Genomic DNA, 72,089 nt, shown 5'->3' on the forward strand with positions numbered 1-72,089 from the left:
GTGAGGAGTCCTTGAGTTTCAGTCCTAGAGGGATTATTTTGTCTGAATAAAATGGGACAACAGTAGCTGACAGGTTATGGAGTTTAGAGTTACACCCTAAAGCAGTACAGGACTTGGAAAATAAAAAAGCTAAATCCTAAGGCATTGGTGGGCCTGGCACCCCCAGCTGCACTGGTAGCACACAGTGACCATGAGGGCTCAGTGGGACACCCTGCATTTTCAGCTGCTGCAGGAAGCAGGAAAAAATATTCACATCCTCTCAGCCAGCACCAAGCCAGAGCATTGCTCCATGGCTACAAAACTGCAGTGGCAAAGCAACACGCAACGCAAAACCCCCAGTCCCTAATGCTGCTCTGTGCTCACTCAGGACTCAGTTCCCTGCTCCTTCCCAGAAACACATCTCTATTGCTGAAGCTACAATCTACTCCCCAAAACCCTTTTAAAAAGCAAAGCAAACAAAAAACACCAACCAAATTCTTACCTTTTTGCTAGAAGAATTGGCTGCATTTCCAGGGAGGACATGCAGCAATATGTACCTGCTTGCTTTAACAGCTCAGGACTTATTTCTGTTTTTTTTTTTAAAGATGCAACAAAAACATTATGCCGATGTGCAAGATGTTTTAATGACTGCCAAGAACAGCCTGCTCTTGTTTTATTCTATCATGAGCTATACAAAGAAAAGATAAGTATTACTTTAGGGTTTCTTGGGGGGAAAGGTGATAAAAACAGAATTTACCAACAACTTCCATGTGTCATTTGCAGTTTTATACAGTCACACACCAATTTATACCAGTTACAGTCAATCATTTAATAGCACAGAGAGGCAAGAGGAAAAGGAAGAAGGGAAGGGGACTAAAGAACTCTTATTTAGGCTACAAGGGAAAACAAATCTGTAAGGCCAGAGTATCTGCTGACCTCTCAGAACTGTAAAATCTTCCCTAAAATCAAGGCTTTTGCTACCAGTCACTGCTGTTGAATCAAGCAAATATTTTTGTTGCACTTTAATTTGTATCATATATGAAATTCAAGTAAGTACATTCAAAACAAGCAAAATCTTCTCACTTTCCCAGGATGGAGTCTGCTGCCAGACACTTCTCCTTCCATTCTGTATTTAAGCAGTGAGTATTTAACTCCAGAACTACATTAATGGACAACTGGTCACATGTCTCTCAAGGTAGGAGTTTTACTGCCAAACTGGCCAATTCAGCTGAAAAAAACCTCCTCAAATCTTACATTCTCAAGTTTCCTATGACTAAAATATTAGTGATTCATCCAGTACCTGAATCTTGTCAAGTCTTACGTGAAGAGCAAGTGTTGATGTGTGAACGACTGATGTATAAACCTAACTGTTTCCTTTGGTCACCCAAACAGGTTTCTTAAGTCCCACCCAACACTGAACTCTTCAGGGAAGGGTTCTCCTTGGTCAGCCTAGCAATGATCACTCTGACTCAGCCAAATATATGCATTTAAAACTCACAGATGCAAATGACATGGGCCAGAGGAAAATGTAATCTGTGTCATGCAAAATAAGTAGATCAGTAAAGCAGTAAAGAAAAAAGTAACATGCATTCAAGCATTCTTTGTTTTGGTTGTAGGTTTTTTGTTCTTCCCCTTCCCTACCCAAACAGAATGCTTGCATCCCTACTGCCTGCCCTGGAAAAAGGATTCCTGCAGTGCTGGCAACACCACGGGAATTCTCAGGTATTACCTCCCTCCTTGAATGCATTAGAGTCTACGCCAGCTACTTTTAGATCTATGTGCACAAACACAGATCTTTAGATCTGTGTGCACAAACAGGTGGATTCTTTGGTCTGGCAGTCCTTCTGTCACTTTTCCAGTGCAGCACCTACAGTCACTGAGCACAGGGAGTCACCTGTGACACACAGCTCCTTGCCATGGGAACACAGCAGGGGCTGCCCAAGCAGAAAGGGGTTTAGTGTGGACCCCAGTTTGTCCCACCCCCTCTGGCAAAACCCATCAGTTTGTGAGAAAGTCCCCACTGAGTGTGCTGTCTTCACCTTTCCTTCATTTCTTGTTGGTGAGAAACTAAACCAAAACTGCTGCTCACACTGCATCCCCCCTAGAAACGTAGCAGAATCCTACAGTGTAATTGGGGAGATTTGGCTTTTTGGCCCAAATTAAAAGATTTTGACGTCTGGTCCTTTTTGATGCTGAAACACACGAGCCTTGAGCCTTCAACCTTCAATCTTCTGTTAGAATCTCAGTAATGGGCAGGGAAATGGGGGCTGGAGAAGAGGCAGAGCCCACCTTGTGCTTGGGGTTTGTTTTCTGCAGTGCCTGTAACCATGGCATCTGAGCAGCACCAAATCAAGCACATACCTTCCAAAGAGGAAGGGCTCCACTTCCCCTGTCCTTCCCCTGGAACAAAAGAGTATCATTTTCTACATGTTTTGGACTTACTGGTTTTGTTTCCAGAGAACATTTGATATGAAAGAACTGTTTGGACAATGATATTTTAGATATTTTTCTGAATAAAGCAGGCCAGTTACTTATCCAGGGTTTGGTTTCCAAAGAACCCAAAATGTGAAGTGCCTGGATGCACATTTTTGATTTGACTCAGGCTACCTGAGAAGTTCAGATCTGTATTGATCTGACAATGCAGTTTAGCACACAGCCCAGATGAACACAGCCCTTCGTGTGGTTGAGCTCTGCAGCTGTAGCTTCTTTTGCCAAAAGGTTTCTAAACAGCACTTTTCTCTGTCCTACTCAAACTTTTTTTTATATGTTTTTTGTCTAGACAGGGCAATTCCAGCCTTCCCTGTTTTGACAGCTTTCTTGTTTGTTATGATCACAGATTATAGACACACACGTTTAGTCCCGTGTCTTTTTCTGTTGTATTTTAACAACTCCTCACTTCCATTCAATTAAACTGTTCTTAAAGGTCCAAACATGCTCAAGCCTCTTGAGCAATTCATCTTTGTTTCTTTCTCAAATTCTCTCTGACAAGGAACCGCTGTATCTCACCCGAAGGAAGAAAAATTGTGTTTTGCTGTTGACAAACCAATTTTTAAAAAGGCAGTGTTAAGCACTTTCAAAGAGGCCTCTGGAGCTGTGTTATTATCCTCTTCCTCCAATTCTTTCACCAAAGTCACAAACCAGAGCGCAACAACCCAAATGTTTCCAAGAACAGCAAGCTGTCACCTTCTATATATAGCCCAGGTGTCACAGCTCAACCCCAGCCTTATCTAACAGCCTTAGCAGTGCAGAAACAATGCTTGGAAGGCTGGGGATACATTTAATTACAGTAATTTACTCACGGTAAGTTTTGGCAACCAGCTTCAAGTCACCACTGTGTGTGTTGATAAAATGTGCAGAATTTGGGGAAAGCTCTTGCATCCACACTCCTGGGAGCATCCCTGCAGAACAAGTAGTGCAGATTTCTCTCCTCTCAACTGAAAGACAAATTTTACATCTGAAAGTTTTACAAATTTTCTTTGGAAATACTCAAATAAGCAAGTTGGACTGTATGAATTATCAAGGTGACAAATGCCATCTCCATTTCTGGACGCTTCTCAAACCCCATCAGAACTCAGTCTTGCACTTCCCTCCTGATTTACTGGCAGCTCGTTCAGCCATGCAGGATTTATGTGCCCAAGTACCCCAACGTCCCCTGCAAGGCTGCAGTTTGTCCCTTCAGAAGGCACCACGGGCACTGTTCCACAACTTCTTCCTGAGCCTTTGGGCCCTTTGGTCCTGTCAAATCCACCCAAAAAGGCTCTCCCTGCAAAGCCACCCTGTCAGTGTAATGAGTGAAAAGTAACACCATAAACTTCACAGGCCTGTGAACACTAAATGAGGTGGTGAAGGCAGTCATATATCACTTCATCAAACTAATTGTGTCAGTAAGTGAAACCTGTAAAACCATTTACAGTATGCAGTCTGCTTCAATTTATATCGTTCTGCCATGAAACAGATGTGAGACTGTAAATGGTTTTCTCAGATTGAGATACAGACACCTTTGTCCCACCTGTTAGCTAAGAGACTATCAGATAAAAATAAAAATAAAAAAAGGGCCAAACAAATTTTCCTTAAAAATCCAAGCCAGAAATCCCTGAAAATTCTATTAAAATCCCAGACTTAAGCATCACCTCATAACGATAGAGCACATACAGAGTAGGCATTTTAGGCAGACTGGCAGGACTAATAAATCAACATTGTTCCTAATAGGGTCTTTATAGCTGAACTCATTTAAATTCACTGCTCATGTAATGCAAAGTAATTATTACTAAAATAATATGAAATTCACTGCCTGACTACAGCCAAAGCTTTAGAAGCCTTTATTGAAAAGAGTTCAGTAAACATATTTTTGTATACTAAAAGAGAATGGAAGAATTTTCGTCTTCTTTGCACAATGTGGGAATCCTTCAGTATTGCCACGTGACTTCGGCAGTTAAAAAATTTCAGCACAATTCTAAAATAAATATATTTATGCAAATATTTGTCTTTAAAAGGGAGGGTGGCAAAAAATCTTCAAGGCAACCAGGAGTGAACAGAAGTTTTGCTGCCTCAGGGATGTGGGGTTTAGGAAGAAGCAGGCATCTCCCCAGAAATCAGATCTGAACAGAAGGCTCTCCTGCCCACCTCCCCTCCCAGCCCTGCTCTGAGCAGCTGGCACAAAGTTGTCCCTATTCACAGGCAGGCAGCAGCTCTTCAGAACACAAAAAAGGAGGAGGCTTGTAAAGACAACTGCATACAGACACTGGAAATAACCCCCGATGGCCACATTCCTGCCATTGTCACTGCTCCCCGCATTGTGTCACTGTGCCATATGCTTGTTAAATGCACAAACTGCAATACAGAAGATGCTGGGCTTGGCCCCAGGCTGGGAACTGGGTCTCTGCACGAGGCACTGAAGGCACAGGCAGAGCCCCAGAGCTGGGTTTGTTACTGACCCTTCCACCTACTCTAAAGATCCTCCTGCAGCCAGAGCCATTCCAGGTCATTCCTGGGTTTTCCATGCCCTGGGGCACACATGTATTTTTTTTCAACTCCATTATTTCCTGGAGATTTTTTTTCTAAAGTAAATTGAAACCTCACTTAGCCTAAACAGGAAGAGAAATTACACTAGAAGATAGCTATTACATTGAACAATGAAACACACCAAATGCTTCACTCACATACCATTTAATACTGAGATACACTGGTTGGTGTAGTAAATTATGTGTGTTCTCTCACTGCAACAGAAAAATAACTTGATTTTGTGTCCTAGAATCCTGTATTGCTGCAGAAACGAACTACTTATTTTAGGACTCTAGAAGGAACATTACCTCTGCATTGCAGGTACTGCTCAGCACAAAGTTGTTACTCTGCAATCTAATTAACCATTTTCATCTAAAAAACCCCTGTTTTTTTTACCAATTTTAGAAACACGAGTAAACCATGAAAGAATAGTTCTCCAAAATCTGTGAGGACAGATCTGCCAGTATTCAAAACTGAGACTGAAGGTTAAAGGAGGTGAGAGAGGTTTATTAACACAAGAACAAAAAATCCTGAGCCTATTTTATGTGTCAGCCTCAGTCTTCACAAGCTCCCAACAAAACTTCAAACACTTAAACGCTGGAGAGAGGCTGTCAGGAGGAACAAAAGTGACAGCAAACAGAATGGACAGATGGCTCAGATTAAATTGTTGGTGTAAATCCTGTGTACCACCCACACTCACCTGGGAGCTGAAAGAACCCACCCCACCAGGCTCCTCAAAACTGAGCTGCTCCAGCCCCAGTGCTCCTCCAAACCAGAGCAGGGCATGCACAGGCCACCCATCCCACCCTTCCTCTGCTTCCTACAGCTAAGCAAATTAAAGATTACAGCCAATTAGAGAAGTACACTTACTTAATTTATCCAGCACCCTGTGCAAAAAAGGCCACAGATTTCCAAGGGAGTCAGTTTTCCCTTCTGTGACAACAGAAGGGAAAGCAGTAGACCTTACCTCAGACAAGCAATAGTCAGGTTTATTAAAAAGGAAAGGATAGCCACTAAGTTCTCGAACAGAAGTAGAATTTTTGAAGCAGGCAGTGCAAGAGCAACACAAGCAGTTTAAATTGTTACAGTGGTTTAAAAGTAAAGAGAGAAACAAATTCACTATATTCTGTTCTACTACAGATTGAGGAGCGAGAAGTACACCCTGACAAATCATGGAATACCAGGAAATTTGAATCCACTCTTGTATTTGTCTCTAAAGCACATGAGAACAAATGAAGTGCAAAGCAGTACATCCCTCTAGGGCTGAGGGTGCAGTGGCTGCCCCACCAAACCTTTCACCCGAGCTGCAGCAGGTGCTCGTTTCCCCCTGCACTACACAGACAGCATTGTCCCCAGCCCTGGACACCCCCAGCAGTGTCACAGCACCTGCCTCAGGACACGGGGCCTCTTTCACAACGCGTCCTTCAGCTCAAAAGCATTTTCCTTCTAAGTGACTGAAGTGTTTTCATACTCTGTATTAGCCACTGAAGTTAAACAGTATTCAAGCTGCCACAGCAGCTTCTCTGTCTGCAACTACAGAGCCAGAAATCCCGGGGAATTAAACCTCACCACATGCAAAGACACACACTGCTACTGCACCCAGCAGCCTGGTGGGGCTCATGTTCTATCTGCAGATACCAAGAGAAATACCCATGATTTAGAGTTCAGTTGCATCCATTTCTACCCAGTCTTCAGTTCCTTTTCCACTTAGAAAGCCTGGAGAAGTTTGGGCTTAGTTTTATGTTTGGTTGGTATTTTGTTTCAGTGAAGCAGAGACACAGCTGTTACACACCTTGTGTACCACCCCTGAAAATAAGGTCCTCTTCCACAGCCCCTGAGAAAAAGGTGTTTCTGAGTTGCTCATTACCTGGTTCAATATACCGAATAAATTTCTTAGGCTCCTAAGCACTTGTGATCAATGAAACAGTGAAATTTCTGGAAGTTACACTTACAAACCTTATCTTCCTTCAAGCCATCTGTTTGTTACTTTGTCAGAAATATGCAAGTCATTTCACCATGTTCTTTTTTGGGTCGGAGGCTTACCAATGTCTTGGGTTGTTTCCACCTTTCTTAGAGATAAAATCGAGGATCTTAATTCTCAGTAAGGACAGCATCTTTTTTCACCTCTAAATTCCTGACAGCTGTTAAGTGGACTAAAACCTGATGCTTTCAGCAGTCTATTTCCCTTTTCCAAGCAGAGCTTATGTTTGCATTCACTGTCGTTGTGCCAACAGCTCTTCAGTATGAATCTTCTCATTATCTTATTTGAAATTCAAGCCACAGAGCTTTCACTTCACATCAAAAAACGTCATGGCAAACTCAACAGCCCCACTACCCAAGAAGCTGCATAAAGACAAACAGGTGGAAATGCTGCCAAAGATGATCCCAGGACATCAGTGACATCTAGGGGCTGATGAGGTGGGAAAAATTCAGCCAAAAGTTCCTCCCAACAACTCTGCAAGGCTAGCTCCTCGGCTCTGGGTGCTAACAGAAGACACCTCACCAAGAAGTACACGAATACCTGAAGCCATGTTTAACTCGTACTCTTACTATATTTACAACTGAAAAAAAAAAAAAAAAAGAAAGGAAAAAAAAGACCAAAAGCAGAAATAAGTGTGAAACATTACCTGGTAGTTTATCCCACCAGCAGCAACTCAGTGCTCCCAAGGCTCTTGTTACCAGTTACCAGAACTTGCATTCAAATGCCAGGACCTCTGGAGTGGCACAGGGACTCCGTTCACGGGGGTGACACTCAGGTGTGGAGTTCTGCCAAAGCACCATCACCACATCTCTCCTCTGCATGCTCACCTGAGCAAGGAACCAAGGTGCTGCTAGGACAGAAGTGTTTTTCAGACACAGAACTGCCCAGAAATTTAGGGTTAATTCAGAGGACTGCAAAGGCCTCTGAATGGACGTTGTGTTCAACAAGCACGTTTTAAAATGCAGGTCTTGGCAATTAAGTGCCCAACCCCACCATTCTGCCCTTGGTGGGAAGACAATTCACCTGTGTGCTGAAGTGTTCTGTGGTACCCAAACACCTTGACTGTGCAGCTTACAGAAGTATCTGGGTCCTTTATGAACAAATCAGGGCTTGTACTAGCTTGCTCTATTTAAAAAATTCCAAAAACCTCTCAAAATAGCCTTGGAAAAAAAAAAAAAGGGGAGTTAATGAAGGTCTCATAACCTGAATCCCTTCTGAACAGGAGGAGTCCAAGCCCTGAACTCTAGCACTGCTCCACTCACCAGAGAATTAAACACAAACAGGGAAGCACCCCAGCTTGTAAAGTTTCAGCAACCCTCAAGGACAACACCTCCCACCTCGACAGAAGACTGAAAATCACTGTACAGAGCAAATCCAAGGGATAGAACTGGAATTCTCTGTCCCTAAGCCACCCCTGTAAATACTCAGGGGCTGCAGCTGACACTGAACAAAGCCAAAAGCACAACTAAGGTGTCTTCTGGCAGATCTGAACAACACAGAGCCCAGCTGCACGTGCTCTTCCAGGAAATTTGCACATGATTTCAGAACCACTCCTCAATATAAAGATTCAATCTTCCATGTGACCCTAAACTTAGAAGTCCGAAAAGCTGGCACCAATTTTACTCCAGGACAGGAAGCCAGGGCTAACATCACAGCAAGCTCTAGAGTCTGAAATACCAGTTCACATACAATCAGTAAAGCAAATATTCTGACTTCTGACTTGGAGTAGAAGCCTCAAGGAACAGAAAGGCAACTAAAAATATATCTGTTTTATTTACCAGTTTTCTAAAAAGCAAAGTCATAAAAATTAGTCACAAGTGGCAAAACCAAAATATATTGCACAGTGTACAGAAAACATTGTTGACATGTTGACAAAGTGTCATCACAAATAAATCATCTTACAACAGTTTGGAAAAATTACAGCTTCAGAATCTTATCTATAAATGGAGGCATGTAGATTTAAAGTTACAGGAAAATATTTTAATACCACCCTGTAAATGCAAACACTTTAAGGATGCAAGATTAAGTCCATAAGTAAGCACATCCACAAAATGCTCTAAAAATACTTTTCTCTTCCTTTCACTAAGTTATGGTTACAAGATGGTCATTGAAAAAAAATAATAAAAGAAATGAGGACAAATTAAAAAAGACATGGCAGGAGGGGGGGAAAGCATGCTAAAGCAAAGAAGTTCAAAGTGGTTGAGAAGTCTTTGAAAATTATTTGTATAATTATGATGCACTCCCTTTTATATAAAGCTTTTATTTTTCCCAAACCCTGGTCCATGTTTGTGTTTCCATGTAAAAATGAAATATATTTCATATGTTGGTATAGCTGCACTGTTCCATTTATGATTAAAACATTTAATACATTGGACGTGAACACCAACACTGGAAAATTTCTCATTCACTTTGTATTTACAAATATTTACGTTTGACCTTGCTGAATTGTTAAAGACAGCCATCAGATCTTGCTGGGTAGTGTTTCACACCACATTCAAGATACTTATTTATTTCTTTAAACTGTGGTTCTGTTTGTTTCACAAGCTGACACACTTTGCTACCTGCAGAACCTGTCTCCAGTGCAAATTTTCCAATTAATTACTTGAAATTTCTTGAAACAAATTATTTCTTCCGCTAAGTGAATACCAGCCACTTTTTGCGTGTTTTTGGTGTCAGATCTAACTTCACATCCTCTCTGTATGCAAAGAGAAATATTTGTATAGAATAAAAATAACCTTAAATTTCAGTGAATAGAAACGTTATCCTAATAAAGGAAATGCTTCCCATGAAAAATATTTTAAGACAAACATCTCGAAGTTAATTAATTAACTTCTGTCATTTTTCACCCCAAGACTTACAGCTGACATCTAGCAGTACAGCAACTAAATGTCCTTTAACTAACCAACATATTAAAAGTTGTTCTCTCATGTTCTCTTCCCACATCCAACAGACATAAACAGCACAGGAACATACAAAGTACACATATTCAAGTCAATACAATCTCAGAGGCATTAAAATGAAATCTTTGACAACAAATGATTCCAGCCACGCTAAATTTGAGATTATGTAAATCAAATAGAGTAAGTCAACACTATTCTCAAAATCACTTCTTTTTTATAAGAACAATCTTCAAATGATAACACAATCCTCCCTCGCCACATACAAATTTAATGTTTGTTTAGCCACATTGGAAAAACTGATGGCCAACCTCCTGACAGAACAGGTCAGAAATAAAGGTTAAAGTTACCCCAAGCCCTGGCTAACAGCCACTGGAGCAGGGCCAGTCATCCTCTGTGGTCTTAAGTTTTTAAAATCATTAAGCATAAGGATTTCTTGAGTATAAATTCTCAGAAATTATGCTTCAAGGTAATAAACAGTTCATAGTTTTGCAGTGTCCATTTAAACAAAAGGCTACAAAATTGTCAGCACTCCTCTGTACTTACACATCAACATGAATTTAACCCCTGACCATCTTACAAAACTAGCTCAACATTCCTCTTAGACAAAAAAAGTTCCTACATTCAAAACTAGAGGACACAAACAAAGAGGATGGGATCAAGTGGTATGAGAAGGGCAAGTGTGAATTGATTTCCTTGAAGGTTATTTCTTCTACTATGCTGGACCACTTCAAATATTAAGAACAATGCTAAAGAGCCACTAAGCAAAATTGCTCAACAATTTATAATGCTGAATCATCACCAAAAGGAGATTTGAAGAACCGTATGTACGTGAGGAGATTTCCAGCACTTCTTAACCCACTCTACAAAAAACAGTAGGCATCAATGAGAGTTTCTATAGTTTATAAAGAAATACTTGAGGCATGTAAGTGCAAAATGAGTCTTTTAAAGAAAAGCTATACCATCTTCAACAATGTCCTTACTGGGAAGAGATTGCCACCATTTAAAAAGAGATTCATTCACAAATGACTCTTCTAGAGCAAGAAAAACACATTTGCTTTTATAAGCTGGATTCATCCTGCTGGATAAAAGATTAAAACCTTTATGGATCCTTCACTGTTGTTTTGAAGCAATTTTCAAAACAACAGGCTCAAAGGCTATGTTTGCTCTTCACTGACTTGATTTAGGGAAACCAAGTTGTTTTCTCCACTATCTTCAATCATCTCATTAAGGTCCATTTCATGGATTTCTTCTTCATACGATGTATAAAAATTGCTCTGTATATTGTCCTCACAAAAAATACATTCCTAAAACGAAAAAAAAATAGAAGCATTCATAAGTAAAATTACAAAAAACTTTTTCCAAGCACCAGTCCACCTGCAGGCAATCCTTGATTCCAAGAGAATTTCCACCTGTGCTGTAGCTACCAGATATATTTTACTGCACAACTTTTCCATACACCATGATTTTATAAAGTGCAGTAAATCAATTAAAATACTTGAGATCTCTGCTGGGAACAGTTGTGCCATGCAATCAGGTATTTGTGTGTGAATAAGTAGAATACATAGACAACAAATTAAATTGCATGGATCCTTTGTTTTGTTGTTTTTTTTTTCTTTTTTTTTTCCTTTCAAGCCATTAAACTACTTAGAGGAATAATAATACTGAGTGAGAAGTCTCATAGAAAAAAAGATCAGTATATTGCCATTCATCATGTACTCTAAAAACAATGGGCATCCATTTCTGCACAGAGTAGAGATTGTTATGTAGTGAAGTTTCTGCTGTGCTACTAAAGCATTTCAAACAGAGACATAGAAATTAAGAAAGAGAAAGGAAATTTCTTATACTGTATTCACCAGCATTTAATTTCCTCCACTGGAAAGAAGATTTATGTTAAATTGAATCAAGCTAGAAATCACTGCATTGAAGTTTGAATTTCTTTTTTTTCCCCCTATGCATAAATGACCAAGCTTTCATAGGGACAGGAAAGGAGGAGTTTAACAGAGGCAGCTAATAATTTAAGCCCTATTATACATGCAAATGGAATTAACCCATTAAACTTACAGAATTAGCAACAGTTTTTGGCAGTCCACCTTGCTGGATCCATGGATGAACTTCAATAAGCTCTCTTTTTTGTTCTTCTGTAAATTTTGGCTGCAGTTTCTGCATTTGCTTTAATTTCTGCTTATCTTCTTTTAAAACTGTTTCCAAATCCCTAAAATAAAACGTGTTTAGAAATTGAGCTTCAGCAGTTTCTAGGCCTCATGCCTATGTGAGGTTACACAGTCAAATACTAACATTTTTAAAGACTGCTTTTGTTCTAGAACGTTATGCTTAGAAATCTTATATTGGAAGAAAATGAAATGTGATTACTCCAGCTGCTCTCTGCATGTGCAGACATCTCTGCTGGCTCACTGTCTTTTCAAATCCCAAGAGTGAGAGCAGTTTTCTCAGAGCCATCCAGGCAGCACCACCAGGGAAACCAGCAAAACTCCAGTTTCCCTCTGCAGCTGCTGCAGTTCCAAGCTCCCCTTCAGTGGGAGGACAACCCAAAGCAGAGACTTGATCCACAGGAAATAAAGCAGGAGTAGTAAGATGTGTTTAAGAAGGTCACCAAGAATGAACTAAACTTTAGAACACAGCTCTATTTCAGCAGCCAAAATTCTGTATCCCTCCAAATGACCTACAGCTACATTCAGGAACTTACAAAACCCCATCCCACAGCAAGATTTACGAGCTGCATCCCTTTATGAAAGATGACAACAGAAAGCAAGTTATAAGAAAGCCAAAATAATTTCTATTCCTTACAGGGTACCTAGGAACGGGTATGATTTACACTTCACTTCTTGGGCATCACACTCTGACATGAGCTTCACTCTTCTTACCAAAATATCCTGTTCTTTGGCAGGCTTTGCTGCTTTTATGGACTGCTGGAATTCCCACCTATGGCTGTCAACACTTCAGACTATAAAAACTAAGAAATGTCAAAGTATTTTTAAAACTAGGAAAAGAAAAAGTTGAAGTTCTTACAATGTATTCATTACTTCCCCCATCATGCCTGCGCTTCTGTATTTTGAAAGCTTGTTTACCCTCCTTTTCAAAGGTTTGCCTTTACTGCAACCTCCTATTCTTCTCAACACACTATTCACTGCTCCCAAGAAATATAAACAAACAGGTTGAAAAAAAATAAACCACAAACTTGCCACATTTTCTTCCCCTATACCTGCTCTTTGCTACTGAGGTAGTGAGTTTTCTATTTTCTAAAAAAAGTTTATTAGAGGCCTTATGATTTTTACCTTCTACTTCCTTGGCCTAATTTATGAAGAATGAACATACAGAAGTTAACAATTCAGAAAATAAATCCACAAGTCCAAGAGCAGCATTCCACTGGATGTGGCATCTCTAGGACAACAACCAAGAACTGGATATCTTCCAGGCCAGACCATGCCTTGATCTAAGCACATTCACCAGGGATTTCTGGGCAAGTAATTACAAATCACTAACTATGGAACAGCTTTCAAAAAATACACACAGTTCATTTCAACCCAGGAAAGTGACCTAAAGATACAGCTAAGCCTAATTAAACAATTCTTCCTTCTTGAGAAGTTCTTGTGTAGTATGTAAAACATATAAAGGAAGCAAGAATTTTTCTTGATGCTGAGCTAAACATTAAAATCACTTTATTTCTGCTGAGACAGAGAGTCCTATATCCTTCCTCCTTTACATTCTGCTTCCCCTAAATACAGAATGTGTGAAGGGCTGGAATTGCCACTGGAATTACCGTGAGGGGATCTGGTAAGTCATCATCACTGTGTCATCTGTGTTAGCCATCAGCAGCCAGATGGGATCCTGAAGCACGTATTTGATGAAGTGCTCACTTTCTTCCATTTCTGTCTTCATTTTGGTTTTATGGTGATTCTCTGAGGAATCAATGCTTCCAAAGTACTTGCTGGTGTGACTAGTTTCACTGCTACCTGTAAACAAAGATTCAACATTTCATAATAAATTTTTCAATATGTGGATTATCTGAAAGTTTTTGAGTGCAGAGAAGATTAAAGAGAACTGAATGTACAAATACAACCACTATTCTACCTCTTTTTTTAAAAAAAACAGAGGGAACTTCTACCCTGCCATACATCAATCTTTCAAAAACTCAAATTCTCAAGTAAAGCCTCCATTAAATTTCAACAGAGTAATTAGCTCACTTTAATTTAAAAGCTTTAAATGAACATGAAGGAGTCTGGTCTTTTTATTATTCCTTTATGCCTGCATAACATCTTAATGCCTGTTAACACACTTAGAAAAGGTTCTATTCTGTAAGTCAAGCACAATAGAAAAACATTCGTGTAATGCAGTAAGAAAGAAACCAAGAATAAACTACACAACAAGGAGTAAACACAAAGCTTTTCACTTGCTGTTCATGGTGTCTGCAATACCTCAAACTCTTCTGCAATGCCAGGAGGGTTCTGGCTGCCTGAGTTACCTGTTCTGCTCCCTGACATGCCACAGCCATTGGACCCAGAGCCCAGGGACTCAGCAGCTGCAGACACACCACTCCCTGAAGAGGCTGAGCCAGTGCCTGAACATGCATCCTCTTGCAGTAAAATGTCAAGCAGGACACTGGACATAGAGAGTTCATCGCTGTTTTGAGCATCCATTGGAGACTCAGCCTAGCGACAAGGAGAAAAAATAAAACTAAAAAACCAAACACCAAAAATCAAAGCTCTTTATTACTAAATGTAATAGCTTTCTTACTTTAAATAAATAAATTCTTAGAAATTATGCTTCAGGGTAATAAACAGTTCATAGTTTTGCAGTGTCTATTTAAACAAAAGGCTCCAAAGTTGTCAGCAGTCCTCTACACTTACACATCAACATGAATTTTAACCCCAGATCATTTTACAAAATTAGCTCAACGTTCCTCTTGGACCAAAAAAAATTTCCTTCATTCAAAACTAGAGAAGACAAACAAAGAGGATGGGATCAGCTGGTATGAGAAGGACATTTGAGACGGGCTTTATTTATTAATACATTTATTACTAAATGCAATAGCTAGATTAATAATCACATAAATTATTAGTAATAAATCCACTTCATATTCTAATGTTTACATAATTATTCAAAGACAGCCACCAATAACATATGCCAAGGAATAATGAAGTAGACTGACAGGCAGACAGGGAGTCTTTCAGTAAGATCCATTGGATTTCTCTTCAAAAAATTAATAATATTAGTTTCAAGTGGAAGCAAGAAACTTATTTCCTGTTCACTTTTGACAGCACCTACTGTCCTGGAAAAGTCAGATTTTACCCAAGCCACTCACAACCTACTAGCTACTGCTCCTACTATAATCTACCTCAAAGGATGTGCATCAACATCTCCCACAGTTCCATCTCCTTGAGATGAGAAGGAAGAGTAGCATTGAGAGTTGTAAGAAAATGCTCCCAGGTGCTTCCCAGCAGGGTCACTTATTTGTCTATTTTTAAGGGAAGGAGCATTAACTATACCAATTTTTAACCTAATCAAAACTTGACTGCAAATCAGTTTCACTCCAGTCTGAAGATTAAATATTAGAAATTCAGGCTGACAGAACTTAGCAAAACATGTAATAATGGAAGGAACTGACTTTACCCTGAACACATTCCTGAATAAGAGAAGGAGGCAGCCACAGCAGATATAAGATGCAGCTCCATCCCATTAGCATTTATAATGATATTCTATGGTGCCTTTAGAAAGCACAAACAATAGTTTACACATTTCTACCATGGAAACCTTTACAGACATATTACTCCATCTCAAGTTATTTGTTAGACTGATTTATCAAATTGAAATGAACCAGGAAATAAAAAAAACCCTGAAGTTATCAAATAGTTCGCCATCATTTTAGTGCAACAAACAAAACAAAAATAAAGTTATGGTCTGCAAGAAATTATGAATTCTTCATTTACTTTGGTTGGTTGTCTGTAAACACAGACATGATTTTAATTTAAATCAGCTTCTTTCAGATCATTTGCAGATTGCTTTTCCCATGCACACAAACTCACTAGCACAAAAGTGTTTGCTAAAAAGAAAGTGTCCACATTATTTTACAGTTTATTTCAGTAGTTTTCAATGGGCTTATCCATATTCTTATTTTCTTTAATGAAATGGAACAAAACTCTCTCAGGATATATTTCTAAGCTTCCTAGTGTAACTTCAGAAAAGTGATGAGATAGATTTGATTTTTAAGGGTTTGGACTTCAAATTTTTGGACTATTAGTGACTAATAGTCACTTTTGGACTATCCTGTTTGGACTTCATGTTTTATTCAGTTTGCTGAAGTTCGAATTTACCAACTACAATTGTGAGTCCAGCTCCTGGCATGACATAACCTCTGGCTATTGGTAACAAATAGGTCCTGGAAGTGAGAGGACTGAAAATGCTGCAGCAGAGCAGGAGAAGGGGGTGTGATCCAGACTTACAGGTAAGGATTCCTTCCCACTGCCGTTATCCGCTGTCCTGATCTTGCCTATGGCTCCTTCCTCACCCAAAGCTCCGTGCAAACCCGCAGGAGCTCCACTCTCTGCAGTTTTTGTGGTTTCTTCCAGCTGTAGAAGATTCAGAGGAGAGCTGCACCTGGACTGGAAGAGAGGTGGTGAAGCCTGGTCCTGAGGCCCCGGCGACTGCGGAGTGCAGGAACGGGAGGGGTCATTGCGTGGCTCTGCCACAGGAGCCTTCTCAGTCTCTGCTGGGGGGTTGTACTGGAATGGCTGTGCTGGGAAGAACGCCTGCTGTGGGAAGGGGCTGGCTGTGGCAAAGGGGGGCTGTGCTGGGAACACTGTCTGTGAGGAGAAGGCGGGATGGCCAGGGAAGTTGGGCTGGCTGGGGTAAAGCGTTGGAGGCAAGTTATTGTTCATCTCTGGGTACATGTAGTTGGGGAGCACAAGAGCCACCATGGGGGTCATGAAGGGTGCAGAGAACTGAGATGGCTGCACAGGGCAAGTGTTTCCAGAGTCTGGCAAGTGATTAAAACCAGAAAGTGACGTTTCAGGAGCCGGTGGCACCGTCCCTGCTGCTGGAAAAACAGGAAGGGAATATGCAGGCATGACAGTGGGGAAGGACACTGCTGAGTAGCTAGCTTGGGACGTCTCTGATGGCGACCAAGCTGTGGCATTCAAACCCTGGAGGGGGAAGCGATGGGGGAATTTAGCTCCAGAAGTGGTGCTGTCTGAAGATTCCTGTGGTTTAATGCGCTTCGATTTCCTGTTCTTTCCACTTTTCTTCCAAGGCTGATCCATTCCAGAAGTGGTGTTTCTTTGTCCACGGCCAGCTGCAAAAGGAAAAGTTGTAAAAATATAGCTAAACACGACCTGCATAACCATTTAAATTCAAAACAATAAAGATAAAAATCCGCAAAAATATGTTTAGCAGTGTCTGACTTCTGTTCCAAGTCAAGACTGAAATAAGAACAAAGACAGATCACATCAAGCACTTCTGATAATGCCATCCTGAGCTCCTAGGCCTAATAAACAAAACAATCTCACTATTACTGCTCATCTCTGCCATTTCCATCCTGCTGATCACATTATTACCTTAAAGGCAACCAGACAATTATCAGAATGTCTCACCAATTACACAGCAGTGGAATAGGGAAAACTGGAAAACAAAGGAGTTGAAAACAAAACAAAACCACAAACCTGAACAAAAGACAGACGGCAAGACAGAAAGAAAACAAAAGCAAGGGAATACAAGCACAGATACAGAAAAGCAAACATCCTAAAGCAGGTTTCTTTGTCCCTTGAAAGTAGATGCAGGACAGTAATAGCACAGAGAACAGAAAAATCAAAATATTAGTTACTAAAACATCAATTATGACACTAAAAGCAATATTCCACTTTAAATCGTCTAGCAAGATTCGTCAGAAAATTTTCCTGTGGGTTTTGAAAATGGCATGCAATTGTCACTGTCCACACTGGTCACACAAAACAATTAAAAATGGAAATGCCCTCCCAACAGGAAGTTGGGAAATATTCTTTCTATATAAATACAAGTTTTATTGTGAAAATTATTGCCATACCACGTTCAGCAGGCCGTCCTTTTGGTTTATCTTGTAAGTAGTAATTGCAGTGTGATTGAAAAATATTAAATCTCTTGATTTCTTTAAATTTATTCAAGAAGCTCTGCTCCTCTTTTTGTGTATGCACTGCAAGGACCTCCTTTGTAAGTCCCAGTTTTTTAAATGGCTCCTTCTCCTGATTTACGTGTGCAGAGCTGGGTGGAGGGGCGAGAAGTTGGCCATCTATGATTTCTGCTCCACTTGGACCATCTTCTATCATTTCTATAAGAAAAGAAGGCAAAATACTCAAGATAAAGCACAGAAAGCTGTCTACATGTATTTTTAAGGTATTACAATTTTGTAATTATTTTGTTGCAAGTTTAAGATTACACATTCCATCCCTATTTATCCCATTTTCTAAGACCATCTTGACTGTAAGAAAATGTAAATCACGAGCAGGCGTCTGCCGTTCACATGTCTAAAATTTGAGCTTGCTAGCAGTTGCCATCTTGAAGTAAAAATATTAACAAAACTCTTACCTAATTCAGGTTGTGTTTTTTTGTCTCCAACGTGAACAATGGTGCTACTGTAGCTGCACTGACTGGTGAGAGACACAACACTTTCAGGCTTGCCAGGTAAAGCCAAAGATGTTAAGTGAGCACCAACCACTGGGGGACCACTTGATTTACCAGATGCCTTCAACACAGCAGGATCTGTTAACAGAAATGAAGTTGCAGCTTACTGAACACGAACTAGAACAAATTCAAGTTACATGCATAGGGCTACAAAACAGTAAAGGCCAAACTGTGCTTGACAAGGCAAAAAAGTGAACTTTTTACTTTATACATTCCAGGAATAGAATGACTGTGGAACAACAAATGCAATTGTCTAAGCCCATATACAGCCAAACCAAACCTCTTCAATGAAGGACATTTCCTCTTTTTCTGGTCTTCACTCTTCTTTTATGGCACAGTTTTGGAAGAAATTTTCTAGCCTCTTCCAGCCCAAGAATAAGTTGCCTCCAGCTCCCACCATGTTGTGCACTGATTTATTACATTTGCTGGTTACTCTAGGAGCTTTGTTTTGAACATTCAGCTATTTAAAATTATTTTCCCTGAAAGCTACACCAGTAATCCAGCAGAGGTCAGAGCAGTGCCTGACAAAACAGCATTAAGACATTCCTCCTCTCACAGGAATACTTCCATAACACATATTTAAGATTTAAAGTTTGCCTTTTTCCTGACTGGTGACTTAACCTGTCTCAGACATCCACACAATAAAGAGCTGGTGACCCACATCATCTCCTGACAACCAGAACCACAGAGACTCCAAATTATAGCATTTCCATCCTTTCTACAGGACTCTCTGCTCCTGGTCTACTGATATTTCTAATCTGATTCTAGAAGCTGCGTTCAGAAAGAAGTTCTAAGCTCCTCAAATAGTCAAGATCACCCCCTAAACCAATTTTTGAGAAACTCCACTGGACACTCTCCCTTCAGCCTCACATAATGACAAGGTAGAATGAACAAATCTCTCATTTGCATGCAGTTCTTTTCCAGTCTCACAATCCTTGTACTAACCAGTTACATTCTTCATTTAGATCCCCATCCAGACAAGGGGCTATGTTAAATACTACATCTAAGGCCTAAAAAATTAACTGAATGTTTCTGTCTGCATCAGACTTTTTAGACAACTTACCTCAGTAATCCCCATCTTTTTGTTTTCATAGATTAATACTGGGTTCCAACATCTTACAAAACACAGAACAGCCCAGTGTTGCATTTTACCTTCTCTTGTTCCCTTTTTATTAAAGCAGAAATGCAACATGCATATTTTTGTTGCAATTAATTAGCTGCTAGGTTCTTCAGCTGATTGCTCTTTCAAGTCCTAACTGTGAAATAAACGTCCTACATTTGATTGCAATTCAAGTCCTGAACCTCAAAATCCTACTGCGTTTTGCACAGTACAAATTAGTTTATTGCATCTACAATCCAGATATGCAATCAACTACTCAGTATTTTAATTGTAAGGAGGATATTAATGACAGAAGTTAAATCACCAACATCAAACACTGAGAAAGGGGCTATGAGATCATGCCTAAGATACCCTTGTCATTATTCTGCAAAGAAGTAGCATCCAATTGCCTGCCAGCAAAACCCAGTCATGAAAAAGTTGTGATGTAGAGTTACCTCCCAGTGGCTGGATAGAATTATCAGCTGCTTTTTGTTCATGAACTCCAGAACTCAGTGATGCAACACTTGTTGAAGGTTCACATTTTCTTTTCGCTGTACCAGGCACATTACAACTCTCCAAGTACCTAAAATACAATGATTTAGCAATGTTAGACATACTAGTCCTGTGTCCAGAGGTCAAGAGTAATTTACTCACTGGTTGCTCACCTGATAACACTGTCCAAACAGCTGATCTGCTGATAGGAATACACAGGTTGTTCTTTCCAAGCCAACTCCTCAGTAGTCACATTTTTTGGAGCAGCTGTTCCTGCAGTATCCTTTCCCCCTACACCTTTCACCTGACCACCAGCAGCATTCTGTTTTTCTGTGGAAAGAGATACTGCTATTAAGTAATTAAGACATTAAATCCTTACAAATTCCCCTAAAAGCAACAGTAGTAAAGGCTTTCAATTTCTATAGATTTAGCAGGTCACAAATTAACTACTGTAATGCACTAACAAATGAATATTGTGTAAATATTTTTCTGTCCTTATGGATTCTTGGAGTTATAAAGTTTAATTACATTGCATATAGATCCAAAGGGAATAGCAACTATGGCTGTATGAGAATATATATCATTAGGGTTGGAACACACTCATGATGAGGACAACTCTAGTGCCCACTTAAATTATTTCAAGACAACAGCTTTAGGCCATGCCTTAACTGTGTTAGACCATTATTGATTCAACACAACCAAACCCAATATTTTCCTGGGCACAGTAGACAGCCAGAGGACAATGTAATTTGAATAGATAAAATGCTGTCTTTATGCATTGATTAGAATTCAACAGTTAAAAAGCCCTGCTGCCATACTATCCAAGGCACCAGCACAAGAGACTGGGAACTGCTAATGTCTTACCTGCAAAAGACTCTTTCTTAGAGTCCAGTTTTGCTTTACTGTCAGTGAAAATATGCTGTCCTTTACTCTTGACCTTACGGGCATATTGACAAACCTCCTGAAAGCAGTTTGGGAAGAACAGTTATTTCAAAATTTTGACTTAAAAGGTGTAATACAAAATTTTGACATAAAACATTATAGACAGCGACTCCTCCGTAGACTAAATCTAACCACAGTTAATCTCCATCTTGCAATTAGTTTGAACACAGGAGAAATATGTATAGATACAATTTTATTGTGCCACTGCAAAAATTTGGAATTGCAAAGAGAAGAACTTTAAAATATGTTTCTTGTTCACAATTACTCTGTATTTTGTTTAATCTCTTTGAATAACTTCGATAGGAAAATATAAAATATCCATTACAAAGATGACTTCAGAAAGAAAACTATCACTTGGTTAAGAAAACTAGAAGTCTAACCAAGCACTGACAGGATGTTATAGAGCTGGACTGTAACAGCCTTCACTGTCTGGAAATAGTGAAGGAATGCCAGGCATCAATTTTCCAGTTAAATAAAAAATCCTGAGACTTCATCTGCTTACTCCACCAGTATTTAAAAACTGAAAGCCAGGAAAGTGACCACCTCGGCAAGAGCAGGAGTCTGCAAAGTCTGATCACAGAAGCACAAATCAGATTTGGGAGAATTAGCCTACAAGCAATACAACTTATCAAGGAAAATTTTTGGCTTTCAGAATTAAATACAAAGTAAAGTTCAAAGCACAAACTAGAAAATTGTTTTAGTCCGTTCAATTTATTTTGTTCTGTATAAATGCTGTATTTTTGCAACATTGAAAGTGATCAGGGCCAAGTTATCCCTTGGTTATGCAGGTATTACTGCATTTATCTTCATACTTTCATTTGGGAAAACAGTAATTACAGACTTTTCCCTCCCAAAAGAAATTGCTTTCACACATCCAGCTGGTTTCCCCAAGAAACACAAAATAGAACATGCAACAGACATTAGGTTAAGTAAACACACTGAAAAGGTTTAAATTCTTTATACCACTGACTTTCATGTCTATCCCTGTGCTTCAGTACCCTGAGACTTCATCTACTAGAAATGTTTAATCCCTCAGACAAGTGTTTTTCTACGCTGAATAAAAAAAGAAAGATGGCATTTTCTTTACACTTTCTCCTAGTTCTAATTTGAAAATGTTAATCTAAAAGTTTAAAATCCCCACTTTAACTGATTTGTTTTGTGCCACATACTTGAATGAGAAAAATTCAAAACCTACAGGTTTATCCTTATGAGTGTCTTCATTATTATTTCCTGTGCTGTCACTGGAGGATGCCACACTCATCAAGTGCTCATGTGAACCATTGCTACCCAGACTTCCATAGCCACTGGATCCACTGTTGTGTACAGGCTGTTAAAACAACATTAAAAAAGAAAAAAAAAAAAGGTATGTATACACACACACACCTCCCCTTCCTCAGGACACCAGTAATTCCATGTCAGGAACAGAGATTTTATTTTACCCTAGGTTTTTTTGTGGTCTTTTTTTTTTTTTTTTTAATTTGTTTGTTTTTTGTTTGTTTGTTGTCTGGAGGACTCCATAACTACATGAAATTCTTAAGATATCAACTGGACCTTTAACACAGTCCAGTAAGTCTTGTCTGGTAATCATGAGTTCAAGGAATTGCCAGGATTGTAGCCCAAGATTCCAGTACAGTAGAAGAAGCTGAACAAAATGTCACACCAAGATAAATAGCCTTTCCTCAGCAGGACATGAGCAGGGGAAGAGCAAAGCACTTGCTGTACCTGCAGTAAGAGCCGGTAGATCTGCTCAGTGATCTCCTGAACACTGGGGTGAAGGATTCTGTCCTCTGTGTAGTTAGGAGCAGCAAAGACATCTTCATTTAAGGGACCCCTGCACAAACCAAACATACACCAGCTCACTGCAAAGGCAACTGCTTCAACTGGAGAGACCCCCCAGTTTCAATTTACCACCTATATATCCTACACAGAATCTAGTGCTTATTCCGTTCCCTCATCTTAAGGGCCTCTATGTAAACCTGAGGGAAGGGAAAACAAAAATAAATTGACTTACGTCCTAACTTTGTGCCTTCCAATAATAAACGAAACTTTCCGACTCCAGGGGTTGATGAAACTGGACCAGCTGGTGTCCATGGTGATATAATCTCCATTCCTAGTGCAAAACCTGATTGGTGAATAGTCAAAAGGCTGCCCTCCATACTGAAGAACTGCAATGAAGGATTCAAACAGAAGTTTCAGATGAACGTTTGCACAATTCTACGCAACAATTCGGGATTTTACAATGAACTGTACATTCATGGAGGAATGGACGTGAAATTTACTTCCTCTCTATGGAGGAAGATTCCACTTGAGGGAACAAAGACTGGGTACATTGATACATTCAGAAATACTGAGCTAGAATAAGCAGATCTTCATAATTTACTGGACTATGGTTAAGAAAACCATCTTTAGAATACAACAAGCTAAAGAAGGCTGAAGAAACAGCTTTACAAACTTTGCCAGAATGGCTCTTATTTTCTTCTTTATGAAATAAGAAAGACTGTCATGTAAGACATGACAATTTCTATCACATTCTCAAGATAATTTTCTTTATGTATGAAATATTCCTTTACTGTCAATTTGTTTACAAGAGATATGCTTCATAGAAAGTATAAAACAGTGATTTCTCATTTTCATGGATTTACATTAAGAATCGAGTTGTGCAGTAAAAGATTCAGTAAAAGATTCAGATTTACTTATGGAAAAAAAATCAAAGACACAATTAATTTTCTCCCACCACTTGTTGAGGTCTTTGTAATCCTTATTATAAAGTTCTAGAAAGAAATTTATATTTCTGCCACAGTTAAGAGGTTACATACTTTTTTTGTGAATTGCTAGCATTAAGGGTCTGTCATTTGGGTGAAGATGCACCAAGACTGGCGTTCCTATTAAATCCTGAGGTAGGTATCCCAACAGAGGTACTGCTCTGGAAAAAGAAAGACAAAGAAAACATAATAGAATAAATGTATATTTCATGTTTAAAATGTTTTCATTTTAAGCTCTCTTTGTTTTTCCTGTGAAGAGAATTAATAATTTTAAGTTTACATTTGGTGTAAAAGCAGTGCCAAGTTAACAACAATCATGCACATAGGGCAAGGGGGGCTTGCTTTGTTTGTGGGTGGGGTTAGACCACATCAAGGAGTCTGCTACAGCAGTTCTGTCTTTCCCTTGCTGCCTAACTTTAGAGGATAAATACTTACCCTAATTTTAAAAGAGCATTAATAAAGTTTAATCTTGTAAAACTCTCATGAAGGTAAATAGTACCCCAATCCCCTGGCAGGAAGCCATGGCTCAGGATCACAGGATTACCAGAGCTGAACTAGCACCAGGGGAGCTGATCAGCACCCAAGACAACTTTCACACAGGCAGGTGAAGAGTTCAACTCAAAGGAGCTGAATGGGAGCAAGCTTATTAACTAGAGAATTAAAAGCAGTGGTACTGAATTCCTGCATGTTATCCATTACCACTTCTAGTGATATGAAAAACTAATTTACGTGACAAAATAATTTTTACTGATCACTTCAAGCACCTGCATTAAGGATAAAGGAGTGAAAGTTCACAAATATCACTTTGCACCTTACCCTGAAGGTGAACCACTGAAAATGTGCTTTGGAAAAAAAAAAAAAGTATGAAGTCAACACTACTCGGTGATGTTTAAGTTGCCAGATGCCAACAAGTCATCTTGTAAGCTCAAAATGCTGTACACCTTCCCCCCAGCCACTCTTGGTGCCAAAGGCCCGGAGGCAGGGAGGTATCTGAGTATCTGAACAGCTTTAATGAAGAACTCAGCCCCAGTGCAGCAGATGGGGGATCTGTGTCATGTAGGAACTCAAAAGCATCATGCAGCAAATGCCTTCAACACTGCACTTCCAACAACCCACTGGAATTACATCAGTTCCCCAAAACATCAAACATACCCTTCCAGCAAAGAGGCTGGGAGTGGAAAGGGGATAGCAACTAATGCCTTATTATCAAAGCAATTAGTTTAATAATGAGTCTGAAAAGCTTGTAGATGAACTAAAGCAACAGAGCAGAAATTGGCATGGAACTCATACCAAATCAGATCACTTTGACACATTGACATTTAGAAGCGCTGCCAAGTTCAAAACACATGAGAAAAGTTGTGCTGCTAGAGGACCTTAAAATCTCAGACAACTCCAAAAAACTTCAGCCAGGGCTTCATCAGATAACACTGTAAGAAGGTTTTGTTCAGCACTGTTCCTGTGCTTTGCCACATGCTTTATGAAAGTTGGGGATCTAGAATGTGAGACTGAGCTGGCCTTGCCTTTTCTGACGAAAAGGAAATTAAAAGATGATCCAGGAGCTTCCCACACTGCTGGAAAGAGGAGTTACAAAAACGGAGTTACATTTTCTTGATGGTGCCAGACAATAATACTACAGGAAATAGTCCCAGACTGAATCTGGAAAGCTGATGCTGGATGTTAGGAAAAGGTTTTTAACAGAGCAGTGCAACACAGGAGGCATCCCATATGGACTGAAGGTTTTCAGGCATTATTGAGACAAGGCCACAGCAGACCTTAGCTAGGGCTGGGCAAGGTTTCATTTCAAGCAAAGAGATGGAACCAAGACCTCCAGCAGTCCCTTCCAATCAGCCCTTCCGTGCTCATATAATGTTGTATTTGAGAATGATGTCTTGGCACCATTATGCTGCCTCATAATGAGTAACTCATAAAAATTCAGAGGTTAAGTTAATTTATTAATTTTATGAATGCAAATACACACGTGGCTTAAGAATGGCTGATGAGATGCTGCCAAGTTTAGTTTGTGTTGTACAGTGACATTTAAAGTGTCAAAAAACATGAATAAGTCTCTCCATATTACTATTGTAAGTTACGTATAAAACTGCTTTAAATTAATTTACAAAGATCAATCCACTGTGAACTACTTACACGCATGTGCATGAAGTTATCAAATATATTAAGACAAATAGGTATGATCCATTTATTTTCAAGAAAATATTTCTTTTTACTTAACATACTCTGTGCAGAGATCCACCTGCAGGGTTCAGGCAAATATGGATTTTTCCAACCTATGAACACATCCTGATTACAGAAATTAACTTTATTTTATGGAAGTCAAGCAACAGTTTCAGGGTTATGTTATGAGCAACACTCAGTCAACAGCAGGTGCTCAGTTGCACATTTTTAAATATTAAGAGTCTGCTTTCTTTAAGAACCTCTTGCATTGTGTATTCCACCAAACCCTGGAGGGTTTAAGAGCAATAAACTGCATATGCATGTCTTGGTAAACATTTATCAGGCTGCCAGTGCTCTCAGGAGCTAAATAATTGAAAGCAAAATCAATTACACAATCATAAGAACAGAAATAAATGACGCAAAGTGCTAATATCAGACCAAGATGCAATCAACCTTCACTGGAAATGTTAGAAAGTGGTATTTGACAACAAGTGGCAACATCAGACTAACAGGAAAGAAGCTTCCATAGCATCCACAGGGAAGGATTTATGGGACTTGCTCCACTCAAAGCCAAGAATAAGGGCAAGGCTCTCCACTCAGTAATTCTGCCACTTCTGTTAAATGACTACTGGAGATCACTGAGCTGTGGATGCACAAGGAACAGAAGCTTTGCACTGTGCTTTTAGCCTCTTTGTAAAGATAAACCCACTCTGCAGCTGGCTTGATGCATGCGTGGAAATGAAGGAGAGAGAAAAATCCACAAAGAAGACATAACTCCAGTGGCTTAAGCAGTTTTTCATCAACTTGAGCTGTTTAGAGGGACTGTATAAATCACAGCATGGGAAAAAACAGTTTGTCAGCATTACACTGTCTATCCTACAGTGAACTGTATCTATCTGTGTCTATCCTACAGGAACTCAGCCACAACATCTGCCACTTTACAGATAAAACTGTCTGAGAAGTTAAACAGTGCTCTTTTTACCTTGACTCCATCTTAGTGAAACATCTCAATAACCTCCTTTCCCCAATCCCCCTCTCTTCTGCTGCATTTAAGGATTATGCCAAGAATGAAATTTTTTTCAGAAACAAGATTTTCACCCAAAAAATACCACAGAATCTCAAAATTGTCCATTATACTCCTACTCTGTCTGAAGACATCTCCCCATCTGAACCTACAAAGAAAATATTAGCATTCTTAGAATGCTTAAAAGCAAATGGGAGTTATCTCAGAAGTCAGATGCTACCATTGCATCTAACTTAGTTTTTGCTATGGAGAGGAAAAAAAAAAAAAAATGGAGTGCCGTATAGAGCCCAAATATCAGAAACCATCACAAAGAGAATATCAAGGAAAGTGGAAAAGGATGAAGAAAGGCAGTGTTTTCAACTCAGGAGTAAGTGAATTCTCTTGCCAAGTCCACAGGGCTCAATACTGGGTGCAGCTGTGTTTAATGTGTTTATCCATGATCTGGCCAAGAGGATGGAGAGCACCCTCCATCAGTTTGCAGACAACAGCAAATTGGGCCAGAGAGTTGATTCTCCCAGGGAATAAGTGACAGGACAAGAGGAAATGGCCTCAAGTTACTCCAGGGCAGGTTTAGACTGGCTATTAGGAAACATTTCTTGGTGGAAAGGGTTGTCAAGGAACAGGCTGCCCACAGAGGGGGTGCAGTCACCATCCTCAGAGGTATTTAAAAATGTGCAGATAAGGCATTTAGGGACAGGGTTTAGTGGTGGACTTGATGATCTTAGAGGTCTTTTGCAACCTAAATGATCCCATGAAAGCTCGGTTTAAACCTCAATTACTAAGTCTATGTATATGCATAAAGATCATGGGTGGCATTTTTGTTTCTAAGTCGGAATGCAAATATTTACTCTAACCAGCTTTCATGACTGTCAAAGGAATGTGAAGTCTTCAGCCAGTGTAATTTGAACCATTTTTATATAATTTCTTTTTTTAAAGATCTAATGTTGCATTGAACAGCTGTACCTTTAGTTGTAGCTGGGCCAGCAGAGAGCGACAGCAGTATATTTACTGAATCAAATTAAATAAAAAACAAAAAATCCACACTTAAATGTCTTACACATGTAATAATTGGCAGCACAGGAATTCTTTTGAACATGGGTTCATTGACTGACTTGATGTCAAGAATTTCCCAAGAGGGAAGGAAAGTGGAAGAACAAGTTGTTTGCAGGCACTTAAATACCAGTGTAATGTGTTCTCATGCTTAGTGAAAATTGGGGAATGTTCCTTTCTTAGCTTAAACACTCTTCAGTAGTTGCATAATTTTCTAACCCCATACAGACTCCTTAAATACTGCAAAAATACTGGCTAGCTTGCTCAACAGTAAATTGAAAAATAATTTTTTTAAGTTACCTTTCATCTACATCCTGGAACAAACAGGTCGGTGTGTGTGTGGTTGTAAAAATTCTTTTGTCAGGAGGAATTCTGGGTGCTGAGAGAAAAATAAAAGCATATTAGCAACTAGGGGCTTTGCATATATAATACTTCAAGCTGCCAGTCCAAAATTCTGTCTGAGCAAGGACCGAGAACAGAAACAATTCTCTTTCACTTTAATAAAGCTTGAACAGTTCTTACTTTTACGAAAGCAAAGTAATCTTTGTGCACTCAAGGATTACCTTCATAACCAGAATGGACTTTTTCTGCAAGCAACACACAGCAAAGCTGGTCTTCTGCTATTTCTGGATCTTGCACTTTGATAAGGTAAGGAGTCATCCGGAATGGGTGATAGCAAATCTCATTTTCACGCTCCTTTCCCGCACTAATAATTAGAGAGAGTTAATTATTTCAACAGATTCATCTTACACTAAATAAAATTTTAATTTAGCCCTTGTATTTCCCTCATGACACAAGAACTGTATGTTAGCTACTAAAATAGCACCCAAGATCTTAGCTTGAGGGTTTTTTGGTGGAAGAGAATCTAATTCTCATGGTATCCTTTGCATACCGGCTTCCCTAAGGAATGTGCTGTTCTCCCTACTGCCTGAAACAAATATCTACAACAGCATTACATGGAAGTCTGACAGAAAAACCCAGCTCACACAGTAGATGAAGTTACTTTCTGTCCTTCAGAGGGATGAATTTACAGGGCTTTTTTATGAAGACCGCTATATCCCCATAGTTAACACAAAGACCATCTTTTCATCAATATTTACTCCAGTTTAGAGGGAGTGAACATTCAATATTTAATAACAGGTGTTTGCTTAACCAGAATGCAAACATAGTAATGAAAATAACCATTTACACAGTGACCAAAGAAGAATCAGTTATAATAAGTTCGTAACAGCAGAGCTTAATAAAAGTAAAGCTTTTCAAATCAGTGTTAGTTGGACAAAAAAAATCTCCAGTAACACTAGCAGTACTTTTACAGTACATCCAATGCAACACTCTGGAGCACTGCATTACCTCCAATTCATTTCAAGTTTATTCATACCTCAATAATAAATATTTACTTCAGAAGTAATCAAATAATTGGATCCACTATTTTTGTTTCAGGAGTGCTGCCAGAGAGGCAGTAAGCATCAAGAAATCAAATTGCACAAGAACAAACATGAACTCAGTTGCCAGCTTTTCCTAAATTAAAAAAAAAAAAACAAAACCTAAAAAAAACTAAAGAGGAGTGATTTGGGGCAGGAAAAGAAGGAAGAAAAGCAAACCAAAGAATTGTGCTCTCTATTAACTGCAGAAGGGACAAGCCAAGCTACTCTCGAGTATCTTCCTGTGGGATACCTGAGACAAATTTGAGACACTGGTTTTCTAGAATGAAGGAGACTCTGCAGCAGGTGCTGAACCATTCTATTTACATGAACCAAAGGCTTTCCAGAACAAGAGGAGATGCTGTACCACCTTCTTTTATGGCACAAAGGTCAATATTCACAGGGATTAACTTCCAAGATGGAACTTCCTGAAATCAGTTCAGTTTTCTCTGTTGCTACTACAGTTAATCAACTCGAGGATGTGCATATGTTTTGCTTCATGATCACATTATGAAGAAGCATGAAATGTACATACCACATGGTTCTTATAAAAGACAAATACTTATGTAAGGCTTGCTTCCATAACACAACACTAAGCTTTACAATATTGTCTTACCTGATGCGACAGAAAAAAGATTTCTCTTCCATGCAGTCCTGAGTGGAAGACTCTAGAAATATTAAGCACATTTCACAACAAGTTATAAATTACCAGAAGACGGTGATATTTAGTAAAAAAATATTTCCTTAGATAATAAACTTACAAAAAAAAAAAAGTTTATGTTCCCTGAAGTCTCCATATGTATTGGTTAAACAATGTACATCATAAGCAACTAAATCTGAACACCACTCAGATTCTGAGGCTGGTGTGTGAATCACAGCTCCTTGTTTATTGAGTCTTTTTCCTACATATATCTGAACAGCTCTCCAGTTGGAGCTGCTTATTTTATCAAGTCTTTCACAGTACTTTATGCCAAAGATCAAAGATGTTTGATTACCTAGGACCCCAAAATTTTACCCTTTTCCTAGAAGGACAATAGGACAGCTCGAACACCAAATAATTTCCTAGCACCCTCTTTCTCTCTTTTTCCTGAAGACTTCTCATGTTTTAAGCTTATTTCCCTCCTTTTCCAGAGAAGCCACACACACAGGGGAAGCTCTGGCATTTCAAAGGGCTTCAGTGAATATTACATCATTTGGCAGCTGATATATGAGAGAGTGTGCACACTTCTACTTATTGCATTTTTCAAATTTGAATCTACACAGAAACATAATAAAGCCACAGAAATTGTTTCAAGAAAGCAATACCAAAACCCTTCTGCATAATAGAGTAGTCAAGATTACATACCATGTACCACTGACCCTGTTTTGAGCCAGAGATTGCACTAGAGACCTCACAAGGTCCCTTCTGACCTGCTTTATGTACACATTGCTTTGCACACATGCATATGTATGTATGCATGTTTACTGCTAATTGTTTTTTCATATTACATATGGTTCACACCCTGACTTCACTTCACAGATTCAGTATGCAATGGATTGGAATTTCAAACATTTAGAGCAGACCTTGAATTTCAAGTGTTTAGTTGAAATAGTTGGCAGATATTTCTCAATTACTAACATCTGTAGGTACATGAGTAAAACAATCCTACCACAAACATATCTAGTGCCCTGAGACAGCTGATCCTTCAGCATTAATTATGCCTAATATAATCTTCCTAAGGCTAGAAGAGAGCTGTGATTACACTTGGTGAGTGCACAGTGATGACTGCTGAAATACCTTTTTCTACACCATAATCAAATTGTCCAGTACTCAAATCATAGCCTTTTAAAAAGAAGGAGACAGACTATTGTCCCCTTTATACTTGAGGAAGAGAAAATGTGAAGAAAAATTGTTTTCATTTGATTACTAGTACAAGTGGAAAGTAAATTCACCATTGAGCATGAATTTTGTTTTCCTTGCATTCATCATCTGGCTGAAAGGGGAATGAGAACTGATAAATATTGGCATTGAGAAGACTTTTAAAAAACAGACAAGTCTTGTTGATTTATAGAATAGATCTGTACACCTAGTGCTGTTCAGAGGTGCTCTAATTATGCTCCTTTGCTGCACCCTCAAGAAGTGATGGGGAAGGATGGAAGGACATTCAAAATCAGTTGCAAGTATTTGCATTTGTGTGACTGAAAGAAGGCCAGAGAAACACCTGCTGTTGAGACCACTCACCAGCTCTATTGCAAATGTTCCATGATGGTAATCTGTATGGGGTGGTAGAAGTATAGAACACACTGACATCCTGAGGTGCCAAGAACTCCACAAACTTGGCATTTTTAAAATAACCCCTCTTGCAGCGGAGAATAGAAGCAGCTTGATCAGAGATGTACAAAATTTTCCCAGTTATCAAAGAAACAGCTACAGCAAACATATCCTAAAAAACAAAAATCTCAAATTATTCAGACAGTTGGAAATTTTCCTCAGTGCAGCATATATTTCTGAGAAAAGCATTTAAGATATAAAAACATTTTTAAGTTCATTTTATTGCAAATGTTTTTCAACACGACGAATCTGCTCATTAAGTAGACACAGAATATTTTTCAATTATGTAGTCAGAATAATACACTACTATTTACTGGGCTGCAAATCCTAAATATCATTGTCTACAGTTCTATGATGCAGAATGAATTTACAAATTAAGAATTCATCACCTTCCAGCTATGTAACTTCACATTTTCCCTGTGCTTGTTACAGACATTATTTACATTTATGAAATTCAGATGTTTTTGAAAGGCTGTTTGTGTTAGTTGGTCCATCCACAAAAAGTGAAAAAAGGGCTCTAAACCACTTGGTAAAAATAATGAGTACACAGGTGGGAAGAAGTCCCACACACTTGGATTGTTCCTCCTCCTGCCACAGAGGAGCTCCCTGCATCAAAACCTTTAGCACTCCATTCACAAATGCTGTGCAGGAACTGAAGAGCTGTCAGCAGAACACTGCTTTCACACACAGATATTCATATTAATTGAACAATGGTTATGATATTTGGCTGAATTTCTCAGTTGTACTCTACACTTCCTATTTATTTCACCTTGTGGGCAGCCTTTACTATTCACAGATTTAACAAAACCCACCTACTTCAAGCTATGGAACATCCCCCACCGTGCTCTTTAGAGAATTCAGACTTCATATATTCAAACAGAGGCTGCAGTTCAAAAAAATAGTAGGAGGCATAATATATTTAGGTGCCATTATTTTTTGAAGACTCCATAATTTATTCGTAAAATACTAATAATATGCAAATAAATATAATTTTCAAAATCATTCAGGTTATCATTTAACTACTAGAACTACAGTGAAGGTCCTAGCTGTTCTTATCTCTATGAGAACACAGCATCAGTGGACCCCACAGAAAGCCTGCACAATTTGCAAAGACCAGACAAATCCCACAGAAAAGCACACAGTGATTCCAATAACTTTGTCACTCTTCAGTCACACTAACACAAAGAACTGGTGAAACATCAAATAACCCCAAGTTATAAGAATAAGATGAAGTGATACACCATGTGCCTCGACTAAAATTTGGAAAAAGTTAACTCTCCAATTTTTGCAAGTGCATTGAAATGAAAACTAATGATGCCTCTCAGTGCTTTGTATCACATGGACATAGAGATGTGTCACACCACCATCTCCAGGCACAAGGTACAATTCAGAGGATCAGGGAGCTCAAGACTATTATTTCCAGTTATTTCCCACCTAACCACAAACAAGTCTGCAAAGTCTGAAAAGGCTCAGAGTTTCTTAACACCTCCTGGAAGGCAAAAGGCAGTTTCTTCAGCTTTGTGGCCTAGCTATCAACCCTTCCATTCAAAGAAGGGGGCATGCCTGATAATCTCAGTTCCAGGGAACATTTTCAATACACACTGAGACTCAGGGCACCGTACTCACCGCATTTTTCATTATGTATTCTGAGGTTATAGTCTCCACTTCTTCCACTGTGTAGGATGACACATTGAGACCAGCAGGTTGGGATTCATTAATCATCAACAACTGGTAATATTCCTCATTGGCTACATGAGAACAACAAAAAATTTATAATCAGGATTATCAATAAACACCCAGTCCAGAAGCAGGCAATGGCAAAAACATTTTTTGGCACAAATGCAGAAGTTGAGAAGTTTGCAGTTGGGAAATCCAGGCACTATTCCAAGTACATAATTTTCCCTTGTAGAGCTTCCTCATCAGTAACTCAAACAACTGTACATGTCTTAATCTACCCATATATGAATGATCATGTATTTAAGTCTGACAGTTCAACCTGTACGAAACTGTAAATTGTTTTCAAATCAATTTTCCAATTGATTTGAACTGAATTTCAACTTCAACTGAATTTCAATTTCAACTGAACAGCAGTAAAATATCAAGCTTCTAGAGAGCTGCTTCAACTCCCAAAGAACAGAAGTTAACAAAGCCAACAAAAAGGCATGACATGAAAATATCTGGTATTTTTTACAAGCTTTTCAGCCATAATGCAGTTCTCTGTGTAGAGCTATGTTTATTTAAATTCCTATCTTGAAAGTTTTGCTCCAGCCAGGTTGGCATTATCTAGACAGTATCACACTTCATTACCTTTAACTTGTTTAATACTTTTAAGGGCATATTTCAACGTCGTTAGGACACTGGATTTGCCTTTGACTCTCTTCTCAGAAGGAAGGTGAGCTTTCAGCTCTTGCAGTGTTTTCAGCAATTCCTTTTGTGTTTTGGCTTTAGTGGACTGCTCACTACTGTAAGATGAAAAACAAAAAACGCATCACTCGAATGCTTGAAGTGACACATCATCCTCAGAGGAGCCCAAATGTACTCTGGCACTTATCCACATCCATTTGTACCACTAGCCTCATTAACTTTGCCAGTACTCAGTATCAGCTTCCAGACTTTAGGGAAATTCTTACATGACCATTGAAAATGAAAGATTTACCAGCACCTGGAGTGTGATTGTAAAATGTACTCTATATGTGCAACAGTACATATGCCCAAGCACCACAGAACTTTTTTTTACTTGGCTGCAGTTCCCCCCTTCCTTTTTAGTGGTATTTTCCTTAGTTCCTTTCAAAATCAAACTCAGAAATGTTCATGGACTTCAAAGGAGAGAAGCAGAAGGTCCATTCAAGTCTGCACCTCCTGTTCAAGCAGGCTCTCTTGAGAAAGGTCCCTGAAAAGGGAATGGCAGTGGAAAGCATCAAGTTAACAAAACAAATGGAGAAATCCTTTGAATAATGTATGCCAGCTAAGCATGGCAATATATTAAGACAAGGAAATTTTGACTAAATCTGTAAGGAAAAGAATCAGAGGAGGCTGGAGACAGAAGCTGCATTCACAGGTCTCAGGTGCATGTTCAGAAGAGCTGTCTCAATGGAGAAGAACAAACTACAGAGATTATCAGTGCCAGTATCAGAAAGTTATTTTCCTTTCCAGTTCCTGATATGTCTCCATTATTGAGAGGTACTGACACAATCATAAAGGAAGAGAAGAGGAAGCAAGGGACGTGAGGGAGAGGGTAGAAAAGATGGATGGCAGATGAGTAGGAAGGAGTTAAAACGATAAATCACCTTGTCTTTCACACCAGAGATTTTAAAAGCTGATCATTCACAACGACCAAGAGAATTATAGAGCTGTTCTTAAATCTTCCTGAATATTTTTTCCCTTCCAAAGGAAAGTCTTCTCTTACCACGTGATTGTCACAGCCGATGATCTGTAAAAAGTTACCCTGGGCACTGCTGTAGAACAATAGTCCTGGCAACTGCACTGCCTGACTTAAGTGGCCAGAAAAGTAGCTTCAGCAGTCAAGCAATTTTCAAGAGGATTTGTGAAAATTTTTCTAAAAAGTTTTAAGAGCTTGAAAAAGTAGATAAATCAACCAATACCTGACAGGTGTTGGGTGTATCTTACCAAAATGCTTGCAAAGTGACAAAGCTGTATTAGAGAACACACATTGTTCTTGCTTCCATCACAATGCACTATGAGAAACGCAGTATTCATTTGCTCACTGGTCATTTTGTACCAAGAAATAATGGCAAGGGATCAAACAAAAGACTATAGTACTCCTTTGGGAAACATTATGTTCATGCTGTGTGTTAAAATCACGTGTACAACGTGGCTTGACAGTTTGGACTGCTGCAATCAAACAACACTTTGTTAACAGAGGTTCATAGAAGAGCCCTCCATGCTGGCAGTAGGAAAAAAGAGAGAGAAAAAAGATTCTGAAATAACTGAGCATATTGCTGGTTTGTACTCTCAGAGTACAAACTGCTTCATGAGCATGGTCAGGTTCTTCTGCAAGGAAAAAAAAAACAACTTTCCAAATTAGCCTATGGCAGCAGCAAATACAGAAGATGGACATTATTGGAAAATAAGTTACACAACTCCAAAATGTTTTTCCAGAGAGCAGTAGCACCAGGCACAGCAGCAGCCAAAGGGAAAGTGTGACTTGCAGAGGACAAAATAAGCAAGTTCCATAAAGATATGAGCTCTTCATTCTGCTTTTTGTGGACAGCAAACTGGAAAGGTACCTACGGATACTAAACTAGAGTTGTTGGTTGGCACTTGATATATGAATGCAAACCCCAGTAATCTGAATCAAAGATTAAGCCTACAAAGATAAGTAGTTTATCAGACTACTTTAGTCCCCCTTTTCAAGAGCATTCTCTAGATACCTTCAGTCTCCCATTGCCAAATAATGATCAGATTCTGCTCTGTAACCCTCTAGCACCGTGCGGATGGCTGGGGAGAACACTCCACCATCTGGATTCCTAATTATTTCAGAGCAGAGAGCTATTAATAAAATTTAAAATTGAAATACCAAAACAACTATAGTAAGTAACCCCCTCCAAAATCTCACAATGAAGAAAATGGAACTAACAGGAAACAGAGATTAAGAAATGCCTTTGGTTCACTCTTTCACACTAAGCAACATAAACTCTAGATCACGATTTCCAGTTGAAAACACAGCATGGAACAAAATCTCCAGGTGCCTGCAAGGCAGACATAGAAGATATGTTGAACAAACACCAAATGGTGCATAGCAGTAATTTGAATTTGTCCTTTTTTCGAGGAACTGCATCAGGTAGAAACATGTTCAGGCAGGCAGGTCTTAGATACGGGTTTTAACATCAGCATGTTCTACCTAGATAGCATTGATCTGCTCAGGACCAGGCTTTGATCTCCTGATCTGACTTTAAAATTGACTTTTAAAAAGCTCACTTAAAAAAATCAAGTGTAGCAGGGCACTCTGAAGTGTCTAAATATGAGCCTTCAAGCTACAAGGCTACCAGGGACAGAAGAGGAGTTCATACAGGATTCATTCCTGCAGCTGGTGTTTGTGTATCCTTTACCCTCACACCCTGGGGACTTGAATCCCAGCAAATGGAACACAGGAGATGCAGGTGATAACAGCTGCTGGACACCAGGAATAACCCAGCTCAATGGTGAATTCTGATGTTAACATGCCACCAGGTTCAGACTAAATTCCAAAGAGCAAAAAAATATTAAAAGCTACAAAACCTCACCATAACTGAAGATATATTCAAACAGACCCACAAAAAAAATTAGAGTTAAGCTACCAAATCAAAACAAAGTAACATGAGTTTAAAGGTTTCCACACAAGTTGCATGGAACAGCAACAAAAAACTCTAATTGAATCAAGTGGTTAATATGACATGCTACTGATTATGGACAGGAAGAAATCAAAGACAGGATTTCTTGTGTAGTCATCCAGATTGAGGCAAAACAAAATAAAAAAAAACAAAAAAACAAATACAACATTATTTAGTTTACAGCATTTAGCATACATGCAAATTACTGAAAAGTATATGCCTATCAATTTACCTGCACCCACTGCTGGACTGATTGTGTTCAGAGTTTGCAATCATCAGACTAAATGCATTTGAGCTTGAACTAGAATAAGGAAAAGAGAAAAAGATCAGTGTTTGAAAACCTAACAAACAACTTTTAGCTCATTGTAGCTTTTTATTTTCATATTAATGACTGGCTGCCTTAAAACAAGCAAATAAAAACAAACAAAACCAAAAAACAAACAACCCACAAAACCCACAAAACCCCCAAAACCCCAGCCCTGAATTTTAAAAGCTTCTGCATAGTACAACAAATGGTCACTAAAGCTGTACACATTTATGTAAGCAGCACAGAACAGCTTGAGTTGGAAAGGACCCATAAGGATCACTGAGTCCCAACACCCTGGTCCTCACAGCACTACTAGGGAGCTGGTTCTTAATATAGCTCTGCTCTGTCCAGTAAACTACTACTGAAAAGATTAAAATAGCATGGTTGCATCCTCACACATAAGAGCCAACTGACAAGTTTTGATACACAATTACAGAAGTTGGTTTACAAGAAAATTAATAAATAAGGCAAGTTAAACACACAATGATGAGAAGATGCAAAATATGCTGGCCATGCAAACACCAGAGACCTTTGCTTTATGAATTAGATTACCTAATTCATATCACATGAGAATACAACTTAAGTATCATACAACCTCTGTGCTGAAGAGGTTTAATACCTTAGCTATTATTCAGAAATATTGATTCAAATTTTAAAAGTCTTCAGGGGCAAACACAGAAGTGAAACGTATTTAATAATTGCTACTACCTTTTATGACAATCTGAAGATTCCATGAGCATTGCTGAATCCTTCCCATTTTCATCAGATTCATGACCATGAGAATCATGCCCACTTGAATAGTTTTCATTTGTGTCATTTCCACTGGAGTCGTTTCCACTGGAGTCATTTCCACTGGAGCCACTGCTCATTTCAATATCTTCCTGAAGAACTTCATGAGAGTGTTCAGGCTTTGCTTGAATTTCTGAATCTTCAGCAATCATCTGGCTATGGCCACTTGGAAGTCCAGAATAATCACTCATCTTGAGCTGCTCTTTTAAGGAAAATGATGGAGAAATGTTTCCACTGATCCCAGGCTGCTGCTCAGGGTTCTGCTCCTCAGTGCTAGAGGAGAACCCCCAGAACTTGACAGAGTCCGTGGGACACTCATCAGAAACACTGCTAAGACCAAGAGCAAATCAAGCCATGTTCAGAATTTTCCCTCTGTACAAACTCTGTTTGGAAGTACAGATGCACAAATCTGAGGAGGAAGGGAAGGAAGAGAAAAAAAATTATTTTCTTGTTTGCCTTGCTGACAAACTGGAATTTGCACTGACTGAAGAAGGCAAAAAATGACATGCATGGTTAATATATTCAGCAGGTGAATAGTTTCAGTTAAATTGAAAATCTCATGCTTTATCATGTAAAAGGTATTTATATTTTAGTAAAAACTCACACATAAAGTTGAATAAACATGGGAAAACTCCTGAAAAGTTAACATATTCCCTTGGTTTTGATTTTCCTACTTAATACTTGTCAGTATTGCTGCCCAGATTTGAATAATAGCTATCATGATTTTCAGTGAAACCATTCCACTGCCTTTCAGTTCACCTCGATAAAGTAAAAAAAAAACTCTATTCAGACATCAGAGCACTGCTTATTTGGTTTGGAAGTAATCTGGGTTGGTCTTCAGTTTTATATTTTGGGTTTTGTTTCTTTTTAAGATTAGTTGGGAGGAAGAACTACTGTACTCTTCATTTCTTTCTTTAAACAATAGCCATGTAGATTGGCAGGCAGACAGAACATACAGCAGGAACAGGGAAACTAAACACACGTGATCACTACCAAGTTCTAAGGCATAAATAACCCTGAGAATAATTTTATCTACTGATTACAACTAATTTGGGGTATGATAAAAAATGCTTGAAAAGGTAAGGTTAAAACAACCAAAACAAAAAACAACCAAAACAAACAAACAAAAAAACATATCCCTGCTTTTAAACCAAATTCTAATGCACTAGGCTCAAAAATCAGAGTGTATGAAGAGGCGAATCAAGGACAAACCAATACAGAAGTACAATCAAAAGAGAAGTACTGGAGAGCAGTTCAACTTTAGTAATAAAAAATAATATTTAATCTGACTCATATCCTCAACCACTTCAGTAACTCAGAGACAACAGTAGTGTAAAACTATGAGTTAAGATTCTTTTTTGACAATCTGTTGTTTTCAATGAAAACAGAACAATGTGTGTTCTTGCCTCTTTGTTCCTTTAAAATATTCAAGATTACAATTATCAACTAATAAACCTCTGACTGGCTTAACAGACAATACAAAACTCACAACCAAATTTTGTTAATATTAACTACAGCAGTTTTGCCTTAAACACAAATAAATAAATATTTATGTTTTTAAGAAAGACTATAAAGGGAAACATTCACAATAGTAATTTCAAACACACTATGATTCAACTCCTCCCAAAGCAACACCACATGGAAGCTATTTTCTTACCTTCCTAACTGATGTTTTTCCAGATATTTTACCTTTATTTGGCATTTCCAGAAAATACTACTTGTCTCCTCATTTGGTCAAAATAATAAGCAAGATACTTGCTTTCATTTAAAAGTATAGCTTATTTTAAAAGTTCACTTCAGCTATCAGTAATGGTATAAAAATATAATTTTTTTTTCCTTACAAGTTTATTCACAAGTACTTTATTACAGTTAACAACAGAAAAATGCCTTTCAATAGACTAAAATACACTTTTTCCTTCTGCATTTAATTCACTTCAGGCACTTCAATGCAGATAAAAGAGACCTCCTGTGATGCTGCTGTATTGAACACTATATCCAGGCACTGAATTACCCCTCAGGAGCTCTGACAGTTATTTTCTGGACTAAGGTTAACCACTTCTGTCTTGAAAATTACATAACCTAGTATTGACTCTGAGACGGAGCCGCAGGCTTACGTCACAACGCACATTCTGTGGTGGCCAATGATTAACTAGGCCAGATAGTTCATCTCCGATTTAATCTCTGGACAGAAGCAGCTCCCACTTCCCCTGCCTTCCTCAGGACGCTGGGAACGAAGCTCCCTGGGCTCTGGCCATGTGCTGCCCACGCCCAGGGCTGCGGGGCTCAGCCGGAGCTCAGCCAGGCCTGGCTGGGGGCGAGAGGCACTAAAGGCACCAGGAGAGCCAGGATGGGACGTGGCACGGGGAACACCTGCACGGGACAAACCTCCTGGTAACGCACCCAGCGCTGAGCCCCTCGTACCCAGGGGATGCTCTTCCCAGGGCTCTGTGAATCGGAGCAGGACTCTTTAAATAACTGCAGCCACTCTCGAAAGCCATATCCCACGTGTCATTTATTCAATTCTTTCTCAGAGGACACCGAGCTTGTAAAGCTCTGTGGAGAGCTCTGGGAGTAAAGGTAATAAACCCCATCACGATTCAAATGAAGCTTTAAGAAAAAAAGGCACACATAGCATCACCTTAAAGGAGGTCTGAGGTGTACAAATGTAAGGAAAGAGCTAAAATTTCTCGTCCTATATTCTGTACCCAAGGTTGGAGTTTGTTCTTGTTTTCCTGGCAAAATGTTACTTAGAAATAGCTTCAGATACACGAGAAAAAATACTGCCATGATCAAAACACTACTATCTGTTAGGAAATTGTATGTTTTCTTTAGAGATAGGAGAAGAGAGCTCTCATAAAATAATAAACTAAAAAAATAACAACTTTGGGCTGCTATATTTACTCCTATGAAGAAAACTATGTAAAACACTACTGATAGGTTTATAAGTATGAACTACCAAAGACAGACTCTCAGCACAGTCCTAAATTCTCTGAAGGTAATTAGCCCAGTATCACAGTAGCACAGTATTAGTATAATTGTGCTATTTATAGGAAGATCAATGATTGTGCCACAGCTTTCCTACTCTGATGTAAATATTCTGTGTTTTAGTCTTTCAGCATAAGAAACCTCTTCTCCTGAATTCTGATGCAATACAGGATTACATGTGCTGTAGTATTTCCAGCCATGAGAATTGTTCACAAATATTTTTTTGACACAACCTTTCCTTGGAAAATTATTTTCCCAAAGTCTTTTCTGTAATCTTTGGAAGTTTAAGAGGCAATGAAAATGTGCCATAGTTAGCATATAGAGTCTTAGAGTTTGAAATTCTGAGCTGTTAAACCACTCGTGAGTAATTTTTTCCATCTCCAAATATCATCTATTCTGTCGTCTCCTCCCTTCTTTCCCTGACACCCAGGCTAGCTTCTGCCAGCTATTTGTAGGAAACTTCATCAGTGTTTCCTTTGGTGGGAGAGAATTGTTTCCCAAATAAATAAATAAATAAAATCTGTATGCTATCCAATAGCTTTTGAGGAATTTCCCATAACTCCTGGAACAAGGTTGACTGCTTCAATGACAGTCAATCTCTCAGGGTTTTAAAAAACATTTTTATTTTAAGCAGTGAGCACAAATTAAAGAGTCACCAACAGAAAAGAAACAGATACTGACCCTTAGGAGATAGTACGTGAATTTTTTTCCCTCTTAATACCTGGCAGAAATTTGTGTCAAGAATAGATTCAGTCCTGTTACTTCTGATTCTAACAAACAACATGCCAGAACTTCTGCAGCTTTGTTCACATCCTAATAACTACATTATAGTGACTATAATTTGGATCCCAAGGACAATCACACACACACAAAAAGAAGAAGGGAAAAAAAACCCCAAAAGGAGTACTTGAGTAATGGAGAAAACACAACTTTGTCATCTTTAAAGGTATGTTTCAAAAAGCACTGGTCAGCTTGAGCTGGAATGGTTTTCTTAGGCAAGACTAGAAGATTAACGTCACTGAAAGCCAGTCTTGCACAAAATTTCTTCAGTTTCAGAATCTCAAAAGCCTCAGTGCCAGAGGCACATACCAGAGTAAGGAATACAGGAAGAGTAAAGAGGAAGGAACAAGAAAAATATTATAATAAACTTGCAAGAGCTTCTGAAGAAAAAGAAAGAGAAGCATTTCTAAAACAAGACTTTACTACTTTGGGGGAATCTTGGTGCTGTTTTAATTTACAATGTGATCTTAAATACATGCCCTAACTTTGGAGACATTTGCTTAAGAAGAGACTGAAGCAGCTGAAAAAAGCTCAGGCTGGCAATAACTCTCCACCACGCTCTGCAATTTAGATAACAAGTGATGCAGCTGGCTAGACTTCACCTTTAAGTGGAACATCTGCATGCAGGCACCAGCACTGTGCAAACACTTCAGGAGCACAGACGGTCAGACAGCACAAAGAAATTAATTTATCTTTGAAACTAATCTCAGGGAAAATTACATAATAAATTGCACATATTCATCCCACTCATATGCTTGAATAAATTCCCAATCACTAACCAAACAACACTGGAAGGCAAAAGCTTGCATGTTTTCCCAGTCTGAGGTTCTCTACTGTTACCAGTGTGAGGACGGTAATTACATCCCATACCAAGTTCAGTAAGCATCTGAACATGGAAACACAAAGAGATCTTTTAGGTTTGATCTTGAAAGAAGACAGGTTTTTCTTTATTTTGTGCTCTATCTTCTAAACTTTTAAGAGAGATTGTCTATTTTGACTCTACAAATAAAAACTCCTTTAATATTAAATTGGTACCAGTTAAGCTTGATTTTAAGGCAACTGGCTCACAAAATCCATTCTATTCCCTCTGGCAAAAGACTAGAGCTCTCTAAGATCCTGATGCAGTGTGTGAAAGATACCATAATTCCATTGAGCACTATGGACAATCGTAGGCATTGATTTGCCAGGATAGATATGGAGCAAATGTCTTCTGGTTATTCATTACCTACAGTTGCTCCTTTATCCTGCAGCAAGACAAGGGAAACAGCCTGAACTTCAACATCACCAAAAAACCACACCAAAATATGTATGGACAAATGCTAAAAGAAGTAACTGAGCCTCTTTTTGAAAAACACCCTTAAGAAGGATTGCAGAACACCAAAGAAGCAGATTTCCTCTGAAACCATATCTTTAAACCCAAAAGTTGTGTTTAAGCAGAGATCTGGTTATAGCCAGAGAAGAGATTTTTTTCCCAAATTTCTTTACTGGCATATAAAGGAGGAGAAGCTACCAGTCCAGAGTCAAAATTATCCAATTCAAGAACTGAGTAAGAGGTAAACATCTCATGATTTGAGTCTAAATTTGCAACTACTACCAACTTACCAATATTTCCAACATTCCCAACAAAGCAAGAGCCACACTACATTTTATGCCTATAAACATGTGAATATCCAGGTACTCTTAACTGTACTACAAGCAATGGGAGATACTCCTAAAGGTCAGGATTAAATTTGACTGAAGATCTTGTCAACAAGAAGGGCTCCCAAATGTCTTCTGGATTTTTGCTTTGCATAACTATGAAACTTTTCTTATTTAGATGACAAATAACTAGCAAGGGTTTAGTTATCTCACGCAATTCTAGATATGATTGAAAATTAACATCTACAATGAATGCATTCTCTCTGTGCAATTAGATGATAATTAAATGTTTGGGAGTCGAAAAACGTTGTGAGAAAATGTTGGAAAACAAATAATAATCCAAGAAGTGACTTGCTCAACTTCACCAACACTGAGAGCTTCGTGTTTTCCTGGCAAGAACAATCAATGGAATACCTTCACTGTGACTTTTCTAGGAAAGGGTGAAGGAAGATGGCAATAGTCTCGAATTATAGGCAACAATAACAAAGATGTTTGACAATATCTTGCAACATTTTTTACTTAAAAAAAAGAAAGGGAACTTTTTTACTACATTATTTAACTCACTCCAAGTAATCAGGAACAAGTTTTGCCCTTTCTCTAAATGTCAATTAAAATTATCAACATCTAGTATACCACAAATGTGCCCATAAAATCTGAATTTCACAGTATTCATGTCTCAAGTGTTTGAGAAGAGTTCACCTTTCAGCTCCAGACAATCCTGAACACTATACTCTTATTCAAGTAAGACTTACTAACAGCCTTACAAGGGTCATCTTCATCAACCACTGCTTTCAGCTGCCACTTTACAAAGGGAACTGATCAACACACAGCCTTGTTCCAGAACCATCTGAGTGCCACCCTGAATTTATAGCAGCACCTATACAGGAAGAAGTTAGCATCTGATCAGGGCCCTGGCATCCACAGTGAGGATGCTTCCAACCAGATTGTTTCCTCGCCGAAGAAACTGAAAACCTGAATTTAAGAATAAGTATGGTTTTGGGCTAAAAAACATTTTGCTTCAAGTTAGGTAAGTCCCAATTTATACCTAAAATATTGTTCAGAATGAGTACATATATATGACTGCAACTCCAGTTTAAAGATAACACAAACACAGAACAATGTATTTTCTGCATAAGCGCTAGAGGAGCAGGAGGGGAAACATCTTTCTACCGGCATGAATCATAATAATTATGTGTGTTTCTTACCTGTTTTTTCTACGAAAAGGTGACAAAAGTGTTTATCAAGCTCCCTCCCAGCTAGCATCAAAAGCATGAGGTGCCTAGGTCCAGAGTCTCCCACATGCATTTAATTCTTGTCTCATCCTCTTCTACTGGAAATCTTTGACCATTACAGAGTCCGGACACCTCTATAACTATAAAATATAAAAGAAATACCTGGGCCCCCCAACAGTGTCCTCTTCAAACAGATACCAGAGAGATGCTCACAGCTATGTCACTCCTATGCAGATAAACGTTGGTTAAACATGAAACTGTCATATAGCACAAGAAGACAAAAATTAGCATTTTAAACACTTTTGCTCTGAAATAAGATCTTAAATAGTTTTAAAGTAATAGTATGTTCTGCACAAGATAAAATAACCCTTAGGATTCACAATCAGAGTGGTACCACACTATGTACAATCTGCATGGGCTGACACAGCCACTGGGAACACAGGGCTGGCCTCCCCAGCAGGGCACAGAGCCAAACCCCTGATGTGGCCAGCAGGAGCTCCAAGTGCTCATCAAGTTTGGTTCCAGTATCATTTAATGGCTCGCTGTCACAGTAAGATTGGTAAGAGCATTAAAGATTTTACCAGGCAGTTATAAAATTTCAATTCATATAATGATTGAGATCAAAAGAGACCTCTGGAGGTACCTTGTCCATCTCCCTGCTCAGGCAGAGTCACCTAAGAGCAGGCCACTCAGGACCACCAACAGATGACTTTCGGTTATCTCCAAAAATGGATATTCTATAGTCTCTCTGAGCAATCTGTTCCAGCACTCACTCACAGTAAAAAAGTGTTTCTTTATGGTCAGAAGTCTGTACTAATGAAGTCCATTAATATTATTATTTTTCCTAACAAAAATGTTTTCTCAAGAGAGACACTGGGAATTTTGATGAAAAAAAAAAATTGAAAGTTCTTCTAGCAAACCTAAGAAACTAAGTCTGTCAGTGCATGCCACTGCCATGTGGCACAAAGAAATGGTAGAATAAAAAACAAAAGTTTGTAAGACCAACACTTGTATGGCAGACAATTACCTCATTCAAAGTGCTTCCTCTGAATATGCAGAAGAAATGTTTGGAACAGTGTTCAAATCCCAAGCTAACCACTCTGGAAGACAGCCCATGCTAACATGTCTTAATTTAACATGCTGCATGTCTACCAACTGTTAAAAGTACATTTGTGTTGGCCAGACTAAAGGAAGAATTTATTCACAACATTCCATCCTGCAAAACATCGTGAAGCCAATACAAGTTCTAACATTCATATTATGATATAAATCTGTATGCACTGGTTCTTTAATATTTTGCCTCTGTTTTTATCATAAACTGATAATACAGGATTTAAATTATAGGCTTTATCTGACCACAAGAAGTATGAGAAATTGCTGTAGCCAGAACTACTTGCAGATTTCAGTTTTTAGCCTGAACATTGAAAATGTGGAATGTCTTTCAGCACCAGTTAAAACCGTTGTTTAAAGACAGCTCTTGCAATTCCTTTACACTAACTCAACTCCCTGTAAAAATTTCAATTAAAACAAGTAAAAAAGGCTTTCAAAAGTCTTAGTTTGCAGATATAGTTGCAGTAGCAGCATGTACCATTTTAATTGTGTATCACATTGGTTTCATGCATTTAACATTTATAAAGACATTAAAACATTAAGAAAGAATAGTCCTTGTAAACTACTAAAAATTCTCATGATAAGCCTTTCTATAATTTAATGGAAAGTAATACAAATCTACACCAAAAGAATTTTTATCTGAAGTAAAATGCCTGGTTTGAATGATTTGTATTTAAACAGTCTGAACAGAATTAGAGGCAATCAATTCTACTTGTTTTCTATTATTTTTCAGAGGAAATGTACAGGTGACCGAGTATGCCCAAGTCCCAAAACACGAAAAGAGTTCATATACATATGGCATCTCCAATAAGATGTTTTCCAGAGAAGGAAGCCTAATTTGTTCAGTTTACAGAGAAGGCAGAACTTGTGACATTTCCTCATTTCCTTCCATACTGATATATATATCTAAGCACAGAAGACTTCAAACATTATAATGGAGTGAAAATCCTGCTGTAGGAACACACCTGTGATATAGGAGGCAAACCAAGTTGACCCAGGTTCACTTTCTGCAGAGAACTGAAGTCACACCTGCAGCATTGAACAAAGAGTCAGCTTTTAGAACCTATTCAGATCACATTTTCCAGCCACAGAAAAATACAGGTTTGTTTGGGTTTTTCTCAATCATTTAGACCAAAAAGACACTGTAGTATTGATCCTCAAAATGTCCCTAACAATTCCATTTGTACTGCAGTGTTACAGTACTATCCAGATCAGCTGTCTTTCCTGTTTGGGGCCAATGCTGTGGCATCATCAGATCACATTTAATGAAAGCACATGATAAATTTTCTTCGCATCACAGATTACATTCCTCCACCACTGTCCTCTAATTATGTTTCTTTTTTTTTTGCTCCAGCAGCAAACAACTTTGCTACATTTTCAAAGCAGAGTCAGCACAACTGATCAAAAAATACTGTTGGAAGCTATGATCAGCCTTCTTAAATTCAAGTTTAGGAGCATAATATTTTCCCTTTTCTTTCTGAGCCATCATTCTGATTATCTAAGTAATAGTAGGTACTTGGTTTTCTGGACCCCAAAATTCTCCTCATAACTGAAAGTTCCTTTTAATTGCAAAAGCAATTAAAACAATGGAAGACTATTAATAAACATCTGCACAGCAAACAGTGCAGATGAAGCACTTGATATTGACACTACACTAAATTCCAGTTTCATAAAGATTTAGAGAAGCCACAGCATTTCCATGTACTTCATGATTTGTGCAACAGGTCTTTAGAAATGTAAAGCCCTGGAGACCTCTATTTTTGGGCATTCTGACACTGCATTTCAAAGGAAGTACACAAAAGAGCAATAACAAAATCTCAGAGACACCTCCTGCGCCCTCCCAAGTTCAGAGTCATCAAGAAAAAACTGACATCATTAATCACTTTCTTGGGTACAGCATAAAAAACTCACCCCAGTGAATGAGCTAACCATGACCCTTCCAAATCTCAGTCCCATCAATATATTCCTATAAAAAAAGAAAAAAGAATATCAAGTTTTATAAGCAAGATAAAGATTTATAATAAAAGATAAATCAAGTCCATTTCATAATGCAATACAAGTCCAACCATGCAAAATATGTCTTCCACAGGTGAAGAACAATTATAAAGACTACAAATACAAGATGAGAGGAAATGCAAGAAATTTTATTGATAAAAGTATTTATTACTGTAACCCAACTTCTAAATTGGTTCCTTTAGCAATGCACAGAATAACTACCCACTGAATGCTGTTGCCTTTATCAACGTAAGAACCCCCCCCCAAAATTGGAATTTCTGGCAGATGAGAAATAATGCTAATTTTCCCCTTTCAGGTAAGTATTCCTTGTGCTGTTAAACCCACCACCTGTCCACAAGACTCCATATTGGATGTGAACTGGTCATCCTCAAAAGCAACTAGAAATTATCTCTCAAATCTATTCTTTCATCTTGAATAAGAGACTTGGCCCAGAGCCAAGTTTAATTGCCAACAGTTGGGTATTTGCCATTAAAAAAAAAAAAACAGCCTGAGTGCTGAGACATCTTGTAAAGTTACTAAACACCATCTCTTTCATACACCCCATGCTAATTTCTAGACATCCTTCTTTCCAGCTTCCAGTCTTAAAAAAGGTGCCTTCTTAAATGTACAGAAATTACTTATATGCAGTGTAAATTTTAAAAAACACCTTACTTTCTTTGTAACCAGAAAATGCTGTTGTCTTCCCAAGTGGAACTGGAGAGACAATTAAGCACAACATCAGTAGTCAGAACTCTGATATTTGCATGTCAACTCTTGCCCCTTTTGAAAAAAATGACAAAAATTATGCATTTGAGGTTGCCAAGTGTTGTCACAGAAAGGAGGGGAAAATTACCCTAACAGTCATACATTTCACCTTTATTATAGGTCAAACTAGATTTAAAAGTATCTCAATACCATGCATCAACTTTAGTATTTGTTGACATCGCCATTAAGCAGTATATTTGCATATCTACTACTCCTTTCCTTTAAGAAAAATGACATACTTTCACCACATTTACTGTAGTTCCAGGCTAATGCTGCTCTTCAGACATTGCTGTGGTTCACACCTGTTCACATTTCAGTAGAATCAAAGCCCCCTTCTGGAATATGCTGTGCCAATTAAATTCTTACCCCTATCGCATCAATAATCCACTCCAAAAGGAGCAGCAGCCTAACAAACACCATGTACTTGTCCTAGGAGCTGGATTTATTAGGACTGAAATAAGAGCTCAAGCTACTGGAGAACCATGGCAGAGCTGTAATTGAAATCAAATCTTTTATACGCTGAAGATCTTTGTACAATTAAAGAAACTAAGCAGAAACATTAAAGTACATGTAGTAAGGTCAAGCACAAAAACTGTACTAAGATACAAAAGCTGCAAAGAATAAGGAGGATAGGAAGTGAAACCAAGAAAAATGACAAGTACTAGACATCCTTACCACTTCATCTTGTCTCCCTAAGCTTCAGTTCTACCTTTTAAAAGTCAGTTCCACTTAAAAAAAAGCCATCTATACATGGAAATCTCTGCCCATCTCTAACTATTCTACCTATAAGAAAAATGAAGTGTTAAGAATTACCATGGTATGCTCAAAAACAGGTGGAAGCAAAACTAAAGTCTTTCCCAGACATTTTGGCATACAGGTGAGGTTTCTTTCCCAGCACGAAATCCTGTCAGGATCAACACTGGTACTGCTTGTACTGAACTTCCGCAGCCTGCTCACACCATCTGCAGAATCTCCTCATTCTCCTGCCCCAAGAAATGCTTTCTGTGTATTTCAGTCCACTTCATGTAAACAGCATGTTGAGTCACTACCCCTTCAGCATCCTCAATAAAGTTTTCCTTCCTATTAGGAGAAATTCAAGGAAAAACAAAAACCATATTCCATGGTTATATATGTTGAGGAAGGTAAATTTAGCCTCACTTCTGATTGTGTTTTACAAGTAAAGCTGTCTAAATCAGACTACCAAAAAACATCAGAGAACTCATAAGGCTCCTCTAGGACTACCACAGACTACTCCAGCAGCACATCACCAGTAGCTGAAAACACCTGCACAAAAACTTCCTGACTTAACAAAAGTTTTCACACACACAAATTCTCATAAGCCTCCTTTCATATGTGAATAAGCAGAAAAAACACACACTTTAAAACCAGTGCCTGGGCAACTCACATGCAACTCAGTACATTGCTGCCGTCCCTCGGTAACTCCTCAAGAGGGACAGAGGACCAAGTAAGTGGTGCAAGCCCAGCGCAGGCATTCCAAGACCCATCCACACTTGAAGGCAAGCCTAGAAATACCAACCAGAGGCACAGAAGGCTGCCCGTGTCCCAGCACCGCTGGCAGGCAGCGTACGAGCAGGCTGCACAAGCGTGCCTGGTGATGTGCTAAGCCACTTAGCAGAGCATCAGATCTCGGCATGGACACCCGGGCATGTGGTGTCCCATGTGTTCGGTGTCTGCCTACTACACATGGCTGCTGGCTCCCAGCAGCACGGACAGAACGTGCTCAGAGAGTCACTGCAAACATGCCTCGCTTTACAGACACACAAATCATCTGACCCTTCTTCGTTCTGGTCTTCCCTGCCACACTGTTGCACAAAAGCAGCCTGGGGCCACAAGAAATCCCAGAAACAGATAGCAAAACTATCACCTTCTCAAGTGTGGTTTTGACTGCTACCTTCTCTCTTCACATGTCCTTTAAACATACTTCACAGAAAGAAGTCCAAAAAGAAACAGCTGCATCCCCTCATAAACAAAGCTCTACGGGCTAGAAGGCAGGGTTCTACAAGCAATGGCAATGTAGCTTTGATTCTACTTTTAAAAAGTCAGTTCTGCTTAAAAAAAGCCTTTGCTAACCAACAGCAACCAACGATGTTCCAGTCTGACCCCACAGAAGGGGTTAAGTTTAAGGCAGCAGTTAGAGCAGGAAAGCAGACAGACACTTTTTACACAGGACACAAAACAGCAGCAGCATTACTTTCAAGACCAACCCTTCCTGCATCCAACTTCATCCACAACCAAAAGAACACAGGTAAAAGCCCTTTTTAGCAATACAACAATATCACAAGGAATAACACAGGTATTGACTCCGTTGCTGCTCAGTGCTTGACAAGCCAAGTTAACATAATGAATATTTAAGCAGTTTAAAACCTGCACTACAGGGATATAACTGCATGTGGAAAGTATGAATGCAGTAAGACAATCCAGTTAAAAACCTCAATAATTCACCATCCTTATAGAGGAATTCTAGGCCATGCAATCAAAACTGGAGACAAAAATTCCTTTTCAGAAATACCTGATTACCTAGTAATTATGATGTGGTAATGTTATAAGTATAATATAGTGTCTACAGGACACTCATGCCAGCTATTGCACAAGGCCTTGCTAAGAACATGACGTTCCTTTTAACATAGGCCAGCCATAGCAACCCTATGGAAAACACTACAGCTGATCTAGACTAGTGATAATTTACTTGTTCAACTGGCTACTGGCACTCTTCTTGCATTTAAACCACAACAAATATATCTCATCCCATGGTAACCAGCTCATTTCCTTATTCTTTGAGGGGTGAAAAAAAAAAAGATTTTCTGCAGTAAAGCACCATCTAATACTGTAAAGATGTTAAAAAAATAAGGGCGTGGCAAGAACCCAGGAAAAAGAAAACTGTTTAACAGTCTGTATCTAAGCCAAACACTTCCTGGTCATAATAAATGTCTGGAGTAGAAGAAACATCCAGAACTCTACAACAAATCACTTTCTCCACTCTATTCTCATACTTGGAGACTAAACTCCATCAACATCCCAGTTTACTAAAAAAGCTCATTACTGTAAGAGTGCATTGTTCAAGGAGAGGCTCAAGTAACTTTATCAAGTAAACTGTATTGTTACATACTGTAATCTTATGGCTAGAGGAAGAAAATGTGGAGAAGGTATTATGCCAAGAATATGCTGCCTCTTTAATACCTCTCTGTGGAAATCCAAAATAAATAACACTAAACTGTAAAAATGAAGATGACTTAGATTTGCACTGACAGAATTTGTTTGCTAAAACAAATATAGGAAGTCTACAACAAGTCCCACCAACAGAAAAATAAACAAAAATTCCAGCAAAATCACACAGCCTTTGAATAAATGAAACAAAAAAACTTGCCAAATCTGAAGATGCGCACATAAGCCAAAAACCTGCTTTCCATGCCTTTGCCTTCTGAACTACATCAAGCCAAACCATTTCTTCACGGGACAGACCATACTCTTTCCCTGCAGCATTTGACATTTATGACACCCAACTAAAATATCTTCCTTCTACCTTGAAATACACACTTGAAATAGCCAAAACCTCACCAAAACATAAATGGCATTACTTTTTTTTCTTCTACTCCAGGCCAAAGGCCATCTCTTTTCCTCTTTGTGCTACTAGTGAGGTAAGCAACCTCCACAGTCCAGAATCAGGACTCCACACCTCAGGACAATGTTGTCATCACAAGACTAACATCTAGCTTGGCATGGAGCTAGGACACAATCTAGTCCTCCAGTGAAGCTTCCTCGCTTTGCAGAAATAGTGCAAGTTTCAGAGACAAAGGCAAAACAGAAATACCACAAAAGCATTCAAACACGTACAAGCATAAGCTAGAAAGAACTTGATGTGAGAGTGCAACAATGTGGGCACTCTCCCTAACACCAGTCAATTGTGGCTGAAACAATACTGGCGACTTGGAAGGGTTTCTCACCATACTAATCAGGTTTTTACTCCACTTTTGATTTGAGAGATACTCCTTACTGTTAGAACCATTAGAGAATTTCCACTTCTTTCCCTTTACTTGTGATGGCTACTCAAGTTCGAGTGTCCAAGACAATACATTTCAGAACCCTGCACTTGGAAAAGAAAGACATGAGCTTTGGAGAAAGACTTCTTGTCATAGCATGCAGTGATAGGATGAGAGGCAATGGTTTGAAATTGCAAGAGGGTAGATTTAGATCTGACATAAGGATGAAAACAGTCTGACTTAAGGATCTCAGAGGTCTTTTCCATACTTAATGATTCTGTTTCTCTGATCAGAATCAGTGCACTGTCTCAGCCAAGTCACTTTTTCATTGAAATCCACTTGTGTAGTTTCCCAAGTACCTGAGACATCACATCGACCTCCATCCTGGGAGGCTTCCTAAGCTCCTGTGGTACACAGAGAAATGCTGTCCCTTATCCTTCCCTATTACGAAAAGTCCAATGTAAAGTATCAGCTTGACTGTTACCATGCTGCTCATCTATTTGCATGAAACTACTTACATAAAGCGTTTTGTAATCACGCATGTAATAGTACACACCTAACGCGAACAGCAGCACAACCACACCGTCTCAAGGAACACACTGTCCTTACACCTACAGGCAACACCAAAAAAAAAAAGTGGACCGCACCTGTTGCCTATTCTACCTGTAGCTCCCGCATCTCGGCGGCGCTGAGACTGTGTTACGCACGGCCACACAGTTCCTGCGGCTCGGCCGGTGCGATGCAGCTCGGTCCCCGCGGGACCGCTTAGCACCCCAGGACACGCGTGCTCAGCTCCAGTTTCCCCCGCTCCGCATCCCGCCGCTGCCCCGGCGCTCAGACATAGCCGCAGCCCGCGGCCAGCAGGGACGCCGGAGCGGAGCCCCGCCGGGGGACCGGGTCCAGCCTCGCCGGCACCTGCACCCACCGCCCGCCACCTCCGCTCCGGGCCGGGACCGGCGCCGGCCCCTCTCCGCCCCGGCCCGGCCCCACGCGGCCGCCCCTCGGACAGCCCGGCTCCCGTCCCAGCCCGGCCGGGGGTGGGTGTGTCTGTGCCCCCACTCCCGGACGCTCTCCCGGTCCAAGGCGGGCTGGAGCCGTGCCGCACTCAGCCCCGCACCCCGCCCCAGGGAACGACTCACAGCCGGCCGCCGCTTCCCTGGCTGCGGTTTCACGGGCAGCGGGAGGGGGGGGGGGGGGGAGGCGTGTCACAGCCGCCGTTCAGAGGGAGCCCCACGCGCCCCCTCCCCGGCGGGCCGGGGACGGCAGCGGGACGGACCCCGCGGCACAGGAGCGACCCGCGCTCCCATCGTCCCGGCAACGGGAGAGCCCCGGCGCGAGGGTTACGTAACCACGGCCCGGCGGGCGGGGGAGGAGAGAGAGCCCCTGTGCCCCCCGCGGCCGCCGCCGGCCGCCCACCGCCGGCCGCCCACCTTCCGCCGCTCCCCACGGGCCCCCCAGCCCCTTCTGGCCGAGGGGAGCGCGCCCAGCAGGCCCCCACTCACCGCGCGCGGCGCGTCCCGCCGGCTCGGCGCGTCCGGGCTCGGGCTTCATACGGGCAGAAACGTGACCGGCCGCCGCGCGCCCGCCCCGCCCGCGCTCCCATTGGCCGCGGCCGCGTGACGCCAGCGGGACGCGCGGGCGGGGGCGGGGCGCGCGCCGCTCCCATTGGCCGCGCGGGCCGCCGCTCACTTTACATAAGCCTCACGTGTGGCACCATGTTTCCACCGACCGCCGCGGCCGCCTCCCGAGCCTGCCCCGCCGCCTGCTCGCCCCTCCCCCGCGCCGCCGCCACCCGGGGCGCGCTCACCGCAGGCCCCCTCGTCGCCTCCCGCCGAAGCCGCGGCAGCTCCGTTCGTCGCCGCCCGCGCCCCCGGCCCGCCGCCACCACCGCTACAGGACCTCAGGGCCGGGGAGGACGGACGGGGTGGGGGGGATGGGTCACGTGATACCCACCGGCGAGGGGCTCCGCCCCCGCCCGCTCGGAGCCGCGCGTGACGTGTCGTGCGCGCGCGCGGGCCGAGACGGTTGGAGGCGGGCGCGCGCGCCGGGCCTGGCCGGGCCCCTCAGCGCGGCTCGGGCCGTCCTGAGGCCGTGAGGGCGGCGGGAGAGCCCCGCTCCCGGACAGCGCCCGGCCCCGCGCAGGTTAGTACCTATCCATACGCACAACCTGCCGGCGCTCGGTTCGCTTACATAAGGCGGCAGCGCCCGTATCCCGTTTCCTGGTGCTGCCACCCGCGCTGGGCGCACGCCCTGAAGTTTCGAAACTGCCCCAGCGTATTGTTCTGGAGGCGCCGGGTCACAAAGCAAAGGGCAGCGCACGAGAGCACCGGGCTTCAGTTTTCTCCCGCAGCGGCCGGCAGCATCAGTCTGAATTACTGTAACGATGATTAGACTAAGAATTTCTGAGCTCTTAAACGTTGTGGGGAACAGTAGTTCCCCATACGATAACACGTTACCATACTGTTGCTTTTTCTATTCCAACTGTTTAAAGAAGTTGCTCGTATTTATTAAAAGAATACTTCCCCCTTTTGTTCAAGCAAAACATCCAGCATTTCCCATCTTACAGTAACAAGGAATTTGATGAACTCTTGTTCATGGGTCACACAGGTTTTCACTCGGTCCCCAGCACCATCCACCCCACGCTGGTGACAGAACCCGAACTGTGAGTTGCTGCAGTTCAGAGAGATAACCCAATAACCCATTGCTAAGCACTTCAACTCTGGTCCAGTCTCCACATCTTCCAAGGCTAAGCAGAGCAATCAGTAGCTGAGAAATTAATGTTACTTTATCCGTATTTAGAGCTTCCTCTGTCTCCACTATGGAGCGTGGCTCTGCAAAGAAGGAACAGAGAATGTGCCAATGCCACATTCAGGGTGACAGCATTTTACACTCACTGCATACAGGCAGTTGCTCCATAGGATGAAACACAGGACAGAACCATCAGGGCTTCCACTGTTTATCTGCAAAATGAGGTTAATGCCACTTCCCTCCCTCATTGTGGTGCTAAGGATAAGTCCATTAGGTACACAGATATTTATGCTCTGACTGTTACAGAAACAGCCTCTGAGTAAAGGACTGTGGAGTATTTAACTGCTGGAGAGGAGAGGGGGTGGGTGGCGGAAGCATTAGGACCAGATTCTGCAACTGGATTTGTTGCAATGCACAAGTCAGCTTACCAGGATACCATTCTTAGTTTGTGCTCTTCTGAGGAGTCTAATTTTAACAATAATCCTAATGAGTCTTTGTGTAGTTTGGTCAACTCGTTGTTGGTAGGTCTTCACTTCCAGAATATCATCATCTTTTTGTAAGTTCTCTGCTTTAGGTTTAAAGGGATGTAGAATAATATTCTAGGTTTCCATGGGATGTTGTTTTTCATGTTACAATCCAAAATTATCCATCCCTGGCTGTGTGCTAAGGGCTATGGTCTCTTACCGTGGACTCAAACTAAGGCACTTCAACCAAAGCAAAACCTTGAGATCCACACTCCGCCCCATCCCATCAGGTTGCAAACATGTGAAGGATGGCAAACCATGGCACTGTGTTAGAGCTAAATGAGTTTCCAGGACACACATTGCTCACCAGTCCTGGCAGAAGAGTGACCACCCCCACAAATAGCTAGTACCTTTCCCACCCTGGTAACTACCAGAGGCATTACTTGAGTTCTGCTTATTTTAAAGGGGTACTCATCAGTTGTTTCAGTCAAGCTTATGGGAATATTTTTAAAGTTCTATTCATACCACCTTTTAGTAATTACAGCTTTATATGTAATGTACCAAAAAACCAGGGTAAGCTATGTTACTCAAAATGTGATTATACACCCTGAACAAGTTCAGTCCAAATTCTGCAACTTCCAGAAAATTGGCACAAGACAAACCATGTGTGTAGATACAAATTATCCCCAGACACCTCCAATCTGAAATAAAAAGAGCATAGGCACGGGGCTTCTAAAGAAGTAAATATTGCTATTGACTCAATGGCTCATCTACTAAGGAACAAAGCAAAATAAAGTTGTTGCAAAATTTTACGGGTTCTACATGTTTGTTTTTAAGGTCATGCTGCCTGGTAAGCAGCTATAACATAAGAGTTTTTATAGCAGCAGGAGCAAAATACTTATATGCACACACAAATTATTCTAAAGAACAGAAAGATTATAAGAAAAACATTAAAATGGTCGTGGGTTTTTTCCCAGCTTTGTTTATTTTGTGTGTGTGTTCAGTTGTAACTCTTGGAGCATGGCAAGAACAAATCATTCCTATATTCAATGAGCCCTTACTGTGTGTGCCTCACACTCACCAGGTCCCACACTGGTGTTGCCTAATGAGGCCAGACAGTGTTAAAGGAATAAAGGAGGTATTTATTAAAAAGGCTTTCAATGGATTCACCTTGGGCAGTGCAAGAGCCTGGCTGTGGCTCCACCCAAGGTGGACCCCAGGTCAGGAGTTCTCACACTTTTATAAGTTTTGGTCCCTTTCCATACTGGGGTTAATTGTCCCATCCCAGCTCCAGGTTCTGCAGTCCCATCCTCCCAGATTCTCTCCTCAATTCTCTGCTGTTTGCACTTTTTGGGGCTGAAGCTGCAGCGGTGTCCTTGGTTGTGGGGCTGGAAAAGGATTTTTTTGTGTGACTGAGCTGTGAGAACTTGGAATACTTGGTATGGAGTTCAGAGTTACACACAAATGCAGTACAGAATCTGGAAAATACGAAAGTTAAAACTGAAGGCATCACTGGCGCTGCCCCAAAGCTGCTCTGCCCCGCAGAGCTGGGGCTCAGCTTCGGACGCTGCCCGGCTCCCTCGTGCGGCCTCGCCAGGAAAATGCTGCTCTTTGTGGGGCTTTTTAATGGAATCCCGCTGCTTCTCACACTTAGATCAACAGATTTTTAGCCTCACACGCAAATGCCAAACCTTTTTCCAGCATACGTACAAAGTAGAATTTTTGCTTCACTGAAGCAATTTAGTCAGTTCTGGTATGCAGCGATGTATTAACGGTATCTACTTTTTTAAAGGGGAAAAAAATAAAATCTTTCAATATGGAAAAAAAATCATCATTTCAGACCCCCTTACTTGGATTTGCTATGGAAATAAGGCTCCTCTTTTCGAATAACTGTGCTTTCCTATGCACTTGTAGAACTCACCTGTTCTGAGATACTCCACAGCATTGACGGAACTGCATATTATTAAAAAAAAAAAAAAATCAATACTTTACAGCTGGAGCCCACGTCTAATTCTTCATTTCCTAGGTCTAATTACTCACCATTTACAGTGACGCTGACAGTCATTGATTCTTGCAAAGATCCGGAAAGGCTTTTTTTGCTAATGAGCAAAAGTCGTCACTCTTACTCTCTGTACAGACAAAGGAGGAGGAAAGGAAAAAACCCACTTTCCTCATTACTGGTAAATAAATAGACGGGTTTTTCTAAAAGCATTCGAGAGTGTAGGAGCTAACTGTAACAAATAGACAGTAATATCATGCAGTTTGGAAAATACTTTTATTAAAGTGTAAAGGAATGTAAAAAACAATATAATGAGCTTTAACTCAAGCAACAATTTCCTGAAATGTGCTGCAGTTCAAAAGTTCTTTGCACAAATGTCTGCTTGTCATCAGACAGAAAATCTTCGCTAACAACTTCTAGGGAATGTAGTTTTTCATTCTGTCCCTAGTCTTACTGTTTTCTAACTATTCCTATTAAATTCAGACTCTGTTGGCAAATGCAGTGTAATTTTATGTTCCAAATATCTTGAAAAGTGACATGTGAAGGAGCCCTGAATTGTTATTTTAGAAGGATACAAATGGAAGGGGTGTATCTCCCCACTGTACCTCCATGTGCTTATCCCCAAGCCCATGAGCACGATTTTAGAAGCAAACAACTCAGAGCACTCCAGCTTGGAGATCCTGCTGTTTAGTGTGTATTAGCAACTCATTTTCTGCAGTCAGACTCATAGAAAACTGAATGAAGAGAACTTGAAATTGAATTCAAAGTGCTGTAAAGGGGTTTAAAGCTTCCTGGGCAACTCAGAGAATGATAGTTTGTGATTTCACAGTCTACCTAAGGTGATCAAATATCTTACACATCCACCAAAAGGAACAGTCCTACCACCTCCTCTGAGTTAAAAATCAGTGGTTATGCAACTGTACTGTTAGTCAGGTTAGGAAACTAATTTGACTGAAAATATCCTGTGAAAGAAGTTTTTGGTTGGATTACATCACAGCTGTGGGAGCACAAAAGCCAAACCAAAACAGGATCAAAGAACATATTTTGAGCTGGAGCAAGTATCCAAGACCAAGAGGAACATCAAATTACAGAGGCACTTAAAATGAAATTTGCATGTTATTAGATTAGCATAAGAGAGCTAATAAGAGATGCCAAGCAGGAAAGTGCATCCTCTTTCCTGCCTACTGTGTTGGATTTATGCATCCTCCTCTGCTTTAAAAGTGATTACATCAGGTTAGGCTTCACCATAAAAAAGCCATCCAGACATTTATGCCAAATACAGCCTCCACAGTGTTTCTGAGCTGATCTAACATTTCACTTTCATCAAGGGGTTGACCCCACTGCCACTGAGTACTCATGGCTATGTGCTGTTGACTATTCCTTTTCCCATTCTGCTACTTTCTTGGCCCCTCAGTGACCCAGTTCACGGAGTGTGTTTCCTGCCTGTAGGCTGCTGAATCTGATTCCTTGGTGAGGAAGTACATTCCCACATCCAGGTATGACATGGATGGGGCATAAGAAAGCTCTTTTAAAGGCAATGGAGACAGAAGAAAGTATTTCCATAGCTTTTGATATCTGAGGTACACTCTTTTTCTGGATTAAATGTGCCCATATTTAGCAGGCTCCCTTGAGACACCCAAATTCCTCAACAGACACCTGAGCAACCAGGCCTGTGACATGCTGCTGGACCTGTTGACAGTGTATTCCAACCCTAATGTGTTGGAGTGTTAGGAGTGTTCCTAATGCACGCTCTTTGTATTGAATTAAACTCTGCATTTGCTGACTAGTGTCAGTTTACTGCCCTCCACCATATTTATGATCTGTTTTTGGGCTCACTGCTGCAGAGTGAAATGTTACCAATCTCTTACAGAGACAGAGTGAAAGACATACCTTCTTTTAAAAACAGAGTAAGGGTAGAGAGACAACATCTGGGTACTGACTTCCCCACCTGCGAGCATTTATGCAATTTTCATTAAATAATCATTACATAAAATGTTGGATTAGGTCTTGGCATGGGATTGGAGCTGGACTGATCAACAGGTAACCTGACAATCACTGTGCAAGGGAGTCATGCTGCTCCTCTCAGCTACTGGGTATCGAGGCACCCATCTTCCTGACTGTTTTGTTGGGTTTTTTTGTTTGTTTGTTTTTTAATTTTTAACAAATATGATTGCATTAACAGATTATAACAAACATTTGTAAGAAAGTGGATGCTAAGTGGCAAATGAGTTAGAATCTGTTCCAGCACACTGACTGCCCTCCCTGTCACAGTCACAGGCCTAACTCCAGCCAGACACTCAGCCGTTCCTTCCACTAGCAGCACTAATTATAGACCGGTGATTTGTACTTGGTGAGGAAGGAAGAGCCAAATTTTAAATAGGAAAGAGTGTCTTTCTGTATAATTCTGGAGAGTGTCTCTTAATTAAAAACACTTCATTTTCAGATTGAGTTTCCCATTACTCCTTTGTGTCAATTAATTTTCCGGCTTTAGTTCACACTTGAGCTGTTTTGAACTGCTCTTGGCTGCTACTGAAGTCATCAAAAGCTTGGGTTTGTTTTCAGGAGAAGGTGTTTAGTGACTGGCTGAGTTTGCTTCAGGAAGAAAACCTGATGTACCTGGCCACACTACTGAAAACAAAGCAGGGATTTCAATAATCAGGCATTGCTGAAGTCCCTTGTACTAAGTCAATTCGGGAGATTTCAAGTAAACAAAGTTTTACAGATGGTGTCAATAAACAGAAGCTTCTAAGAAGCAATCAGAAATTCTTTTGGTTTAACTCTAATCAATTAAAAGGAAAAGAGAAAGGACAGCTCAATTTGTACATAGAACTATTTGAAGCATAGAACCAGAGAGTGAAGGATTGATACAAAGTGTGTTTGGATAAATCCCTGTGATATAAACAGCTTTGGCAATTTGCTCAAGAGAGTAACTAAACCAAAGAGGGCAGAAATCTTTCCCATCTTTGTGGATTATCTGGTATTTAATTCGTGTGAGCTTAACTACAGTCCTTTACTAAGTGCAGCTCTGGGGAGAAAATCCTCAACTACCTTGTTTCCTAAGTGTAAAATTTCTTGAAAATTATGTGGCTGGAATATCCTTGGGAGTTCTTCTTATCTATCAGGAGCCAATAAATTTAAAACTACCATGTGAATGGGGAGAGGTAAACAAGCAGACAAAATGTAAACGATCACACGAGCCTTTTGTACACAGAAGCCCACTAAAATATAGTACTCATTACCATAATGAGACATAGTCTACCCCCTTGTAACATGTCATACTTCATTAGCAGTAGAAGAACTCTGGAATTCAATGCTTCTGTTGTGTAACTTCACAATAATATTTAAAAAAAAAATTAAACTAGTAGTTTAAGCCAGGGAATAGGAAAAAAAAAAAAACACAAAACAGAGCAAACCCTTACCTTTCTTAAAGAGAATGGTTAAAGGACATAAAAAGAAAGCAGGAATTAGTAATCCTAAGTAATACTGGCTAATTGTTGTTCCTAGAGGAAAAGCTGTGCTAAAGGAAAGCAAAGGAACCATATTTGAGAAAAACTAAGTAGCTAGAACAAAACAGAAAGATGAAGGAAATCTTACCAAAAAGGCTGAGCTGTGATATAACGCCTTCCATAGGCATTTATAAAAATGCTGTAGGGCTTATGGTTTCTTTGGGTCTGGATAGTGAACTAAGCAAGCATCTGGGTATCTTTCTAGTGGCTCTAAAAAACATATCCAGCCACCTTTCATTCCTTTTATTGATAGACCTAAGTTGCAATCATCATTTTGTTTCCCCAGCCCTGCTCTCCTCCTGTGAATTACCAACCAGCTGTTGTTGTTAACAATGCTGGTAGCTTTTGCTGCCTACATTTAATGCTGAAGGAAGCAGTGCATAGTTAGGAGACTGATTCCTCTCAGGCACTGATAGAATTTTTAGTCTTTTTGAAGTGAACAGTGCAAGGAAGATTTGGGGCAACCTTAGACTACATCTGCATTGTAGTGGCAGGCCTGTGAAGGCATATTCAGGTCAGCTTTAAGTGGTGGCACTCCCTGGCCAGGCACAGAGCTCAAGGGGTGGAAAGCCCACCCAAGGAACCCTGAATCATCAAGCCTGTGGTGCCAGAGCCTTGCTCCAGCTGGGGAGCACACAGAAGTGTGGGCAGGCTGGGCTCCACTGCAGTCCTTCCAGCTCCTGCTCCTCTAACTCCTTGTGCCTTAGAGTTTGCTCAACTGCTTCCTTATGTGTTCCCCCACTCGTGGGGCTGCTAGAAAGAGGAGAATTTTCCTTTGCAGAAAGACTCTACACCTTCACTGTGTTGTTTTCCCTGTAGTCTTGTCTGAGATTCCCTGTCAAGGGTTACCTAACTCACTTTAAGAGGAGACTTAAAAGCAACAGGTTTTTGACTAAACTTTACAGCTTGTATTTAAAGACTGGGCTAATCTATTTCAGCTGTGTTTTGGCCTAGGCAGAGTGGATGCTGTCCTACTCTTCAAGGCACTTCAGAAAGCAAACCAAAAAGGGAAAGTTTTTAAAATGTCAGATTTTAGATTTCACTGGAACCTAATAACCGATGAATCAACTTTTCTTGTCATACACTGACTACTGAGAAAAGATTTCCTCAAGTTTTAAAATGCAGTTAAAGCACATTATGTCCCTATCTGTAAGCTATAACCTCACTACAAACTTGATCATTAGAAACTTGGATGGAGGTCCCTCAGAAATCCAAATCAGTGCCCAAGATCAGAGATGTGGCACTTCCCACATCATGAGGCCCTTACAACCACACCTCAATTTGTGATATGAAGAATCTTGCAATTCACACTGAGTTAACGTCAAATGTCAGTTACAGTAGCCAAATCTATTTGAATGAAGCTTTTCCCAGCCACACGTTGGATTACAGTACAATGAATTGTATAGGGAGACTATTAACAAAATATGCTTGAAAATTGCACTGAGCCCGTCCAAGCACAGCCACTGCCACTGAAGTGAATGCATTCCATTGTTTCCAGTTTGGGATGCCATGGCAATCCTGTAGTATCAGTCCACTACAATCACAGTGAAACAAAGGAGAAGACCTACTATGGTAATTGTAATTAATTAGTAATTATTAGTAATGGTATTGCTGTTGTTAGTATTGGCATGTCCACATCTGCTGCTGGAGGTGATTACAATGTGAGAGCTGGGACACCACCAGAGAAGATGGAATTGTTGTGGAGCTCTTGTTTCAAACGTGCTCCTGCAGCGCAGCAAGGGGCGTGTGAGAACACTGTGCAGAGCTCACTGAAGAACTCTTTGTTCTCCCTTCAGTTCTACTTCTCTGACTTTGGAGAAACCAGTTATTAAAAAGGAAGGTAGGGAATGTTCTTAAATGAGTCATGTTTGTTCTGTGACTGTCAGATTGCATCCATAACTGGTTCAGTAGCTCCATTCAGCTGGTGAGGTCATTCCCATGCAGCACATGACACAGGGAGCCTTTGTACAGCTGCAGGCAACATGCTTCACATGGGCTCGTGAATTTGGAGATCAACAGGTATTTCTCCTGTTGGTGCAGAGTTTTCTGATGCTTGCAAGAGCACAGGACAGACCTAAAACACACAAGAAACTCACAGCTTTCATTTGAAGACCAAGGTGCATTTATATTTTATACTTGTTTTAAAAAAGACTTGAAAGACTCTATTAATGACAAACAAGACAACAGGATCAGTCAACCTGAGCAATGCCAAAACAGAGAATGTCCATGTGTAGGAAGCAGCCCTGGAAGCATCAGGATAATGCAAAGATGACTTAGGCAAAATGTGCAACTTTTGTAGCTAGACACAAATAATCTGGTTACTTTTTTCCATAGAGAAAGTGTGGAATTGAATAGTTAATGAATGTACTTGAGAAGTAATCGCTATTGTAGACAAGAAGGAGAACAATATTTCATTCAGCATCATGAAACAGAGAACAGGTGGGATGAAGCAGAGAGGAAGAATGAGAAAATGACAAACACACAAAGAAAAACGCAGTTATGTTTGAAAACACTTGAGAAATTCAAAGCCTTTCTTTACCAAAGCCTTGGTAAAGAAACTGATGTACAAGAGATGAAAAGGGTTCTGAAAAACTACTAAAATGAATGCCAGTTACAGCAGAATGGCTAACCCAAGGGGTGGACAATGCAGTTTAATCCCATACAAACAAACTGTGACCAAATTTATTTTGCATTTGAGATTGAGTCTGACCCTCTTAGCCTATGTTGGCATCATTTGTGAAATATATTCACTAGAGCAGTGAGTGGTGACTGACAGTGGCCCTGCTGTCACAGTGCAGTGCTGCCTGCACCGACTGCCCCTGTCTGACGTTCCCAAGCTGGGCACGGTGGGGTGGTCGTGGCTCTGCTCTCTGGGTGCCTCCTGACACCAGCAGAGTCACTTCAGGGGGCTGCTGCAGGCAGTGCTGCAGTGGTTACACTGCTGGACAGCTGAAACTAAAAAACATGGGGCTTTTTATTCTTTAGGATTTTTCCAAAAGAAAAAAAGAATCCATTTTATTTTAAAAACAGCATTTCAAAATAAATATTTTTTTTAAAAGTATTTACTTATTTGTCTATGGGAAAATAAAGTTTAAAAAACAATCTGCTTTCTGACATTGCAGATATGTAGTGATGTGCCCATCCTTGTCAGTGTATTTTGAGGGGCTGAGGTGGTTCTGAAAATCTCTACAGAGAGCTCCCAGAGATTGTGAAGAGGACTGCAAGGCGAAAACAATCAGGAACAGAAGCTGCTAGTTTGAGTGGATTGAATTTTGACTCCTCCCTTGTTTGTCTGGGCCAAATAGGAGCAGACAGGTTATGTGCTGAAGAGGTCCTTTTTAATGATTATGTGCCTTTTGCTTCCTCTCTTTTCCAAGCTCACACCATGTGTTGTACAAGGCTGAAGAAGTGTTCAGACTGCGCTTAACTGTGTATTAATGATCTACTCAAAGGCCATTTTAATCAAGTCCAGACACAGGGATACCTTGTGTTAATGGCATCAGAAGACACTTCAATATCCTAGAGGAGAGCTGATAAATCTACATATAGGCAAGGGAAGCGCATAGTGGGCACAGCACCACCGCTCATACAGCCAAGTTTGGCTTTCTCAACTCCATCCAGCTTCAAATTGTAGGCTCAGCTGCAGGAGAAGGTGTGGGCTGGCTCTTTGTCTGTGGCAAAGACAGGCTTGAGGATACTTGCACCTACAGCTATCCAAAGAGGCCTTTGCTCCTCAGCAAAGTCTTTTTTTCCATTTAGCTGCCAACCCTAGGCATCGCAAAATAATAGTATTTTCAACAGGCACTCAAAGAGAACAGAGATGCCTGAGTAGTCAAGAAATGCCTCAGGTGGTGAGTGCAGTATGGAAATTTTACTTTTGGTATAAAAAACCTATAGGGGGGAGACAAAGTCATGTAAACTGTGAGATTTTTGAGTAAAACCAAAGACCAAAGTGAAACTGTTAAGTGATTGATAGGCAGTGTCTCAGGTCACCTGGCTGCCATCTGGCTGGGCACTGGATGTATCAACAGAATTTGTTTTGGTGATAGAGGCAGGAGAATTTGGATCAAATTCATTGTTGAGGATATTGCTTACTGTTGATTCAACAATGTTGATAATTTTGTTGGTCCTAAACTACAGAGATAAGAAAAAGAGATTAAAATACCCCATAACAGGATCATTAGGATGACTGCCATGGAGGTTGGAGGGTAATGGCAGGTGTGAGAAATACTAGTATGGTAGTAAGGTATTTCAGGTTTCTTCAATACAGACACCAAAACATTTGTGCCACCATGTACAGCATTTGGCAAACCTTTACTTGGAGCAGAGAACTGAGAACTGCAATGGTCAGAAGAGATGGAACTGGCAAGTGTTCATGGATGGGCTGTCAGGATGCCTGAGGAGGACATGGGCAGTCAAACTCCAGAAAAACAGAAAAAAAAAAAAAGAGTAAGAACTATACATTGTGCCCAGATTGTAAGCAGAACAATAAAAAGAGGTTTTGAGTCAGCTCAGAAATGAAGCTCAGATAGAACTTTCTAGAGGACTGAAGCACACCAAAAGTGTGTGTGGTTATGAAATGATGACTGTTAAGCAGGTAAAAGGAAGGCAAAACTAATCCAGACAGTTCCTGGTGATAAAACGATTGAACTTTGTCACTGGAACTTGTAGGTGTCTTCAGAATGAGACATTAAAAGGAGATTAAAGTATTCTTTGCCAGGGCAATATGTGCACTATAATGACTGGTTTACATTCCCAGATCCTCAGTCGCTATTAACCCCAGTGTTCCTTGGGCATGACAGTTTCAGATGCTTCCTTTCTGCATCCTATTCAAAATTGAACTGACTCACTGGACAGTCTGATCTGAGAAAAGGAATTCCTCCTTGTCTCCCTGCTTGTTTGACTCAGACCAGTGAGAATCTTTGGTTTTCTCTCTTCCATACCTTTCTTGGATCATTAGAAAGGAAGCCTAACAAAACCTGGATTGGTGCAGGGCTTTATGGTGCTAGCAACACCCCTGATCTAGGCAGCTTTTACAGTGCACTGTCTATATGGATTACTACAGATGGTACCACAGGAGCAGGCACTGGGTGGTACTGGGGAGCCTTTCCAGCTCCTGCTGTTACTGGACTGTGGAGGAGCAGGTGTTTTGTGGCTGAGCCAGGGAAGGTGTAAACAGCTTTATGTTGTATTGTACATTTTCTAGAAAAAAGAACAACCTGCCAGTCATTAGGTAAGTACTAGAAGTCAAATTATCAAGCCCCCTGACTACATTCTACAGAGTACATCTGTGTTATGGCCAACAGGATGTAGAAACAGCAGCTTTACTTGCCTTTATAAAGCAGTCAGCCAACAGCTGTTAAATTCTAATTACACTGTTCAGATGATAAGGGAGGAGACAAGGATGTCATTTCTGCAGAATCGTTCTAAAAACCACCTTAAAAGCGTAATAACTTAGTGCCAGGAAATTCCCCCAGTAAAATGTACTGTTTATGGTTATCATGGCGTGGCAAGAGCTTTTGATGATAGCTGCCCAATCACAGACAGTGCTACAAGGTTATGTTTCCCTAGATTAGAAACTCCTGGGAAAGTAAAAAAAGCTGCCTTGGCCCTACAGTAGTTACCACTGCCTTGCTCTCTTTCATATGGAACTTGAGCAGTTTAGCAACTTTTCTTCTCAGATCACCGTATTGACCATCTTTAATCATGTGAGACATTTTCTAAAAATTTTAAAACTGTCAGGAACACTTACAAGCACTCATTCATTCACTTACCTTACAAAGCCAAGTGTGTAGGTGGTCACTTCAAGGATTGTTTTGTCTTTGAACTGTCTTGTTTTGACTTTCCAAAGCATGTGCATGTTCCAAGAGCTCATCACCCCACATAATAATAATAATAATAATAATAATAATAATAATATCATCCATAGGAAGCAGTTCTTTCTGATCCCTGAACTGCTATGACTTATGCAAATCTGTCTGACCAGAATGAAAGATTTTTCATATACTCTTACTGATTCTTCCATATCCATCTAAATATCTCCATTATTTAAAACATAACTTAATTTTCACTCGGTTTTATCATCTGCTAGAAAATTCTGTGTAAGATCAAAAGTCAGGAGTTGGGATTTTTTTTTTTTCAATAAAACTGAGCTAATTATGTAACCTTGCTGTAAGAGTGCTAGTGGAGCATCAGCCCATTGTGCTCCCTTAATAAGCTTCGCTTTGGCTTTGATTAGTTTCTCGTGTTCTTTAATATCATGTTCACATGCCCCAGTCAACATAATTCACTTTCTCACTTCATCCTTATCATTATCCTTATCCATTTCACATGGACCACACTGTGCAATGTATGAAATCAGTAATTGCTTTGTCTCCTTTTAGACTCAGAAGTGTCCCCAAATTGGTTGCCAGGTGCACTGGGTTACCAAGGACAAATCTATAGTTTTGCTAATAAAGAACCTTCATTTAAAGAACCATCTTGACATAACCTGCGTTTGGGGTGGGGGAGAGATAATAATGTGCCTTTTATGTGTTCTGAGATCATTTGCAACAAAATTAGAGAAGTTGTTGAATAATGCCCCAATGCATTGAAGGTGTGGAGCTACCTGGGAGTTACTGTGATGCTTATGCAACTTAAAATTTAGGTGTAGGGGCTAAGAAGGGGAGAAAAGCAGCTTCCAACCCTTGTCCCTTCAAAGGGCTTAATTTCTCATTAAGAATAACCATGGCAACAGTTGCCATGCCCCATTCATCCATCACACAAGTGGCAGCACCAGCTGCTTCAAGTTAAGGCACGAGAGGACCCTGCAAGAGAATCTGTATTCCCCTCACTGAAGAGCCTTCTTTCTTCATCTAAAATCTGCCCAACGTACACCAAATTGGTGAACTATCAGTGTTTCATAGCACTGAGTTCCCCAAATTCACTGTGCCCTATTAAAAGGAAAACACATGTTAACCATTAAGAAAATTAAGAATCTGGTCAAATGCACTAAATACATTTTCTCATCTGCTCCTATTCACCATTTGTTAATGTTAGTATATTTTTGTGCAGGGTTCATTACTGATTATACAACAGAAGTGCTTGTCTTTTTCTTTTCTATTTTGCTGAACATGTAAAAATTCAGTGAGATTTAGAAAATCTTAATTTCTAGAAGTCTCTAGTACTTAACACAGAGAATGAACACTGAAGCTGTTTAGCTGTCCTTAAACTGTATGTATTTGGAACAGAATGATACAAACTCGAACTTCTTAAAACAAGATTTATTGGCACAAACATACATGTTACAAATGTCTACGATATCCTTGGAAAAGATGTTCACCACTTCAAAAAAATCACTGTTCACAGAAAAGTACAGTAATATCAAACTTTGTAAGTCATCACAATTTCAGCATCAAAATACATGCATTTTATCGTTTATAAATGAAATTCCACTGACCTCCAGGTAAAGCACTTTAAGAAATGTCCTGGTCTCCACAACATTATTTTTTCCTCTCCAGATAGTTCCAATAAGGTACAAATGGATTGTTTTCTGTAGAGGCACAAATCACAGCTCCTTGCTCAGTACACTGAGTGTATGAGGTGAGAGATGCTGTTTCCAGCACAGACTTTCAGGTCCTTTCTGAGTGTGTTACTATGGAGCTTAACACCACTGTGTGGCCTTTAAAAGAATGCAATTAGTGATTTGGTCTGGAGTTTGGGCTTTTAAAAGGGCAACTGAAAACTTATTTCTGATCATTCCCATTACAGGAAATAAAGCTTGAAGAATTACAAGCCAAGAGGTAGAAGAAAGGCTTTTATTTTGCACTGCCATTCCACCAGTATTTGAAAAAGGTGTGGCATTGCCAAGGATACTTGTGAGGAGAAAGAGTAATCTTAGTAAATCCTCTCCTTTCTTTGGTACCAGTCTAGTAACTTAGTAGCCACTCAAGATTTTGTCACTGACCTCAGACAATACAGAACAAGACTCCAGCAGATGTCCCGAACCTGATCCTATGGCTGTTCCAGTTTCAGTGTCAGAGAAGCAGGCTTCACACACACACACAGGGGAGAGAACGCACTGATGTCCTCACCATGATCGCATCTGCCTTAGTCCAATGGCAACAAGAAAAAGAAAATTTCTCGATGTCAGTGGAAGTTCTTTGAAAAAAGAGGGGTTGTGCTTAGTTCCACTAGGTCCAAATTTGATTCTAATCCGATTGGTGCACAACAGAACAAAAAGGCAAAGCCATAAACTGCATGCGCTTACAAAGGTGTTTCCTGCACTTTTATCAGCCTTGGTAGGCCATTGAACATAGCCAATGGCAGAATTTGTTGTGGAGCCATGGGCCTTCGAGATTTTTAAGCCACATCAAGACAAAACCCTTGCAACATTGCTCCAGCCTCAAGGGCAGCCCTGCTTCGAGCAGGACACTGCACCAGGCACCCCCAGTAGTCCTTTTCTCCCTACTTTTTTTATAATTCAAAGGAAAAGTTTTTCCTCTTCTGAATTAGAACATGACACAGATCCCATGCCAGGCCTGGGTCTAGCAAGGACAAATGAGGGGGTTTTTGTTGCATTAAACAGAAAATAGAATTTCCCTGTATGCTTAGGCTCATGTTGAAGTCACTTCCAGGCCAGGGCAGTGCTCCTCACCCCAGGCTGCCGAGTGTGAGATGCTACAGTCCTGAATTGATTACACAAACAGCTCCAGAGGCTGCTCTACCGTCTTAAGACTCAAGCATAAGTTATTAAGGAAAATATTAATTAGCTGGCTGTGAACTAATTTCCTGCAATGAGCATAGCAAGTTTATAATAAGAGTTCATATACTGCCACTTAGAGGACTTTTTACACTGCAAAACAATCAAAAGGTTGCTCACAGTAGATAGTGGCTGTTTCATGTCTTTCACACTTGGAAGGAGAGCATCTCACCCAAATGGTAAATCCCTGTCTACATATAAAAACACTTCCTTTGGAAAGGGGAAAGAAAAAAGAATAGGAGTTGTCAAATAAAACTTTAACCTCTAGACAGTTGGTGCTTCCCCCTCAGAATATATTTTTGCAACAGACAAAGCATGTTTTTAAGTCCTGCTCTTGAGTAGGAGGTGCTAATTTCTAATCTTTTAGTGATGCTGATAAACCTAATGTGAGCAGTGTTTTACCATGTTTATGGCTGGGGGAGGGAGGATGTTTCATTTACAAAAATAATGATGTTTTTCATGACAAGTAGTGGGCTATCTGTAACATTTTATTGTGCAGACCTGTGAGTGTGTCATAGCAATACTGGCATTTTGTTGTCTGGGGTAAAACTAGATGGAACATAGATTGAAGGTAGCTTTTCTAATGAGAAAAAAATATTCTTTCATCTATAATTAAGCTTTGGAAACTAATTATTTGACTATTTTTATAGCTGCCAATTGTTTGAATGATGCATAAATAAGTAATGGTTAAACTTTATACCCAGAGTCTTTACCATACATTTCTACTTTTAATCAGAATATTTCTTCCCTTTGGGTTTCATGAAAGGCTGAACTTGCATTATTTAGTAGCTTGCTAGTGTCATGGTAGTCACACTGATTACTGAATTTTCAGTTCCAGCCAAGACTACTTTCATTAATGAAGAAATTTCAGCCAACTTTCAGATCAATATTCAATTAATAGGTAAACTTCTGAAAAAAAAATATGCATTTTGCATCTATGAAATTGTGGGTCGATTATATGCACTATCTCAATCCTTCATCTTGAAAATAATTGCAGCTGCGTTACTTAGTTTTACTTTAAACAAACCTGCAATGTATCAGGGGGAGAAACTGATTTAATTCTTTTAAACTTCTCACAAAAACTTCAGACCACCACCATATGTTCACATATATATGACAGGAATGTAATGGATTCAACAAAGGGATTTTTTATCCTCACCTTAGACCATTTACAGGTGGACAAGCAGAGGTACTGGAGTGGATCAAGAGTAACCAAAATAATCACGCTGTGCCAAAAAGATTCCATTACCGAGCCCAAACTGCTCTAGGACAAAGTGGCCATTCAGGCTGGATCTTCACTGCCCCAGGCACTCTGAAATTCTGATTTGACTGAAGTTCTTGACCACTGCTGCTGTGCCAGCAGCCCCAGGTCTTGGGCTAGAATACCCCAAATGGTGCTGTCTACAAGGAATACTGCACAGATCTGCATTGTCCAGAAAAAACCCCACCATCTGTCATAGTTAATTTTAAGTATTTGAATTTACTAGACAAGCACTGCTTAATTTTTATATAAAAAGGGGTCTCTTAGGTAGAGCCACTTGTAAAAAGGAGTTTACTGAATGTTAGCAGCATTTCGCTTGGGCCGTTTCCCAGTTTACAATATTGTGATTACTACAATATCCTTATTTGCTGTTTCCTCTCTTTCCAACAAAATTAACGAAATTACTGTCTCAAGAACTCCTAAATAAATTTAATTAAAATTCCAATGTTACAATTTAAGGTAGTGCAGCAAAAATGCTGTTGCTTAGCCTTCTTTTGTATCAATGATTTTGAACCCAATGAAGAGCCAGTTCTGCCTCAGGTGTGGCTGACCAGGGAGTGGAGGTTTGAGGAGAGCTGGGCACTGTGGGGAGGAGGTTCTGCTTCAGCTGGGCTCTGGCTGAGGACAACACTGACAGTGTG

General features: G+C 40.1%; 1 protein-coding gene across 3 annotated transcripts; it reads right to left on the reverse strand.

The window, feature by feature from the left end:
• Positions 1–9,949: 9,949 nt before the first annotated feature.
• On the reverse strand, positions 9,950–46,996 carry PER2 (period circadian regulator 2). Of its 3 annotated transcripts, none has more exons than XM_062499578.1 (24): positions 46,938–46,996; positions 45,025–45,088; positions 38,147–38,636; positions 37,364–37,432; positions 34,109–34,263; positions 33,428–33,549; positions 31,712–31,913; positions 30,107–30,158; positions 28,633–28,775; positions 28,370–28,448; positions 23,878–23,984; positions 23,073–23,226; positions 22,784–22,892; positions 22,257–22,388; positions 20,984–21,080; positions 20,293–20,449; positions 20,083–20,210; positions 18,433–18,606; positions 17,915–18,175; positions 16,320–17,167; positions 14,342–14,528; positions 13,640–13,832; positions 11,923–12,073; positions 9,950–11,165 (listed from the first exon to the last, which is right to left on the reverse strand). In XM_062499578.1, exons 3-24 carry the CDS (start codon positions 38,416–38,418, stop codon positions 11,016–11,018), a joined length of 3,942 nt encoding a protein of 1,313 aa, XP_062355562.1. In that variant the 5' UTR covers positions 38,419–38,636; positions 45,025–45,088; positions 46,938–46,996; the 3' UTR covers positions 9,950–11,015. The 3 variants fall into 3 exon arrangements, with proteins under 3 accessions (XP_062355562.1, XP_062355561.1, XP_062355560.1); XM_062499577.1 differs by having other exon boundaries at positions 44,836–45,088; XM_062499576.1 differs by lacking the exon at positions 46,938–46,996 and having other exon boundaries at positions 44,836–46,063.
• Positions 46,997–72,089: the final 25,093 nt, after the last annotated feature.

The sequence above is a fragment of the Cinclus cinclus genome, chromosome 10 (assembly GCF_963662255.1).
Source record: "Cinclus cinclus chromosome 10, bCinCin1.1, whole genome shotgun sequence".
Taxonomy (NCBI): domain Eukaryota; kingdom Metazoa; phylum Chordata; class Aves; order Passeriformes; family Cinclidae; genus Cinclus; species Cinclus cinclus.

Bases quoted from the DNA above. Each gene is read 5' to 3' on its own strand.
- PER2 (XM_062499578.1), bottom strand. From the start codon at position 38,418: ATGAGTGATTATTCTGGACTTCCAAGTGGCCATAGCCAGATGATTGCT. The intron at 33,550-34,108 runs GTAATGAAGTGT...GTTCTCATGTAG, and splicing joins AAGTATTAAACAAGTTAAAG to CCAATGAGGAATATTACCAG. The intron at 18,176-18,432 runs GTAAGAGTTTTG...CTTTTCTTATAG, and splicing joins AAAAACACAACCTGAATTAG to AAATGATAGAAGATGGTCCA.